At 44.1% G+C, this 55,310-nt stretch overlaps 1 protein-coding gene and 2 non-coding genes across 3 annotated transcripts; all 3 read right to left on the bottom strand.

Annotated features, from left to right (window-relative positions):
* Nucleotides 1–12,684: 12,684 nt before the first annotated feature.
* On the bottom strand, nucleotides 12,685–45,486 carry LOC124017003 (mutS protein homolog 5-like). Its single transcript, XM_046332335.1, has 17 exons — nucleotides 45,388–45,486; nucleotides 32,043–32,086; nucleotides 31,881–31,963; nucleotides 31,700–31,745; nucleotides 31,393–31,531; nucleotides 31,219–31,281; nucleotides 31,000–31,116; nucleotides 30,831–30,903; nucleotides 30,592–30,701; nucleotides 30,152–30,177; nucleotides 22,568–22,622; nucleotides 22,384–22,479; nucleotides 15,629–15,703; nucleotides 15,319–15,465; nucleotides 14,964–15,127; nucleotides 14,434–14,489; nucleotides 12,685–13,230 (listed from the first exon to the last, which is right to left on the bottom strand). The coding sequence occupies exons 1-17, from the start codon at nucleotides 45,484–45,486 to the stop codon at nucleotides 13,133–13,135; spliced, it is 1,491 nt and encodes a 496-aa protein (XP_046188291.1). The 3' UTR covers nucleotides 12,685–13,132.
* trnat-ugu lies at nucleotides 45,204–45,276 on the bottom strand. The gene has a single exon. It is a non-coding gene; the product is annotated as a tRNA-Thr (tRNA).
* Nucleotides 45,487–47,995: 2,509 nt separating the features above from the next.
* trnat-ugu lies at nucleotides 47,996–48,068 on the bottom strand. Its single transcript has one exon. It is a non-coding gene; the product is annotated as a tRNA-Thr (tRNA).
* Nucleotides 48,069–55,310: the final 7,242 nt, after the last annotated feature.

Below are 55,310 nucleotides of genomic sequence, written 5' to 3'. Positions count from 1 at the left end.
AACAACACCTGGCACCCACAGCAACAACACCTGGCACCCACAGCAACAACACCTGGCACCCACAGCAACAACACCTGGCACCCACAGCAACAACACCTGTGACAAAAAGCAACAACACCTGGGACCCACAGCAACAACACCTGGGACCCACAGCAACAACACCTGGGACCCACAGCAACAACACCTGGGACCCACAGCAACAGCACCTGGGACATCTGGGACCCACAGCAACAACACCTTCACATAAAGTAGGATTTTAATAGTGCCCCCTTTCATGTGGTAGACCATTCAGTCAAGTACAGATGTCCATTAGTCATCTAACCCTCATTGTTGATTTAGGACATCTCATTATTCCCTTTGAGGTGTTTAAACATGTTCATGAAATAATGAAGTGTAACAGTCTTTTTCCAGCGGCCCTGTGAGAGAATCTAATCCTCTCCACCTGGTCTTTCCTTTAACTTTAATCTTTTTTTTGCTTTTCACAGTGTCTTTTTGTAATTACATGGCTCATCTGTAAAATAAACCCTGGTCTCAGCATGACTCCCTGTCAAAATAAGGGTTAAATAAAATAAGTATTTCGATCCCACATAAGGAGCATTTCTAAGAATCCAACAGCTCTCTCTCAAAAAACTTTCTCTCTGATGATGCTACGGTGTTAGTTTAATATGGGGGAAGTGCAGATATTTTCATGAGCTAGTGAATAGTAACTAGTCAAAGTAGCCCAGACTAGTTACAGACAGATCTTAGACTGAACCGATTGGTTAACTAAATGTCTTAGCTTTACAATAACACAGTTGTGTAAATTACTTAAGTAAAAAATACTTTAAAGTACTAATGAAGTCGTTTTTGGGGGTATCTGTACTTTACTTTACTATTTAGCAGTGTGACCTGACTATAAAAAACATTTTGCCATCTGGTTTGCTTATTTTAAGGAATATGAAATTATTTATACTTTCACTTTTGATATTTAAGTATATTTGAGCAATTACATTTACTTTTACTCACGTCATTTTGTATTAAGGCATGTTTACTTTTACTCAAGTATGACAATTGGGTACTTTTTCCACTACTGCAATAACATGCTCCGGATCAGAGCCATATATACACTGCTCAAAAAAGGGGACACTTAAACAACACAATGTAACTCCAAGTCAATCACACTTCGGTGAAATCAAACTGTCCACTTAGGAAGCAACACTGATTGACAATACATTTCACATGCGGTTGTGCAAATGGAATAGACAACAGGTGGAAATTACAGGCAATTAGCAAGACATCCCCAATAAAGGAGTGGTTCTACAGGTGGTGACCACAGACCACTTCTCAGTTCCTATGCTTCCTGGCTGATGTTTTTGTCACTTTTGATTGCTGGCAGTGCTTTCACTCTAGTGGTAGCATGAGACGGAGTCTACAACTCACACAAGTGGCTGAGGTAGTGCAGCTCATCCAGGATGGCACATCAATGCGAGCTGTGGCAAGAAGGTTTGCTGTGTCTGTCAGCGTAGTGTCCAGAGCATGGAGGCGCTACCAGGAGACAGGCCAGAACATCAGGAGACGTGGAGGAGGCCGTAGGAGGGCAACAACCCAGCAGCAGGACCGCTACCTCCGCGTTTGTGCAAGGAGGAGCAGGAGGAGCACTGCCAGAGCCCTGCAAAATTACCTCCAGCAGGCCACAAATGTGCATGTGTCTGCTCAAACGGTCAGAAACAGACTCCATGAGGGTAGTATGAGGGCCCGACGTCCACAGGCGGGCGTTGTGCTTACAGCCCAACACCGTGCAGGACGTTTGGCATTTGCCAGAGAACACCAAGATTGGCAAATTCGCCACTGTTGCCCTGTGCTCCTCACAGATGAAAGCAGGTTCACACTGAGCACATGTGACAGACATGACAGTCTGGAGACGCCGTGGAGAACGTTCTGCTGCCTGCAACATCCTCCAGCATGACTGGTTTGGCAGTGGGTCAGTCATGGTGTGGGGTGGCATTTCTTTGGGGAGCCGCACAGCCCTCCATGTGCTTGCCAGAGGTAGCCTGACTGCCATTAGGTACTGAGATGAGATCCTCAGACCCCTTGTGAGACCATATGCTGGTGCGGTTGGCCCTGGGTTCCTCCTAATGCAAGACAATGCTAGACCTCATGTGGCTGGAGTGTGTCAGCAGTTCCTGCAAGAGGAAGGCATTGATGCTATGGACTGGCCCACCCATTCCCCAGACCTGAATCCAATTGAGCACATCTGGGACATCATGTCTCTCTCCATCCACCAACGCCACGTTGCACCACAGACTGTCCAGGAGTTGGCGGATGCTTTAGTCCAGGTCTGGGAGGAGATCCCTCAGGAGACCATCCGCCACCTCATCAGGAGCATGCCCAGGCATTGTAGGGAGGTCATACAGGCACGTGGAGGCCACACGCACTACTGAGCCTCATTTTGACTTGTTTTAATGACATTACATCAAAGTTGGATCAGCCTGTAGTGTGGTTTTCCACTTTCATTTTCAGACCTCCATGGGTTGATAAATTTGATTTCCATTGATAATTTTTGTGTGATTTTGTTGTCAGCACATTCAACTATGTAAAGAAAAAAGTATTTAATAATAATATTTCATTCATTCAGATCTAGGATGTGTTATTTTAGTTTTCCCTTTATTTTTTTGAGCAGTGTATATTTAGACAGCTTATAGAGAGCCTCGGTCTTTACCTCTCTGCTCCGGATGGCTGGCCCACTGCGCAGTGCTGCCTCTGACAACAACAGTGATTGGTCTGTGAGAATAGACAGGTATAATGCGTCTTAATCCAATTCTAGCTACAGGGGTGCCTGCTCCTAATGTCACAATGGAGCTCATTGACTTCCTCAGGGACACTCCTCATTTTGTGGTCTCAACTGGCCCTTCTCTGGATAGTTTGAAGGATTTATTTCTGAAATGAGGGGATTGATGCTCTGTGTTTTTGCCCTGGCGACGTTAACAGCTTCTGCAGGTAAATCGAGATGAATTGGTCTTTCTCTGCTCTGGGTCATAGTATTTAGGTAGGCTATACTTTAGGTATGTAATGTGAAGTTTTTCACACAGAATGTGGGGGACAAAGTTTAAATGTTATAATCATAGAATTATATTATATATCTTTCCTGATGTTGTTTAACACCAACTACAGACCAGGGTCATTGGAAATAAGAATTTGTTCTTAACTGACTTGCCTTGTTAAATACATAAAATTAAAAACTCAACTGCTACAGCACATTTAAGAGTTCATAAAGCATATATATCTCTACCTGTACATGATCATCTGATCATTTATCACTCCAGTGTTAATCTGCAAAATTGTAATTATTCGCCTACCTCCTCATGCCTTTTGCACACATTGTATATATACTCCCCTTTTTTTCTACTGTGTTATTGACTTGTTAATTGTTTACTCCATGTGTAACTCTGTTGTCTGTTCACACTGCTATGCTTTATCTTGGCCAGGTCGCAGTTGCAAATGAGAACTTGTTCTCAACTAGCCTACCTGGTTAAATAAAGGTGAAATAAAATAAAAATAAATAAAACATAACACGTCAATAAGAACATAAACATGACATTGTAGCTACACAGAGCCTCCATGAACATATTCACTATGAAAATAATTATATGATGTCATACAAATGTCAGTATCAGTTTTATACAAATACTGGGATTGTTCTGATTGAAGAGGATGGGCATTTCATGTCTTTAAACACCTCCACCAGTCCTGCAGTCGCTCTCCTGAAGGTAGTTGTGCTTTTTTTACTGAAAAAAGGTTGGGTTGGATGACTCTATGTTTGGGATGATTACTGGAAGAGAGTTAAGTTGAGGTTGAGTTGGGTGACTCTATGTTTGGGCCAGAGGAGGCTGGTGGGATTAGCTATAGGAGGAATGGAATGAATGGAACAGAGTCAAATATGGTTTTCATATGTTTGATACCAATCCATTGATTCCATTCCAGACATCACAATGAGCCCGTCCTCCTATAGCTCCTCCCACCAACCTCCTCTGGTTTGGGATGATTACTGGAATTAGTTTTAGGAAGCTATTGTAATCCATATAGTAAACGTTAGGTCCAGTGTAGTCCTGGTGTGTGCATGCAGGTCTTTGTTCCAACACAGTGATATAGCAAACACTGGATGAAATACTTCCTAGTTCTAGTTGGTGAGTTTGTGCAACCCCAACCCTCTAGCCAATTAGTGTTCACCTGAGCTTGCAGGGGCTAACAAGCTAACGGGATGAGAGGGGCTGATGACCAGAGATTAGGAACATCACTGAAACTCAGGGTTTGGATTAGCACTAGGAGCTGCTCCCACCAGAGGTGGATGGCCATGCCAGGTGGTAATGGAGCAACAGTATAGCTGGACTAGCTATAAGCAGTAAGTCTAACCCTAATTTGTACATAGGGTTAGACTTACCACCTAAACCTAATGTCCACCTACTGTAGGTGCTCAAAGTGCTTTACAAACTTACCTCATCCACCATTAATGCTTTTCAGTAGAGGGATGCATTGTGGTATGCTGCTGGCAGATGAACACAAGACACACAGCTACCTAAGAACGTTACCTGACTAAACTACTTTAGTTTCCCCTCTTACTGTAACATCTTGGTGCTCTATAGACGCAGTCTTCTGTAGTCTACTATAGACGCGGTCTTCTGTAGTCTACTATAGACGCAGTCTTCTGTAGTCTACTATAGACGCGGTCTTCTGTAGTCTACTATAGACGCGGTCTTCTGTAGTCTACTATAGACGCAGTCTTCTGTAGTCTACTATAGACGCAGTCTTCTGTAGTCTACTGTCTTCTGTAGTCTACTATAGACGCAGTTCTGTAGTCTACTATAGACGCAGTCTTCTGTAGTCTACTATAGACGCAGTCTTCTGTAGTCTACTATAGACGCAGTCTTCTGTAGTCTACTATAGACGCAGTCTTCTGTAGTCTACTATAGACGCAGTCTTCTGTAGTCTACTATAGACGCAGTCTTCTGTAGTCTACTATAGACGCAGTCTTCTGTAGTCTACTATAGACGCAGTCTTCTGTAGTCTCTACTATAGACGCAGTCTTCTGTAGTCTACTATAGACGCAGTCTTCTGTAGTCTACTATAGACGCAGTCTTCTGTAGTCTACTATAGACGCAGTCTTCTGTAGTCTTCTGTAGTCTACTATAGACGCAGTCTTCTGTAGTCTACTATAGACGCAGTCTTCTGTAGTCTACTAGACGCAGTCTTCTGTAGTCTACTATAGACGCAGTCTTCTGTAGTCTACTATAGACGCAGTCTTCTGTAGTCTACTATAGACGCAGTCTTCTGTAGTCTACTATAGACGCAGTCTTCTGTAGTCTACTATAGACGCAGTCTTCTGTAGTCTACTATAGACGCAGTCTTCTGTAGTCTACTATAGACGCAGTCTTCTGTAGTCTACTATAGACGCAGTCTTCTGTAGTCTACTATAGACGCAGTCTTCTGTAGTCTACTATAGACGCAGTCTTCTAGTCTACTATAGACGCAGTCTTCTGTAGTCTACTATAGACGCAGTCTTCTGTAGTCTACTATAGACGCAGTCTTCTGTAGTCTACTATAGACGCAGTCTTCTTCTGCAGTCTTCTGTAGTCTAGCAGTCTTCTGTAGTCTACTATAGACGCAGTCTTCTGTAGTCTACTATAGACGCAGTCTTCTGTAGTCTACTATAGACGCAGTCTTCTGTAGTCTACTATAGACGCAGTCTTCTGTAGTCTACTATAGACGCAGTCTTCTGTAGTCTACTATAGTCTACTATAGACGCAGTCTTCTGTAGTCTACTATAGACTGTAGTCTACTATAGTCTTCTGTAGTCTACTATAGACGCAGTCTTCTGTAGTCTACTATAGACGCAGTCTTCTGTAGTCTACTATAGACGCAGTCTTCTGTAGTCTACTATAGACGCAGTCTTCTGTAGTCTACTATAGACGCAGTCTTCTGTAGTCTACTATAGACAGTCTTCTGTAGTAGACGCAGTCTTCTGTAGTCTACTATAGACGCAGTCTTCTGTAGTCTACTATAGACGCAGTCTTCTGTAGTCTACTATAGACGCAGTCTTCTGTAGTCTACTATAGACGCAGTCTTCTGTAGTCTACTATAGACGCAGTCTTCTGTAGTCTACTATAGACGCAGTCTTCTGTAGTCTACTATAGACGCAGTCTTCTGTAGTCTACTATAGACGCAGTCTTCTGTAGTCTACTATAGACGCAGTCTTCTGTAGTCTACTATAGACGCAGTCTTCTGTAGTCTACTATAGACGCAGTCTTCTGTAGTCTACTATAGACGCAGTCTTCTGTAGTCTACTATAGACGCAGTCTTCTGTAGTCTACTATAGACGCAGTCTTCTGTAGTCTACTATAGACGCAGTCTTCTGTAGTCTACTATAGACGCAGTCTTCTGTAGTCTACTAGTCTTCTGTAGACGCAGTCTTCTGTAGTCTACTATAGATAGACGCAGTCTTCTGTAGTCTACTATAGAGCAGTCTTCTGTAGCAGTCTTCTGTAGTCTTCTGTAGTCTACTATAGACGCAGTCTTCTGTAGTCTACTATAGACGCAGTCTTCTGTAGTCTACTATCGCAGTCTTCTGTAGTCTCTATAGACGCAGTCTTCTGTAGTCTACTATAGACGCAGTCTTCTGTAGTCTACTATAGACGCAGTCTTCTGTAGTCTACTATAGACGCAGTCTTCTGTAGTCTACTATAGACGCAGTCTTCTAGTCTACTATAGTCTTCTGTAGTCTACTATAGACGCAGTCTTCTGTAGTCTACTATAGACGCAGTCTTCTGTAGTCTACTATAGACGCAGTCTTCTGTAGTCTACTATAGACGCAGTAGTCTACTATAGACGCAGTCTTCTGTAGTCTACTATAGACGCAGTCTTCTGTAGTCTACTATAGACGCAGTCTTCTGTAGTCTACTATAGACGCAGTCTTCTGTAGTCTACTATAGACGCAGTCTTCTGTAGTCTACTATAGACGCAGTCTTCTGTCTACTATAGTCTAGTCTACTATAGACGCAGTCTTCTGTAGTCTACTATAGACGCAGTCTTCTGTAGTCTACTATAGACGCAGTCTTCTGTAGTCTACTATAGACGCAGTCTTCTGTAGTCTACTATAGACGCAGTCTTCTGTAGTCTACTATAGACGCAGTCTTCTGTAGTCTACTATAGACGCAGTCTTCTGTAGTCTACTATAGACGCAGTCTTCTGTAGTCTACTATAGACGCAGTCTTCTGTAGTCTAAGTCTTCTGTAGTCTACTATAGACGCAGTCTTCTGTAGTCTACTATAGACGCAGTCTTCTGTAGTCTACTATAGACGCAGTCTTCTGTAGTCTACTATAGACGCAGTCTTCTGTAGTCTACTATAGACGCAGTCTTCTGTAGACGCAGTCTTCTGTAGTCTACTATAGACGCAGTCTACTATAGACGCAGTCTTCTGTAGTCTACTATAGACGAGTCTTCTGTAGTCTACTATAGACGCAGAAACGCAGTCTTCTGTAGTCTATAGACGCAGTCTTCTGTAGTCTACTATAGACGCAGTCTTCTGTAGTCTACTATAGACGCAGTCTTCTGTAGTCTACTATAGACGCAGTGGTTACTGCCAAAGATGCAGTGAGCTACCTTGGATGTGAGTAAGATAGTGACCCATCAGGTGAGAGTATGGCCTTAAAATCTCTCAAAGATTAACCAAAAAGTAAAGTTTCTGGCTAGGAAATAATGTTGTCATGATAGGAAAATACTATAGACACTGGCAGGGCCCCTTGTGCAGTGTCATTTTGATTAGATAATTGATTATGTGTGTGCCTCAAGAATAAGCTTCAGAAAACTCAGAATAAGCAGTGGTGGAAAAAGTACCCAATTGTCATACTTGAGTAAAAGTTAAGATACCTTAATATAAAATGACTCAATTAAAAGTGAAAGTCACCCAGTAAAGTACTACTGGAGTAAAAATCTAAAAGTATTTGGTTTTCAATATACTTAAGTATCAAAAGTAAATGTAATTGCTAAAATATACTTAAGTTTCAACAGTAAAAGTATAAATAATTTCAAATTCCTTAAATTAAGCAAACAAGACGGCACCCTTTTCTTATTTTTTAAATTTACGGATAGCCAGGGGCACACTCTTCTCACTTCAGGCAGAAGTTTGCATCCTGTAGCTCCAACTCCAAAAATTTCTGGGACACTGAAGTCCATGGAGAACAAGAGCACCTCCTCCCAGCTGCCCACTGCACTGAGGCTAGGTAACACGGTCACCACCGATAAATCCATGATTATCGAAAACTTCAACAAGCATTTCTCAACGGCTGGCCATGCCTTCCGCCTGGCTACTCCAACCTCGGCCAACAGCTCCCCCCCCGCAGCTACTCGCCCAAGCCTCTCCAGGTTCTCCTTTACCCAAATCCAGATAGCAGATGTTCTGAAAGAGCTGCAAAACCTGGACCCGTACAAATCAGCTGGGCTTGACAATCTGGACCCTCTATTTCTGAAACTATCAGCCGCCATTGTCGCAACCCCTATTACCAGCCTGTTCAAGCTCTCTTTCATATCGTCTGAGATCCCCAAGGATTGGAAAGCTGCCGCAGTCATCCCCCTCTTCAAAGGGGGAGACACTCTGGACCCAAACTGTTACAGACCTATATCCATCCTGCCCTGCCTATCTAAGGTCTTCGAAAGCCAAGTCAACAAACAGGTCACTGACCATCTCAAATCCCACCGCACCTTCTCCGCTGTGCAATCTGGTTTCCGAGCCGGTCACGGGTGCACCTCAGCCACGCTCAAGGTACTAAACCATATCATAACTGTCATCAATAAAATACAGTACTGTGCAGCCGTCTTCATCGACCTTGCCAAGGCTTTCGACCCTGTCAGTCACCATATTCTTATCGGCAGACTCAGTAGCCTCGGTTTTTCTGATGACTGCCTTGCCTGGTTCACCAATTACTTTGCAGACAGAGTTTAGTGTGTCAAATCGGAGGGCATGCTGTCCGGTCCTCTGGCAGTCTCTATGGGGGTGCCACAGGGTTCAATTCTCGGGCCGACTCTTTTCTCTGTATATATCAATGATGTTGTTCTTGCTGCGGGCGATTCCCTGATCCACCTCTACGCAGACGACACCATTCTATATACTTCCGGCCCGTCCTTGGACACTGTGCTATCTAACCTCCAAACAAGCTTCAATGCCATACAACACTCCTTCCGTGGCCTCCAACTGCTCTTAAACGCTAGTTAAACCAAATGCATGCTTTTCAACCGTTCGTTGCCTGCACCCGCACGCCTGACCAGCATCACCACCCTGGATGGTTCCGACCTTGAATATGTGGACATCTATAAGTACCTAGGTGTCTGGCTAGACTGTAAACTCTCCTTCCAGACTCATATCAAACATCTCCAATCGAAAATCAAATCTAGATTCGGCTTTCTATTCCGCAACAAAGCCTCCTTCACTCACGCCGCCAAACTTACCCTAGTAAAACTGACTATCCTACCGATCCTCGACTTCGGCGATGTCATCTACAAAATTGCTTCCAACACTCTACTCAGCAAACTGTATGCAGTTTATCACAGTGCCATCCGTTTTGTCACTAAAGCACCTTATACCACCCACCACTGCGACTTGTATGCTCTAGTCGGCTGGCCCTCGCTACATATTCGTCGCCAGACCCACTGGCTCCAGGTCATCTACAAGTCCATGCTAGGTAAAGCTCCGCCTTATCTCAGTTCACTGGTCACGATGGCAACACCCATCCGTAGCATGCTCTCCAGCAGGTGTATCTCACTGATCATCCCTAAAGCCAACACCTCATTTGGCCGCCTTTCGTTTCAGTTCTCTGCTGCCTGTGACTAGAACGAATTGCAAAAATCGCTGAAGTTGGAGACTTTTATCTCCCTCACCAACTTCAAACATCTGCTATCTGAGCAGCTAACCGATCGCTGCAGCTGTACATAGTCTATTGGTAAATAGCCCACCCATTTTCACCTACCTCATCCCCATACTGTTTTTATTTATTTACTTTTCTGCTCTTTTGCACACCAATATCTTTACCTGTACATGACCATCTGATCATTTATCACTCCAGTGTTAATCTGCAAAATTGTAATTATTCGCCTACCTCATGCCTTTTGCACACAATGTATATAGACTCCCCTTTTTTTCTACTGTGTTATTGACTTGTTAATTGTTTACTCCATGTGTAACTCTGTGTTGTCTGTTCACACTGCTATGCTTTATCTTGGCCAGGTCGCAGTTGCAAATGAGAACTTGTTCTCAACTAGCCTACCTGGTTAAATAAAGGTGAAATAAAAAAATTAAAATACAACTCCAACACTCAGACATAATTTACAAATGAAACATGTGTTTAGTGAGTCTACCAGATCAGAGGCAGTAGGGATGACCAGGGATGTTCTCTTGATAAGTTTGTGAATTAGACCATTAGACCAATTTTCTTTAGGAATGTAGTGAAGTAAAAGTTGTCATAAATAGTAAGGTACAGATACCCGCAAAAACTACTTAAGTAGTACTTTCAAGTATTTTTACTTAATTATGTTACACCACTGAGAATAAGATAGTCAAGATTGTTCTCAAGCTCCCATTCGGTACCCATGTTCAACCCTGTAGATTCAAGAGCTTCACTGGGAATAACGTATACCTCTATTCTACTCTTGCATTACTGTGGAACAAATTACCACTGTAAATTAAATCTTTTGTCATCAGAGCTTTAAAGCATCACACAAAAATAATGGTTGATTGATTAGGGCTATTTTTCTTTTCAAGAAGTGACCTGTGTAAGGGTTTATTTAATTATTTAATTTGGCTAGTCCGTTAAGAACAAATTCTTATTTACAATGACTGCCTATCCTTCAAAAACCATAACCCGGACGACGCTGGGCCAATTGTGCACCACCCTATGGGAATCCCAATCACAGCTGTTTGTGATACAGCCTGGAATCAAACCAGGGTCTGTAGTGACGCCTTGAGCACTGAGATGCAGTACCTTAGACCGCTGTGCCACTCGGGAGCCTTGGGTACCTCTGTACTGTTGATTATGTTGTAAATATTTGTAATTGTTCATGTTTTTAAAACTGCATTGAGTGTAGTGTGTACAATGCGATCTTGCCCACCTTTAATATTATTTGCCAAAGAGGATCACAATAGAAATAAACCTTCAATCTTTTTTTATGAATGTAATGTTGTCTCCGTTAGGAGCAGCCTTCGACGTTAAATGATCAATTCTATCAATAAAACACTCATGACTTGTAGCGATTATGTCCCTGTGTGAGAGTGTACTGTATATGATATTACCCTGTGGTCCCAGATGAGGATGATCAGGAGGAGCAACGGGAGGAGGGGCCTCTGCAGTGTTTCCGCTGTGACCTGGGCTTCTGGGATGCCTGCTACACCACCAAAACCAACTGCAATATCGGGGGAGAAGTGCTACACTGGCCGAGGGAAGGCAGGTGGGTCACATGGATAGACATTGCCGGCGGGTGCTGTGTGTGTTTGTTTTCTGTGTGTGGGACATTACGCTGCTGGGTTTTGTGGATTTTTGGCAGAGAAATGTGAAGCACACACTGTTGACAGTGTGTGTGTGTGTTTCTGTAGGTGATGTGCTGGATGTTAAGTTGCTGGGCTGTGTCAAGGCGAAGGAGTGTGAGCTGGTGACCAATGTGGAGCTCTTCTCCAACACAACCATCTACATGATGACCAGGCACTGCTGCGACACACACTTCTGCAACACCGGACACAAACTACCCCTCAACACACTTTTCTCCCTGTCACTGACTACAATAACCATCATCCACCTCTCCTCTCCCTGACAGTGACTACAATAACCATGATCCTCACCTTCAACAGACTACAATAACCACCATGCATCATAAAGTCCCCAGCAGCACACATTTATTCAATTTCTGTTAATATGTTTATTTGTGAAGGAATATGGACAGTAATTAACATATTTGGATGTGCCAGATTGAGGCGAAAGTCTCATGTTCAACCCTTAGAAGCTGTCTCTGGGCTCAGTCAAAATTGTTTAGATGTATTTATGGAATTCAATTTTTAATAAATGTAATTTTCTCATTCTGTTGTTGGCATAAACTACAAAAGGAGACTGGATTTTATTTTATCATATTTATTGAACATTCTGAATTGTAACTGAATAACGTAATACGAATTTACATTGAGGACAATCTTGGTTGGCATATTTTAAACACGTCAAAATTACTTTTATGTTCTCCTCCAAACCTAAATGTTTCCATAGAGAATGCTACAGTATCTCCCATTGACTTTAGTGTTATTGTAAATCCTAAAGTAGTATGCATCAATCTCTCAGACCCATAGGCATAGATCTAGGATCATCTTAACCTCTCTAAAACCATCAGCATCTTGGGGCAACTTCCTCCTACAGTCAGTGAAGCTGAGGTCATACTGGTATACAGTAGTGTTGCTGTTAGACAGACAACAGTAGCGTTGCTGTTAGACAGACAACAGTAGCGTTGCTGTTAGACAGACAACAGTAGCGTTGCTGTTAGACAGACAACAGTAGCGTTGCTGTTAGACAGACAACAGTAGTGTTGCTGTTAGACAGACAACAGTAGCGTTGCTGTTAGACAGACAACAGTAGCGTTGCTGTTAGACAACAGTAGCGTTGCTGTTAGACAGACAACAGTAGCGATGCTGTTAGACAGACAACAGGAGCGTTGCTGTTAGACAGACAACAGTAGCGTTGCTGTTAGACAGACAACAGGAGCGTTGCTGTTAGACAGACAACAGTAGCGTTCGCTGTTAGACAGACAACAGTAGCGTTGCTGTTAGATAGACAACAGTAGCGTTGCTGTTAGACAGACAACAGTAGCGTTGCTGTTAGACAGACAACAGTAGCGTTGCTGTTAGACAGACAACAGTAGCGTTGCTGTTAGACAGACAACAGTAGCGTTGCTGTTAGACAGACAACAGTAGCGTTGCTGTTAGACAGACAACAGTAGCGTTGCTGTTAGACAGACAACAGTAGCGTTGCTGTTAGACAGACAACAGGAGCGTTGCTGTTAGACAGACAACAGGAGCGTTGCTGTTAGACAGACAACAGTAGCGTTGCTGTTAGACAGACAACAGTAGCGTTGCTGTTAGAGCAGGTCTCCTCCAGAGGGAAGCAGCTCCTCCTTCATGTAGCGCTGCAGATCCACACTCTGGTCCTCAAGGTCCACACACAGAAACTTCTTCACTACACAAACACACCAGGGACACACACACAAAGAAAACACCTGTGTGTGATTGTGCGTATGATAGTATCACTGCTCTTTAATAACTTTACGTATCGACTTCAAGACCTTCCTCAGAGCATTTGTGAGTGTTTATAATTAGCAACCTTATGTAGACATTGATCCACCCACATCCGTTCAATGCATCAAATGGGGTTGTTGTCGAGGGAAAATAAGCAAGTGTTACCAAATATAACAATGTGCATTTATTTCATAACTATTCTAATAACGTGTGTAAAACCACAATGAGGACATCGATTCATAAATCATTGGTTACAGTGCAAGAAAAAACGGTAAGCATAAACTGAAGTGGAGGCATTCATTCATTCATGTTCACATTTACATGCATTCTTTTATCTCAAATTATTTAAATGTAAAATCTGGTGGTCTCACATTGACCCGGTACAGGTACTCCTCGTATTTAGCCTCGTTATTGTTGTTATTGTGTTACTATTTCCTATTTATTGAGGAAATATTTGCTTTATTCTAACTCTGCACTGTTGGGAATGGGCTCGTCAGTAAGCCTTACACTGTCTACACCTGTTGTATTCGGCCAAGAACATTTGATTTGACTTTGTGTGTGTGTTCACTGTGATTGTGTGACTTACTTGTTTGCCCCCTCCTCTGCAGATGGTCGGTCGATGTGTTTAATGGTCTTTCCTGTTCTGTACAGTTCAGATACCTACACAAACACATACATAACTTACACTCTTAGTTTGCATTTCTGTTGAAAAAAATGTGATGCCTTATTGTACTTGTGTGCATAGACACAGGAAGTAGTTTGGGAGTGTTTTATATATACATTTTTGGTAGAGAGAAAAAATAAAATAAAATGTAGGGTTGGTGCTGGAAAAATATTTTTTGGCTGCATTACAGATGCTATATCAGTCCGCTAATACAAAACTATTAAAGATGGAGTGCACTACTTTTGTGGATAAAAAGTAAATAACAAATAAATAGTTTGTAGTTTGTTTGTATCCTGTTTAGTGATTGATTACTGTGAGTATTAATGAAGTTTAGGCCATGAAACTGTGTGGATGCTAATTTAGAAAGGTTGACCTAAATAGATAATAGGAAATTGCCTAGGATCAAATAGCAGGGTCAGGCCCAGGACAATGAAGATGGACGGGGTGTGATTCTGACATCTAGCTAAATAAAGAGAGGACCATGGACATTCCACAGGGGAAAGGAGTGAAACTCATTGGGGTTATAAAATGTATAGCTGGGGAGGTGACACCTACAAGAGGGTGGGGACCAAAAGGAGGGAAGAGTATAAGATGTTTTGTGAACTTTCTAAATGTATGCACTCAGCTGACTGTATCCTTGGTATTAAACACTTAACTTCTCTTGAGCTTTTGGTCTCAATTCCTAATTGCAAATAGGTTGCAATAGCATTTTTCTTTTCAACAAATGGAAACAGGATGTGCCCGAGCTCAATTTCGAATCTCATAGCAAAAGCGTCTGAATACTTATGTAAATAAAGTATGTTTTTTATTTGTAATAAATGTGCAAAAATGGTTTTAAAAAGCTGTTTTCGCTTTGTCATTATGGTGTATTGTATATATTTAAGGCTGTAATGTAACAAAACGTGGAAAAAGTCAAGGTCTGAATACTTTCCGAACACACTCTATATATAAAAGAAAATCTTCAGATTTTTCAGGGAGTGCTGCAGCACCCCTAAATACCACAGCTATGCTAGTCTGTGTGTGTGGTGTAGCTTTCCGCCACTCCTCTCTGTACGAGGCTAGGGGGAAGGTCTGCCAGTGTAGCGAAGTTGGCTGCGTAGCTGAAGCGACAGATCCCCTCCTTCAGCTGGTACAGAAACACTAATTCATCCCCATCCACCGCTGTCTCCAGAGTCTACACACACAAAACACACATTTCAAGGCTGGAATTCAGTCCAGGGCATGCTTAGGGCAGACAATACACCGTTTAAAGGGTTTTTCCCCAACAAATCCCAGCCTTACATACTGAAAGGGACAGATAACACACACAAACACACACACACACACACACACAAACACACACACACACACACACACACACAGTACCAGTAGTGACAGCAGGCCTGAGGAAGGTAGGAGACCCAGCTGTAGCAGACTGTGGAAGTTAGTGGCCAATAGAATGTGAGGAACCTCAGCTGGAACTCTTTTCAGCCAATGAGAGATAGATGCCGCTAGAAGGGAAAGCCCATCCACCTGGTGAGAAACAGTTCAACCGTTTACTTGGACCCACATTGAAACATTGAAACATAGAAAGACCCAAAGAAAGGCAAATAACTGGGCAGTGTAAGAGAGACCTTTCTCATCCATCCCTCCTTTCATGTCTCACGTGTTTCATCCCTCTTTCCCTCTCTCTCACCGTGTTAGTTCCTTTCCCAAACTCATCAATCAGGACCAGTGAGTGACCGCTGCTGTGGTTCAGAGCATGCGACATCTGTAGCACAGACACACACACACATACAGTGCCTTGCGAAAGTATTCAGCCCCCTTGAACTTTGCAACATTTTGCCACATTTCAGGCTTCAAACATAAAGATATAAACTGTATTTTTTTGTGAAGAATCAACAACAAGTGGGACACAATCATGGAGTGGAACGACATTTATTGGATATTTCAAACTTTTTTAACAAATCAAAAACTGAATTGGGCGTGCAAAATTATTCAGCCCCCTTAAGTTAATACTTTGTAGCGCCACTTTTTGCTGCGATTACAGCTGTAAGTCGCTTGGGGTATGTCTCTATCAGTTTTGCACATCGAGAGGCTGACATTTTTTCCCATTCCTCCTAGCAAAACAGCTCGAGCTCAGTGAGGTTGGACGGAGAGCATTTGTGAACAGCAGTTTTCAGTTCTTTCCACAGATTCTCGATTGGATTCAGGTCTGGACTTTGACTTGGCCTTTCTAACACCTGGATATGTTTATTTTTGAACCATTCCATTGTAAATTTTGCTTTATGTTTTGGATCATTGTCTTGTTGGAAGACAAATCTCCGTCCAAGTCTCAGGTCTTTTGCAGACTCCATCAGGTTTTCTTCCAGAATGGTCCTGTATTTGGCTCCATCCATCTTCCCATCAATTTGAACCATCTTCCCTGTCCCTGCTGAAGAAAAGCAGGCCCAAACCATGATGCTGCCACCACCATGTTTGACAGTGGGGATGGTGTGTTCAGGGTGATGAGCTGTGTTGCTTTTACGCCAAACATAACTTTTTGCATTGTTGCCAAAAAGTTCAATTTTGGTTTCATCTGACCAGAGCACCTTCTACCACATGTTTGGTGTGTCACCCAGGTGGCTTGTGGCACTTTTTATGGATATCTTTAAGAAATGGCTTTCTTCTTGCCACTCTTCCATAAAGGCCAGATTTGTGCAATATAAGACTGATTGTTGTCCTATGGACAGAGTCTCCCACCTCAGCTGTAGATCTCTGCAGTTCATCCAGAGTGATCATGGGCCTCTTGGCTGCATCTCTGATCAGTCTTCTCCTTGTATGAGCTGAAAGTTTAGAGGGACGGCCAGGTCTTGGTAGATTTGCAGTGGTCTGATACTCCTTCCATTTCAATATTATCGCTTGCACAGTGCTCCTTGGGATGTTTAAAGGTTGGGAAATCTTTTTGTATCCAAATCCGGCTTTAAACTTCTTCACAACAGTATCTTGGACCTGCCTGGTGTGTTCCTAGTTCTTCATGATGCTCTCTGCGCTTTTAACGGACCTCTGAGACTATCACAGTGCAGGTGCATTTATACGGAGACTTGATTACACACAGGTGGATTGTAGTTATCATCATTAGTCATTTAGGTCAATATTGGATCTTTCAGAGATCCTCACTGAACTTCTGGAGAGAGTTTGCTGCACTGAAAGTAAAGGGGCTGAATAATTTTGCACGCCCAATTTTTCAGTTTTTGATTTGTTAAAAAAGTTTGAAATATCCAATAAATGTCGTTCCACTCCATGATTGTGTCCCACTTGTTGTTGATTCTTCACAAAAAAAATACAGTTTTATATCTTTATGTTTGAAGCCTGAAATGTGGCAAAAGGTCGCAAAGTTCAAGGGGGCCGAATACTTTCGCAAGGCACTGTATGTGTATGACACACTGAGAATAGGTAAATGCATGCGTGTCTGTAGTGCAGTGGTATAAAGTATTTAAGTAAAAATACTTTAAAGTACTACTTAAGTAGTTTTTGGGGGTATCTGTACTTTACTATTTATATGTGTGAAAACTTTTACTTTTACTCCACTACATTCCTAATGAAAATAATGTACGTTTGTACTTTTTACTCCCATACATTTTCCCAGACACCCAAAAGTACTTGCTAAGAATTTAAAATGTAACAAGACAGGAAAATAGTCAAATTCACACACTTATCAAGATAATTTCCCTGCTTACATACTGCCTCTGATCTGGCGGATTCACTAAACACACATGCTTTGTTTGTAAATGATGTCTGAATGTTGGAGTGTGCCTCTGGCTATCAATATTTAAAAAATAATAATAATAATTGTGCCACCTGGTTTGCTTAATATAAGGAATTTGAAATGATTTATACTTAAAAATAAAAAAATAATTATACCCCTTTTTCTCCCCAATTTTGTGGTATCAATTTGTTTAGTAGCTACTATCTTGTCTCATCGCTACAACTCCCGTACGGTCTCGGGAGAGACGAAGGTTGAAAGTCATGCATCCTCCGATACACAACCCAACCAAGCCGCACTGCTTCTTAACACAGTGCGCATCCAACCCGGAAGCCATCTGCACCAATGTGTCAGAGGAAACACCGTGCACCTGGCAACCTTGGTTAGTGCTCGGTCAAATTGTGCATTGCCCCACGGACCCCCCCGGTCGCGGCCGGGTACGACAGAGCCTGGGCGCGAACCCAGAGTCTCTGGTGACACTTAACCACTGCGCCACCCGGGAGGCCCCCATGATTTATACTTTTACTTTTGATACATAATGTAATTTTTTTGGTTGACCTGACCAAATTCACATAGAATTGTGAGATAATAAACAGCGAGTAGCAGCCGTGTAAAACCAAGGGGGGGGGTCAGTGTAAATAGTCCAGGTGGCCATTTGATTAATTGTTAATAATAGCAGTCATATGGCTTGGGGGTAGAAGCTGTTAAGGAGCCTTTTGGTCCTAGACTTGGAATATATGCATAGTATTATTACTGGTGGTTAGAAAACACTCTGAAGTTTCTAAAACTGTTTGAACTATGTCTGTGAGTAAAATAGAACTCATATAGCAGACAAAAACCTGAGAAGAAATCCAAACAGGAAGTGAGAACTCAATTTAGAAAACAGTGCCATTGGATGTCCATGTTATATATGGATGAGCATGCACTTCCTAGGGCTTCCACAAGATGTCACTGTCTTTAGATTCTGGTTGTATGATTCTACTATGAAGAAGGGGCTCATAATAGCTCTTTGTGTGGGTGGTCTGGTAGAAAGCCTCGGTCTCATTACCCGCAGTCACAAGAGAGTGTCCTACCATTCCTATGCGTTTCGTCAGACAATGAAATTCTCCGGTTGGAACCTTATTGCTGATTAATGTTTAAAACATCCTAAATATGGATTGCATACATCATTTGACTTGTTTCTACGACCTGTAACGGAACTTTTAGAGTTTTTGTCTGGAGGAAATGCTCGTGCTTTTTGCTTTTTCTTTGGGTTCTGAGCGCCATTCTCAGATTATTATTTTTCAGTAAAGTTTATTTTACTTTAAATCTGACACAGCGGTTGCATAGAGGATACATTTATCTTTAATTCTGTGAATAACACTTCGAATCAAATTGTATTTGTCACATACACATGGTTAGCAGATGTTAATGCGAGTGTAGCGAAATGCTTGTGTTTCTAGTTCCGACAATGCAGTAATAACCAACAAGTAATCTAACTAACAATTACAAAACTACTGTCTTATACACAGTGTAAGGGGCTAAGGAATATGTACAGAAAGATATATGAATGAGTGATGGTACAGAGCAGCATAGGCAAGATACAGTAGATGGTATCGAGTACAGTATATACATATGAGACGAGTATGTAAACAAAGTGGCATAGTTAAAGTGGCTAGTGATACATGTATTACATAAGGATGCAGTAGATGATATAGAGTACAGTATATACATATACATATGAGATGAATAATGTAGGGTATGTAAACATTATATTAGGTAGCATTGTTTAAAGTGGCTAGTGATATATTTTACATCATTTCCCATCAATTCCCATTATTAAAGTGGCTGGAGTTGAGTCAGTGTGTTGGCAGCAGCCACTCAATGTTCGTGGTGGCTGTTTAACAGTCTGATGGCCTTGAGATAGAAGCTGTTTTTCAGTCTCTCGGTCCCAGCTTTGATGCACCTGTACTGACCTCGCCTTCTGGATGATAGCGGGGTGAACAGGCAGTGGCTCGGGTGGTTGTTGTCCTTGATGATCTTTATGGCCTTCCTGTAACATCGGGTGGTGTAGGTGTCCTGGAGGGCAGGATGTTTGCCCCCGGTGATGCGTTGTGCAGACCTCACTACCCTCTGGAGAGCCTTACGGTTGTGGGCGGAGCAGTTGCCGTACCAGGCGGTGATACAGCCCACCAGGATGCTCTCGATTGTGCATCTGTAGAAGTTTGTGAGTGCTTTTGGTGACAAGCCAAATTTCTTCAGCCTCCTGAGGTTGAAGAGGCACTGCTGCGCCTTCTTCACGATGCTGTCTGTGTGAGTGGACCAATACAGTTTGTCTGTGATGTGTATGCCGAGGAACTTAAAACTTGCTACCCTCTCCACTACTGTTCCATCGATGTGGATAGGGGGGGTGTTCCTTGCATCTTTCATCAATGTTAATTGTGAGTATTTTTGCAAAATCACCAGATGTTTTGGAATCAAAACATTTCTGCACGTAACATGCCAATGTAAACTGAGATTGAAACAAATATATGCACATTATCGAATAAAACACACAAATACATGTATAACATGATGTCCTATGAGTATCATCTGGAATGGGCCAAAATATGTGTGTGAAAACCTTGTGAAGACTTACAGAAAACGTTTGACCTCTGTTATATACCCTTTGTTGGCAATGACAAAATATTGAGATAAACTTTTGTTATTGAACAAATACTTATTTTCCAACATAATTTGCAAATAAATTCATAAAAGATCCTACAATGTGATTTTCTGGATTTTTCTTTCTAATTTTGTCTGTCATAGTTGAAGTGTACCTATGATGAAGATTACAGGGAGAACTTGCACAATTGGTGGCTGAATAAATACTTTTTGCCCCACTGTATATTGACTATGTCCGTCCTAGCTTGCTCATGAATGTCTTAATCAAAATTACAGATTGCCTGTTATTCGCTTGTCATCCCCTTATGCCATAGTTTGTACATCTCAATTGTCCATAGAAACCACATTTGTTTAAAACTTGTTGAGGATAGGGGGCAGTATTTTCACTTTGGATGAATTGCGTGCCCATAGTGAACTGCATCAAACTCTGTCCTAGATTGCTAATATATGCATATTATTATTACTATTGGATATAAAACACTCTGAAGTTTCTAAAACTGTTTGAATTATGTCTGTAAGTATAACACAACTCATAGAGCAGGCAATCTTCCAAACAAGAAGTGAAATTCTGAAAGTTGGGGCAACTTTGACGTCATAGCCCCCTCCATTCCCAACAAGGTATGGATCTGGAAGCACTTCCTACACCCTCCACTAGATGTCCTCATGTCCACTAGATGTCCTCAAAAATCTGACACAGCGGTTGCATTAAGAACCAGTGTATCTTTAATTATATGTAGAACATGTATCTTTAGTCAAAGTTTATGATGAGTATTTCTGTTATCTGGCGTTGCTTTCTATAATTCCTCCGGATACTTTGGAGGAATTTCTGAACATGGCGTCAATGTAAACCGAGATTTGTGGATATAAAAATGCATATTATCGAACAAAACAAATGTACTGTGTAACATGTTATATGACTGTCATCTGATGATGATTTTCAAGTGGTTAGTGATTCATTTTATCTCTAATCCTGCTTTTGTGATTTTATCTTTGGCTGGAAAAAATGGCTGCATTTTTTCATTGGTTTGCTGGTGGTCTAACATAAATATATGTTGTGTTTTCGCTGTAAAACATTTAAAAAATCTGACATGATGGGTAGATGAACAAGATGTGTATCTTTCATTTGAGGTATTGGATTTGTTAATGTGTGAAAGTTACATATTTCTAAAGAATATTTCCCTGAGGGGAACTCCTTGGCCCAAGTCAACCATTTCCAGGCTGTATCCCATCCAGCCGTGATTGGGAGTCGCACAGGGCGGCGCACAATTGGCCCAGCATCGTCCAAGTTTGCCAGGGGTAGGCCTTCATTGTAAATAACAATTTGTTCTTCACTGACTTGCCTAGTTAAATAAAGGTTACATATCAGCTATGTTTTTTAAAGGCAGTAAATGAGACTGAATTAACTGTTTCGCTGACAGACATGTCTCCGCTGACAGCCAGGTGTAGCAGTGGCAAGTTGTTGGGACTGCTGTTGGGACTCTGCTGTTGGGACAGCTTTATGTAGGCCCTAACAGTTATTGGGCACCGTTTGTCACCGTTATAGTGCAATTAATGTATTGTTTAGTGTCATGTTGTGTAGTGGCTTTGCTGGCATGCATTCGACAATATATATTTTTTTCGATCCACCAAGATTTACATGCCAAAATCGCCACTGGTACCAACGCACATTGACTTGGTACCGGTAACCCCTGTATATAGCCTCCTTACTGTTATGTAATTTTATTGTGTTACTTTTTATTAAATTTTTTACTTTAGTTTATTAAGTAAATATTTTAACTAATTTCTTTCACTGTATTGTTGTTTATGGGCTTGTAAGTAAGCACCTGTTGCTTTCGGCGCATGTTTGATTTGTTTGCTGTTTTTGATACCATTCCACTTCATTAACATGAGCCCGTTCTCCCCAATTAAGGTGCCACCAACCCCGTGGTAAATATATTTATATTCCCGGTCTCTGACATTGCTCATTCTGATATTTATTTTTCTGGATTATGTTTGTCCCCATTTTAGAGAGGACAGAGAGAGACGAGAGAAGAGGAGCGAGAGAAAGAGAGGGGAGGGCTGACAGCCTGACCTTTGGTGTCACAGTGTAAGTCTCCCAGCAGGTCATCTAGCTCATTGGTTCTCTGACTGCGGTAGTGCAGACGCTCCTCAGACAGAAACTAAACACACACAGTGAGAACATACACACATCATAAACTCACACTCACAGTGGGAGCAATCATACACATGTATCATACACGCACGCACCATGAAGTCAAGGCCCTCAATCTCAAAGTCCTCTTTCTCCACCATGCTGGGCAACCTGCAACGGTTTTCATGTGGTGAAGGAGAGTCGGACCAAACTGCAGTGTGTAGATTGCGATCCATGTTTAATAAAAACAAAGTAAACACTAATCAATACAAAAAACAATAAACGTAATGAAAACCGAAACAGCCTAAACTGGTGCAAACTAACACTAGACATTTACAAGGACACTAAGGACAATCACCCACAACACAACCAAAGAATATGGCTGCCTAAATATGGTTCCCAATCAGAGACAACGATAAACACCTGACTCTGATTGAGAACCACTCCAGACAGCCATAGACTCTGCTAGATCACCCCACTAGCTACAATCCCACTATATACCAAAACCCCAAGACAAAACACACCACAATACAAAAACCCCATGCCACACCCTGGCCTGACCCAATACATAAAGATAAACACAAAATACTTCAACCAGGGCGTGACAGAACCCCCCCCCCCCTAAGGTGCGGACTCCCGAACACACCTCAAAACTACAGGGAGGGTCCGGGTGGGCGTCTGTCCATGGTGGCGGCTCCGGCGCGGGACGCGGACCCCGCTCAAACACTGTCTTAGTTCCTCCTCGCGTCCCTGGATAGTTCACCCTCGCCGCCGACCATGGCCTAGTAGTCCTCACCCAGAACCCCACTGGACTGAGGAGCAGCTCGGGACTGAGGGGCAGCTCGGGACTGAGGCAGCTCGGGACTGAGGGGAAGCTCAGGAGTGAAAGGAAGCTCAGGAGTGAAAGGAAGCTCAGGAGTGAAAGGAAGCTCAGGAGTGAAAGGAAGCTCAGGAGTGAGAGGAAGCTCAGGAGTGAGAGGAAGCTCAGGAGTGAGAGGAAGCTCAGGAGTGAGAGGAAGCTCAGGCAGGTAGATAGATCTACCAGATCCTGGCTGGCTGGTGGTCTCAGCAGATCCTGGCTGACTGGCAGATCCTGGCTGACTGGCGGATCTGGCGGATTCTGGCTGACTGGCGGATCCTGGCCGACTGGCAGATCCTGGCCGACTGACAGTTCTGGCAGATCTGGAAGAGTCTGGTTGACTGGCAGATCTGGAAGAGTCTGGTTGACTGGCAGATCTGGAAGAGCCTGGTTGACTGGCAGATCTGGAAGAGCCTGGTTGACTGGCAGATCTGGAAGAGCCTGGTTGACTGGCAGATCTGGAAGAGCCTGGTTGACTGGCAGATCTGGAAGAGCCTGGTTGACTGGCAGATCTGGAAGAGCCTGGTTGACTGGCAGATCTGGAAGAGCCTGGTTGACTGGCAGATCTGGAAGAGCCTGGTTGACTGGCAGATCTGGAAGAGCCTGGTTGACTGGCAGATCTGAAAGAGCCTGGTTGACTGGCAGATCTGAAAGAGCCTGGTTGACTGGCGGATCTGGAAGAGCCTGGTTGACTGGCGGATCTGAAAGAGCCTGGTTGACTGGCGGATCTGAAAGAGCCTGGTTGACTGGCGGATCTGAAAGAGCCTGGTTGACTGGCGGATCTGGAAGATTCTGGCTGACTGGCGGATCTGGTAGATCCTGGCTGACTGGCAGATCCTGGCTGACTGGCGGATCCTGGCTGACTGGCGGATCCTGGCTGACTGGCAGTTCTGGCGGATCCTGGCAGACTGGCGGATCCTGGCGGCGCTGGGCAGACTGGCGGCACTGGCGGCGCTGGGCAGACTGGCGGCACTGGCGGCGCTGGCAGAGCGCTGGGCAGACTGGGGGCTCTGCGCTGGGCAGACTGGGGGCTCTGGCGGCGCTGGGCAGACTGGGGGCTCTGGCGGCGCTGGGCAGACTGGGGGCTCTGGCGGCGCTGGGCAGACTGGCGGGGGCTCTGGCGGCGCTGGGCAGACTGGGGGCACTGGCGGCGCTGGGCAGACTGGGGGCTCTGGCGGCGCTGGGCAGACTGGGGGCTCTGGCGGCGCTGGGCAGACTGGGGGCTCTGGCGGCGCTGGGCAGACTGGGGGCTCTGGCGGCGCTGGGCAGACTGGGGGCTCTGGCGGCGCTGGGCAGACTGGGGGCTCTGGAAGCGCTGGGCAGACTGGGGGCTCTGGCGGCGCTGGGCAGACTGGGGGCTCTGGCGGCGCTGGGCAGACTGGGGGCTCTGGCGGCGCTGGGCAGACTGGGGGCTCTGGCTGGGCAGACTGGGGCTCTGGCACGCTGGCAGGCTGGGGCTCTGGCGGCGCTGGGCAGACTGGGGGCTCTGGCTGGGCAGACTGGGGGCTCTGGCGCTGGGCAGACTGGGGGCTCTGGCGGCGCTGGGCAGACTGGGGGCTCTGGCGGCGCTGGGCAGACTGGGGGCTCTGGCGGGCTGGGCAGACTGGGGGCTCTGGCGGGCGCTGGGCAGACTGGGGGCTCTGGCGGCGCTGGGCAGACTGGGGGCTCTGGCGGCGCTGGGCAGACTGGGGGCTCTGGCGCTGGGCAGACTGGGGGCTCTGGCGGCGCTGGGCAGACTGGGGCTCTGGCGGCGCTGGGCAGACTGGGGGCTCTGGCGGCGCTGGGCAGACTGGGGGCTCTGGCGGCGCTGGGCAGACTGGGGGCTCTGGCGGCGCTGGGCAGACTGGGGGCTCTGGCGGCGCTGGGCAGACTGGGGGCTCTGGCGGCGCTGGGCAGACTGGGGGCTCTGGCGGCGCTGGGCAGACTGGGGGCTCTGGCGGCGCTGGGCAGACTGGGGGCTCTGGCGGCGCTGGGCAGACTGGGGGCTCTGGCTGCGCTGGGCAGACTGGGGGCTCTGGCGGCGCTGGGCAGACTGGGGGCTCTGGCGGCGCTGGGCAGACTGGGGGGCGCTGGGCAGACTGGGGGCTCTGGCGGCGCTGGGCAGACTGGGGGCTCTGGCGGCGCTGCAGACTGGGGGCTCTGGCGCGCTGGGCAGACTGGGGGCTCTGGCGGCGCTGGGCAGACTGGGGCTCTGGCGGCGCTGGGCAGACTGGGGGCTCTGGCGGGCGCTGGGCTCTGGCGGCGCTGGGCAGACTGGGGGCTCTGGCGGCGCTGGGCAGACTGGGGGCTCTGGCGGCGCTGGGCAGACTGGGGGCTCTGGCGGCGCTGGGCAGACTGGGGGCTCTGGCGGCGCTGGGCAGACTGGGGGCTCTGGCGGCGCTGGGCAGACTGGGGGCTCTGGCGGCGCTGGGCAGACTGGGGGCTCTGGCGGCGCTGGGCAGACTGGGGGGGGCTCTGGCGGCGCTGGGCAGACTGGCGGCGCTGGGCAGACTGGGGGCTCTGGCGGCGCTGGGCAGACTGGGGCTCTGGCGGCGCTGGGCAGACTGGGGGCTCTGGCGGCGCTGGGCAGACTGGGGGCTCTGGCGGCGCTGGGCAGACTGGGGGCTCTGGCGGCGCTGGGCAGACTGGGGGCTCTGGCGGCGCTGGGCAGACTGGGGGCTCTGGCGGCGCTGGGCAGACTGGGGGCTCTGGCGGCGCTGGGCAGACTGGGGGCTCTGGCGGCGCTGGGCAGACTGGGGGCTCTGGCGGCGCTGGGCAGACTGGGGGCTCTGGCGGCGCTGGGCAGACTGGGGGCTCTGGCGGCGCTGGGCAGACTGGGGGCTCTGGCGGCGCTGGGCAGACTGGGGGCTCTGGCGGCGCTGGGCAGACTGGGGGCTCTGGCGGCGCTCCGGCGCTGGGCAGACTGGGGGCTCTGCTGGGCAGACTGGGGGCTCTGCGCTGGGCAGACTGGGGGCTCTGGCGGCGCTGGGCAGACTGGGGGCTCTGGGGCTGGCTCTGGCGCTGGGCAGACTGGGGGCTCTGGCGGCGCTGGGCAGACTGGGGGCTCTGGCGGCGCTGGGCAGACTGGGGGCTCTGGCGGCGCTGGGCAGACGCTGGGCAGACTGGGGGCTCTGGCGGCGCTGGGCAGACTGGGGGCTCTGGCGGCGCTGGGCAGACTGGGGGCTCTGGCGGCGCTGGGCAGACTGGGGGCTCTGGCGGCGCTGGGCAGACTGGGGGCTCTGCTACAAATCCCACTATATACCGCGCCTGGGCGCTGGGCAGACTGGCGGCGCAGGGCAGACTGACGGCTCTGGCTGCTTCACGCAGACTGACGGCTCTGGCTGCTTCACGCAGACTGACAGCTCTGGCTGCTCCATGCAGACTGACATCTCTGGCTGATCCATGCAGGCTGGCAGCTCTGGCTGCTCCATGCAGGCTGGCAGCTCTGGCTGCTCCATGCAGGCTGGCAGCTCTGGCTGCTCCATGCAGGCTGGCAGCTCTGGCTGCTCCATGCAGGCTGGCAGCTCTGGCTGCTCCATGCAGGCTGGCAGCTCTGGCTGCTCCATGCAGGCTGGCAGCTCTGGCTGCTCCATGCAGGCTGGCAGCTCTGGCTGCTCCATGCAGGCTGGCAGCTCTGGCTGCTCCATGCAGGCTGGCAGCTCTGGCTGCTCCATGCAGGCTGGCAGCTCTGGCTGCTCCATGCAGGCTGGCAGCTCTGGCTGCTCCATGCAGTCTGGCATCTCTGGCTGCTCCATGCAGTCTGGCATCTCTGGCTGCTCCATGCAGTCTGGCATCTCTGGCTGCTTCATGCAGACTGGCAGCTCCTTGCAGACTGGCAGCTCCTTGCAGACTGACAGCTCCTTGCAGACTGACAGCTCCTTGCAGACTGACAGCTCCTTGCAGACTGACAGCTCCTTGCAGACTGACAGCTCTGGCTGCTTCATGCAGACTGACAGCTCTGGCTGCTTCATGCAGACTGACAGCTCTGGCTGCTCCATGCAGACTGACATCTCTGGCTGATCCATGCAGACTGACATCTCTGGCTGCTCAATGTGGACTGACAGTTCTGGCGGCTTCTTACAGACTGGCAGCTCCTTGCAGACCGACAGCTCCTTACAGACTGGCAGCTCCTTGCAGACTGGCAGATCTGGCTGCTTCATGCAGACTGACAGCTCTGGCTGCTTCATGCAGACTGACAGCTCTGACTGCTCCATGCAGACTGACAGCTCTGACTGCTCCATGCAGGCTGGCAGCTCTGGCTGCTCCATGCAGGCTGGCAGCTCTGGCTGCTCCATACAGGCTGACAGCACCTTGCAGACTGGCAGCTCCTTGCAGACTGGCAGCTCCTTGCAGACTGACAGCTCTGGCTGCTCCATGCAGACTGACAGCTCTGGCTGCTCCATGCAGACTGACAGCTCTGGCTGCTCCATGCAGACTGACAGCTCTGGCTGCTCCATGCAGACTGACAGCTCTGGCTGCTCCATGCAGGCTGGCAGCTCTGGCTGCTCCATGCAGGCTGGCAGCTCTGGCTGCTCCATGCAGGCTGGCAGCTCTGGCTGCTCCATGCAGGCTGGCAGCTCTGGCTGCTCCATGCAGGCTGGCAGCTCTGGCTGCTTCATGCAGACTGACAGCTCTGGCTGCTTCATGCAGACTGACATCTCTGGCTGCTCCATGTGGGCTGACAGCTCTGGCAGCTTCTTACAGACTGGCAGCTCCTTGCAGACTGACAGCTCCTTGCAGACTGGCAGCTCCTTGCAGACTGACCGCTCCTTGCAGACTGACAGCTCTAGCTGCTTCATGCAGACTGACAGCTCTGGCTGCTTCATGCAGACTGACAGCTCTGGCTGCTTCATGCAGACTGACAGCTCTGGCTGATCCATGCAGACTGACATCTCTGGCTGATCCATGCAGACTGACAGCTCTGGCGGCTTCTTACAGACTGGCAGCTCCTTGCAGACTGGCAGCTCCTTGCAGACTGGCAGCTCCTTGCAGACTGGCAGCTCCTTGCAGACTGGCAGCTCCTTGCAGACTGGCAGCTCCTTGCAGACTGGCAGCTCCTTGCAGACTGGCAGCTCCTTGCAGACTGGCAGCTCCTTGCAGACTGGCAGCTCCTTGCAGACTGTCAGCTCCTTGCAGACTGTCAGCTCCTTGCAGACTGTCAGCTCCTTGCAGACTGACAGCTCCTTGCAGACTGACAGCTCCTTGCAGACTGACAGCTCCTTGCAGACTGACAGCTCCTTGCAGACTGACAGCTCCTTGCAGACTGACAGCTCTGGCTGTTTCATGCAGACTGACAGCTCTGACTGCTCCATGCAGACTGACAGCTCTGACTGCTCCATGCAGGCTGGCAGCTCTGGCTGCTCCATACAGGCTGGCAGCTCTGACTGCTCCATGCAGGCTGACAGCTCTCTGGCTGCGCTGAACAGACAGGAGACTCCAGCAGCGCTGTAGAGGAAGAAGGCTCTAGCTGCGCTGAACAGGCGGGAGACTCCGGTAGCGCAGGAGAGGAGAAAGGCTCTGGCTGCGCTGAACAGGCGGGAGACTCCGGGCAGAACAGGAGAGGAGAAAGGCTCTGACAGAGCTTGAGAGGCGAGGCGCACTGTAGGCCTGATGTGTGGTGCTGGTACTGGTGGTACTGGACCGAGGACACGCACAGGAAGCCTGGTGCGGGGAGCTGCTACCGGAGGGCTGGTGTGTGGAGGTGGCACAGGATGGGCTAGACCGTGAAGGCGTACTGGAGATCTTGAGAGCAGTGCTGGCACAGGACGTGCAAGGCTAGGGATGTGCACAGGAGGCCTGATGCGTGAGGCTGGCACCAACTTCACCAGCCGACTAACACGCACCGCAGGAAGTATGGAGTTGACCCAGGTGCCATAAAATACGCGTTTTAATTCCAAAAAGCACCAACACAGCAACTCCCTCATTTCTCTGTCCTCCAATTTCCCCATTAACTCCTTCAAAGCTCACCTCCAACACCGGCTCTGGTCTCCTCCTTGGCTCCTCACGATAAACAGGGAGAGTTGGCTCAGGTCTGACTCCTGACTCTGCCACACTCTCCCTGAGCCTCCCCCCAATACATTTTTGGGGCTGACTCTCAGGCTTCCTTCCGAGTCACCGTGCTGCCTCCTCATACCGGCGCCTCTCCGCTCTCTTCGCCTCCAGTTCTTCCTTGGGGCGGCGATATTCTCCAGGCTGAGCCCAGGGTCCTTCTTTATCCCTCCAGGCGCTACACAAAACTCCATGCCTTACCTTGAAGAGCTTCTTCTGTTGACACTCCAATCCCAGGAGAAAACACCGGTTCCAACTCGCGCAACATGTCCAAGTCCAGAAATCCTTATTGTGCCGCTGTTGCTGCCTTTGTTGCTTCTCCTGTGGCTCCTGCCTGTTGACACGCTGCTTGGTCCGTTTGTGGTGGGTGATTCTGTAACGGTTTTCATGTGGTGAAGGAGAGTTGGACTAAACTGCAGCGTGTAGATTGTTTTTATTAAACATGGATTGCAAAGTAAACACGAATCAATACAAAAAAACAATAAACGTAATGAAAACCGAAACAGCCTAAACTGGTGCAAACTAACACTAGACAGTTACAAGGACACTAAGGACAATCACCCACAACACAACCAAAGAATATGGCTGCCTAAATATGGTTCCCAATCAGAGACAACGATAAACACCTGACTCTGATTGAGAACCACTCCAGACAGCCATAGACTCTGCTAGATCACCCCACTAGCTACAATCCCACTATATACCAAAACCCCAAGACAAAACACACCACAATACAAAAACCCCATGCCACACCCTGGCCTGACCCAAGACATAAAGATAAACACAAAATACTTCGACCAGGGCGTGACACAACCGAGGGACTGAGAGTAGGAACCCTATCTGAGAAAGGGATAAATAAATTATGTTGATAGGATAGGACATCCAGATTACAATTTAACCTAATTTTATGGATATTTAGAAAGCATCGGCATCCTGTTGATCCTGACAGTCAGCAAGGTACACTTATTTGATTAGCATTTAGCATCCTTGTTAGCATGTAAACCAGGGATGGGTAACCCCATGATGGATGTCAGATCAGGGGGATGTAGACAGACAGTAATAGTAGATGTCAGACCAGGGGAATGTAGACAGACGGTAGTAGTAGTAGATGTCAGACCAGGGGAATGTAGACAGACAGTAATAGTAGATGTCAGACCAGGGGGATGTAGACAGACAGTAATAGTAGATGTCAGACCAGGGGGATGTAGACAGACAGTAGTAGTAGATGTCAGACAGTAATATTAGATGTCAGACCAGGGGGATGTAGATGACGCAGCAGGAGGGGATGCAGGTGTCCAGGTGCTCCAGCTCTCTGTGAGCCACGTCTGTCAGGAAGTCAGACAGTCCCATCATCCTCCTCTTCTCTGGCAGAGGGAGCAGACGGAGGTGAGTAAGATGACCCTAACCTTCAGCTAACATAACCCTAACCTTCAACTAACATAACCCTAACATAACTCTAACCTTCAGCATTCCCTAATGGTATGAACACTCACTCTCGTCTATAGCAGGGTCCACATTGGGTTTGACAGTGAAACGGTTTTCTGCTAAACTGCCCTCAAAGTCCACCTATACAAGACACAAATCACAGAATAAAATGAGAATGAAACACATTGACATACAGAACATGGGAGCTGCACCTGACGTGTGTACTGTGTGTCCCACCACTCTGCTGATGAGTGAGGCGATGTAGTAAAGGTCATCTGAGAATCCCTCACTGATCTCCTGGAAGAGTTGGATGGACTGAGGCAGGGAGCGCACTGTGTCCCTGATACACACTGTCTACAACACAGACACACACACACTATTCACAATGCACCGTAGCTTGTCTAATACACATACAGACATGCTATTCATATAGATAAATGGCCGTAGAACTCCTACCTTGTAGAGACCCTGCCAGTCAGAGACTTTGGTGTGAGACAGAGACATCGAACGCAGGAGAGTCTACAGCAGGAGAAATAATACTCTTTATTACAGAAAATTCATACTCATCACTGATGTTGCAGACTGAGACCTGCATGGCGCAGAGGAGTAAAGTTCACAGGTCATGGTTACCGGCATGTTCCTGATGTTGCGTAGGGAGGACTGCAAAGTGTTTAGGGAGTCAGAGTTGCGTGGACAGGAGAAGAATCTCACAACTTCCTGTCTCCTGTTTAACACCGCCAGGTCACGAGTAGGCCTCAGAAACCACTGGCTGAGAGAGAGAGAATTTCACAATAACCAACATCTAGCCGAACAAGGAGGGATAGAGATTATGACTACACACAACAAACAGGTACTGAGGTATTGATTATGTTTCTCAGATATAATCTGTGTGTGGTTGGTTTCTGACACTTCAACCATGAGAACAGGTTTTCCTCACCGAAGCAGTTTGGAGCCAAACTTGCACCTGCAGTGATTCAGTATCCCTGAAACAGAGACACCAACACCCATGACATCATCCCTACAGGAAACACGACTGAGAGATCACCGCTTCTCATAATGCGAGTGTGACAATGTACTGACATCACATCAGATCATTAACTTCCCATAATGTGTGTTACCATAGAGACTGAGCCCTTCCTTCTCCCCAGACTGCAGCTTGTACACAGAGGGGTGCAGCTCTGACTTGAAGATCTGCAGCACGCTGGACACGCACACACAACAAACATGGCAGAGAGAGTGTGTGTGTGTGTTTGTTTGTGTTTGTCTCCAGGGGGACTGACCTGTAAGTATCCTGGTCCACGTACACTACATCATATATTTTTCTCTGTATTTTGAATAGTATTTTTAAGTAATCACCGTATGTCTAATAAATCAATGTGTGTGTTTATTTCATGAAAATAATGTCATTATATGTTTAATATCTTATTCCCCGATCCTCCTTTTGCCATTGAAATGCTCAGTCTGGTCTTGTTGGCCCCTGTTGATAAACATGTAAAACATATTTACACACACAGCCCTGATTGGCAGATAGGATATTACAGTACATCTACCCTTACCCCTTCAAAGTAGTAGGATACATACTCATCAGAATAATCAGATCAGATTGTGATGTCCTGATCTGGGACAAAAACATCATCCCACCTGAACATGCTGACACAAAATGACATTATCATAATGTTATTTCGACCTCATAGTGTAAATTACATTTTTGACTGCACTGCCTTTTTAAGGGGTGGTTCTCCCATATACACCAAGGCCAGCAGCTGGGTTTGGTCTACTTATATAGTTCATTGACAGTATATGAACCAGAAAACATTTGCAAGTGGCAGTGGTGTAGTGAATGGCACACACAGGTATAGGCTGTATACTCACTTATTTTTCAGTGGGCATTGCATATACTCACTTCTTAATCCCCACTGATACCTGTCAGAGCAGTGTAGTGGAGGTATCCACCTTATCAATTAATAGGGCTGATGGAACAGATTGGACTGTTTAGCATAAAATATTGATAAAATATTATTTCTTCACATTTTACGCGTAACAATGTACACACGACTGTGTGAATATTACAAAATGCAATTTGGGGCTAACGCCTTTCTAAAATGTGCACCACACGTGAGCTGTTTCATGGAATATCTGTTAGAAAGTGGTGGGATTTAAAGATGCAATACCTGTCATGGGTTGATAATATGATTATGATAATTCCTTTGGCTGCTAGACAATGAAAGTAAGTTGAAAGGAAACCAATAGAACATGAGAAAGCATGCCTACCTGTCAGAATGATATCATGATTATTTGCATCAATCCAGTGGCCATTTATTTTGCAAACGCCATCTCATGTGCTACAGAAACACTGCTAACCAAACAACACTGATAGGTGTCTGCACAGTTGAATTAAACTTCTTAGGGATCAAATCCCATTAACAGGATCGATTTGACAACATGGTGAAATGGCAGAGCCCAAATTCAAATGAAATTAAAAATATTTAACTTTCATACATTCACAAGTGCAATACACCAAATTAAAGCTTTACTTCTTGTTAATCCAGCCACCGTGTCAGATTTCCAAAAATGTTTTACGGTGAACGAAAACCATGCTATTATCTGAGGACAGCACCCCATCAAGCTAACACAGACAATCAAATTTCATCCCTCCAGGCGCTACACAAAACTCAGAAATAATGATATAATTCATGCCTTACCTTTGAAGAGCTTCTTCTGTTGACACTCCAATATGTCCCATAAACATGACAAATGGTCCTTTTGTTGGATTAATTCCGTCATTATATGGAGCGTTTGATCCAGAAAAACACCGGTTCCAACTCGCGCAACATGATTACAAAATATCTAATAAGGTACCTGTAATCTTTGTCCAAACATTTCAAACCAAATATTAATATATATATATATATATATATACACATTTACAAAATAACATGGGTAACTATTTACACACTTTCAATATTTGGAAGACCCTCAGTCCTCTATAAAATCAAATCTATTTATATAGCCCCAGCCTAAAACCCCAAACAGCAAGCAATGCAGGTGTAGAAGCACGGTGGCTAGGAAAAACTCCCTAGAAAGGCAAAAACCTAGGAAGAAACCTAGAGAGGAACCAGGCTATGAGGGGTGGCCAGTCCTCTTCTGGCTGTGCCGGGTGGAGATCACAGTGGTTGTAGAGGGTGCAACAGGACAGCACCTCAAGAGTAAAAATGAACAGTTTAGGGTTCCATAGCCGCAGGCAGAACCGTTGAAACTGGAACAGCAGCAAGGCCAGGTGGACTGGGGACAGCAAGGAGTCATCATGCCAAGTAGTCCTGACGCATGGTCCTTGGGCTCAGGTCCTCCGAGAGAGAGAAAGAGAGAATTAGAGAGAGCATACTTGAATTCACATAAGACTCCCATTCGGAGTCAGTGTCACTGTGAAAGAAAATGTTCAGTTAGAATAGTTTCACATTTGAGCCCTTATTCAACAGGTATAATAAACAGATATACATATATATGGAGTATAGGGAACATAAGGTTGAATATTATATTATGACCTACTAGAACTACTCTCTTTTATACTATGATATTTCAGCTAGATGTCAGGATTTGGCCAGGTTTGTTCCGGTTTTTGGTCACTAGATGCCCCCATTGTGCCTTTTGACCTTTTGTTTTCCCTTGATCCCCATTATTATTTGCACCTGTGCCTCGTTTCCCCTGATTGTATTTAAACCCTTTGTTTTACTCAGTTCTTTGCTCTGTGTTTGTATGTTAGCACCCAGCCCTAGTACTCTGTGAACTCTTGTTGATCCCGGTGGACTCTCTTGTGGAATTCTGTTTTTTGTTCTTGTTTGTTTGTTTTTGAGTATTTTTTTAGGCTTTTTGTGCTTTACCTTCCACCTTGTGGATTTACCTTTTTGTCTTGGAGGATTACCTTTGTTCTTGTGGAATTCCTTTTGAGGTTGTGGAGTTACATGTTTTCCTGAAGAACTTCACTTTTTAATTCATTAAATACACCGTCTCAAGTACTGCTGTGTCTGCCTCATCTTCTGGGTTCTGCTGACTATTCGTGGCTCAGTTGGTTAAGTGACTGTTTCTCACTCCGGAGACCCGGGTTCGTAACCGGGTCCTGACACTAGATATACTGTCTCTATTATATTATGACAGACGAGCTAGATCTACTGTCTCCATTTCACTTTGGCCATTGTTGTGGGCCTGCCCTCCCCTCAACATCCTCAAATAGGCTATTTAAAGCGGGTTGGGGTGGGGGTGGCAGACACACGCATCTCACATTTCATGACATTACATGTTTATATATTGCTTCTAAAATAAAATAAAAATCACAAATAATATTTTCTATTGTTAATTTCAAACAAGGGCATTAGCATGATAAGAATTACCAGTCTATATTCCTCCACAATCGCTAAATGAATCGTCCTACAACAATCTCTGTCTTACTTTCCCAATCAATTTATTCTAAAATTGTGTGTACATCTGTATATCTAGACTAATATTTAGCTTTCCCTGACTTAGTCGCCAAACTGATTGATATATAAACAGCTGAATCAGCGCGTTTACCAAACAATGCAGTGCGTAATATGTGTTTCTCCTTCCGGTATGAAACTTCAATAGCGAATGACTTTACGCTGGAGCTTACTACATGGGTTGGTCTTGCAACACATAAACTTGACCTATTGCCGTTTACCTCAGCTCATTGGCTATCTACCCAGCTAGATTTCAAGACAATCAGGGGTAATTGGGTTTAAAGACAGTCAATCAACGAAACAGCGGGCAAATCATTGGTGCACAATGATGTCATGACTTGTTGTCTTCAAATCGGTTTCTTTCAGTCAATACGTCCCGCGAAATGGCCCATCACGTTTGATTGTGTTACAAACAAACCAGTTGATTGCAGTGAAACCAAACATGACTGGAAAAGTCATGTTCTGTGTGGGTTATTTACCTGGAATGTGTCGTCGAAAATGGAATGAGACGGAATTCACGACACAAGCGGTTCACAAAATGTTTTGTGTTAGGCTATAAAAACGGATTTTATCAAACAAAAGATCATTCATTGTATAACAATGCGCATTGGAATTGCAAACAGACAAAGATCGTCAAAGGTAAACTATTTATTTTAATGCAGTTTGTGATTATGTTACACCTGTGCTGGTTAAAATTGTTGTTTTTTATAGGGCTCTATGCTCAGATAATTGCATCGTATTCTTTCGCAGTAAATACTTTTAAAAATCTGACAACGCAGTTGGATTAGCAAGATTCTAGGCTTTCGATACATGTGAGACACTTGTAGTTTCATTAATGTTTAATTTGACTATTTATGTAGCGATCACCTTATTTTGTGGAATTTCAGCCCGCTAGCGCGTTCCCTGTGCAGAGGGGTTACTATAAGTCCACTTAACATGCTCCAAACACTAAATATGTACATACATAAACAAACATGGGTACGAGGACCCGTCGCGCACCTATACAACATAAAACAACACTTGACAATAAAACAATCTCTGACAAAGACATGAGGGGAAACAGAGGGTTAAATACACAACAGGTAATGAATGGGATTGAAAACAGGTGTGTGAGAAGACAAGACAAAACCAATGGAAAATGAAAAATGGATCAATGATGGCTAGAAGGCCGGAGACGTCGACCGCCGAGCACCGCCCGAACAAGGAGAGGCAACAACTTCGGCAGAAGTCGTGACAGATTTCTGTTCCTGTTGTAATACTAAATCAATAGTAGCCAAATCAAAACCTTCACAGCCAATGTTTAAAACAGAATCTGAACCTCTTCCTCACTAGAGTTTATTCCCCCGCTCCCCATAATTTACCCTGCCTCAATTCCACTTTCTCCTCTGTGGTTCAAACTATAATTATGTCTAAGTGCTATAAACTCCATTACAATTAATTTACCTTTAAAACCAGTATCCCAAATGACCACAAATTCATTATCCAAATGGCTGATTAGACCACAAGAGAAAGCCATGATAGAAGTCAAAGGTTACACCACCCTTTTACAGTCATGTTCCATACTATATTAGACATATTAAAGAACCCTTTATCTAAAGAGTTCACGTGTTTAGTGAAAAACTCAGAAAACAAAACTTCTAATATTCTATATGTGAGTGTATCCCTTTAAGATATCTTGTCGCTGGGCTGAAATCCCCTCAAACCCAAATGTTTACTACAAACAAAACCTAATAATTCTGATAATACCATTGTACCCTCTTAAATTATTTGTTTTAAATTTCCTCAATGTTTCATGTAACTCATTGTCAGGGTTGCGTCAATACAAATCTGGTATCAAGCTAAATATGACAATGAGTCACCGATTGTATATGCATTTTTTATTAGCTAAGCAATAAGTGGTAAATGCAATTTTCGTATATACGGGCTCTCTGTCCCACCTCGCAGGGCAAAACAGAGAACTTACTTGTTCTTGACAAAGATATTATAAATATACTCTGACAGAAATAGTTCCTGCTTCCGAGCCGGCCTGTCAGAGTAGAGACTGGGCGTGGTTTAGACTCACCCAGCCTATCGTTGATTGTTGGCACAGAGCTGGTCCCGGCCCCCCGGGTGCTCCAGTTGATAGATGTAACTGTTGCTGTGAAGAATATCTATGCGCTCATGCTCGATACCGTTATCTCGCACCTGGCTCCTGTTATCTAACAAAAGACCGTTTGTTCTCGGAACACTACGTTCTGAATGTGCCCCCCCCAACTCATTGCACAGTCCCTGTCTTCATGTTATTCTGTATTTTTCCATCATGAGAAAGGCCCATGGCCCTGAAACTGTTAACAATGTTTCAAGTCAGCTATGTTGCATAACACATACTGTACATAGAATCCACACAAGCCAACAGCAGATAATATTCAATCACATATATGGTAACGGGCTATAGTGCATAACACAGAATCCTCATATCATTCAGTATTTCTCCAAATTGTCTCCCCAAAATGCTTTATAGGAAGACCCTGCCATTAGACACACACAACTGCGATAAACGTGCACTGTCCCTTTAACATAAAATAAACTCAACCTGCAATCCACTTTGCGGACCATTCATTGTTCCCCATAATGAAAACAGATTCTAATGTTAGTAAACCTTAACTTCTTGTTCAAATTCACTGGTGTTACCTAAACAATCAAACCAAAAATCAATAACCGGGAACTACCACAACTTTTTACGATTCAACTATTCAGACATCCCTCTCTTATAGCCAAATGTAGCCCAGTGAACACCACCAATCCGTGATGGCCACCTAGCAATTTTGTTGCTAGTTTTAGCATCTTTTCAGACTATCCTGACAATATTCAGCTACTTTTAAAAATGTATTTGGAACTTTTTCTGAAAAGTGACTCAAAGCTATAATGCACGCATTTTCCCTCTAAATGACACAAACAATTTTCTCTGTCACCCTCAGTCACAACATCCTTGCCTGGCTGCAAAAGTGCATTGTGAGTGATCTCAGCAACAGGCGCTCAGCCCAGCCCAGGCCGCAGCAACTTTTAACGAATTGCAAATCATTGTTGGCTAACTGCAGCAGCAGTAGTACGGGTTCAATAAACCAAACCCAATTTATCACAACTGTTGGATCTTGAATAGAACTTACAACATCAATCAACATCTCTCAATCAAAATTGTACTGCCAGAAGTACAGAAAAGAGTGTACCTGAAAACGGTCAAATCAATTTGAGTAATGTTATTGTGTATCCAACGTAATGACGCAGTTTAACTTTCCAACTTTCTCTACCCCAAAATTTTAACGTACCATGTATTTCGATGGGCACAACTCTATCATAATTGTCTCTTCGTTATTATTTAGAATCCAACTGTCTCTTCTGTGATCCAGCATTTTGAATACGACTCCATTCCCAATACGTCATTCCAGCAGACCATTTAGGCAAGACAACGTATTCCATCAACATCGTACCGCTATTATTTAGAATGGATGGGTCTTTCAATTTAACCTAAACAATCTATTAAAAAAGTTCAATATATCCCTTCTATCAATTTGAACCAAACAAGCTATTAAAACTTTCAGTTTATATCTTATACAAACATTAGCGACCGTATATTTCCAGGCAAAAGGGATGGGCGGATTCAACCCGGATTGGGTGGGCTGTCCCTCTTTACACATTTTCTTGAGTTTCTCCAGCATAGCCAAGCCTATGCGCTCCTTTAGTTTAGCCTTCTCCATTTTTTTCCTTGATTTTACCCTTGCTCGGCTCTCCTCCCTGTTTCCACTCGGAACAGGTTTTGTATGTTTTACGCTTCAGCGCCTCCAGCATTATACCAGGCTCCCCATCGACTGGGAGCCCGTTGCCCTCTTCTACCCATCGTCTGTATAATTTTTCTCCTTTCTTCTTTCAATCCTTTCCATCTTTACCTCAATTAATTTCTCGAGTGGACTTCAATATCTTCAACACTTTCTCAATCTCCTGGTTAGTCATCTTAATATCTATTCAAACACTATATCCCTGTCCTATCTAATCTAAAGAAACTCTAGGCGATACAACTAGGTACTATAACCCCCAATAGGATCTATAAATCTTTCATTCAAACTTGATGCAAAATTTTCACGAACTTGACACCCAATGTACTACATACGCTTGGCGACCATCCAATGTAACACAGGTCCCGTATTTATTACAGGCCTGTTAATTTTATCCGTAGGTCATTCAATCGATGCAGCGCGCCCACTTACATCCCAGTGTACTACATTCAATTTTTACATATAGTAAAATGACATTCACTCCGGTAAATTCTCAAAATTACCACATACACACTAGTACACACATACACTGTTACATTGCGATTCCACCCACACTCATACTAGTAAATTCTTAAACCTACCAACATACATGCAACGCAGTATGCGTTATACAAACCGACCCATTTAGTACATTGCATTAACTTGTTCTATCGTAACAGTGATCGATCAGTACAAAATTGCATTCACCACAGCATATATGTCACATTCAATTATTATTGTCAATTGTAACATTCATATAATTTTGGTAACTTACATCAAACAGGTGTCTCACAAAATTAATTTGGATAACGCCAATATGCAGAACTTTAGTTATTACAATAGGTGTCTGCTTACCTTTTTTAGTTGACCGGTCAGGATTTGTCAGGCACACCATCCGATGACAGTACTGGCCAATTGTCTGGACAATCTCCAGCGAAGTCCTTCAACCAGATCACGTAGGGGTCACCAAATTGTTAGGGTTGCGTCAATTCGAATCTGGTATCAGAACAAGTTATGACACTGAGTCACCGATTGTATACTATGTATTTTTATTAGCTAAGCAATAAATGGTAATTGATTTTGAATTTTCGAATATACAGGTTCGCTGTAACACCACGCAGGGTAGAACAGAAAACTGGCCAACACCCTAACGGTATCTTCTTTAATACTCTGACAGAGGTAGTTCCTGCTTCTGAGCTGGCCTGTCAGAGTAGAGACTGGGCGTGGTTTAAACTCACTCAGCCTATTGTTGGCGCACAGACTGGTCCCAGTCCCCGGGCTCTCCAGTTGATAGATGTAACTGTTGCTGTGTAGAATATCTATGCACTCATACCCTAGATACCGTTATCACACATCTGGTACTTGTTATTGCTAAGTTTGAGTTCTAACAAAAGACAGTTTGTTTGCTCCACTACGTTCTGTATTGTCCACCACAACTCATGATAACTGCCTATACCCAAGGTTAGCCATAGCCTTTCCGCTAATGTTACTTCTAACACACACAGACACCCTCATGATAGGCCGTGCATATTTTTAACCCTCACACCTCTGTAACATTAATTTGAAACTTTACACAGTGCTGCACAGGGTGGGAGCTCTATACAGCAGAAAGTTCTAAATGTGACAACAAACTGAGAGTATCACCCTGCAAAAACAGTTCTCTGCTGTACGACTATTGTAAGCGACATTGCCAAACAACCTGAGGATACGATTCCACGTTTGCCGATTCTCTCCTGGGCCGCCCATCATGATTAAAAAAGGGCTGAAACTAGAGACAGGAGTAGCAGAGGTCATGTAAATCAGCGATGTATGTTGAAAGAATAACAACGTTAACTAGACCTTTTCCTTAAGTACACTTAGCATCAAATCAAATGTATTTATATAGCCCTTCGTACATCAGCTGATATCTCAAACTGCTGTACAGAAACCCAGCCTAAAACCCCAAACAGCAAGCAATGCAGGTGTAGAAGCACGGTGGCTAGGAAAAACTCCCTACAAAGGCCAAACCTAGGAAGAAACCTAGAGAGGAACCAGGCTATGTGGGGTGGCCAGTCCTCTTCTAGCTGTGCTGGGTGGAGATTATAACAGAACAGGGCCAAGATGTTCAAATGTTCATAAATGACCAGCATGGTCAGAACAGTTGAAACTGGAATAATCAAGGCAGAACAGTTGAAACTGGAGCAGCAGCACGGTCAGGTGGACTGGGGACAGCAAGGAGTCATCATGTCAGGTAGTCCTGGGGCATGGTCCTAGGGCTCAGGTCCTCCGAGAGAGAAAGAAAGAAAGAGAGAAGGAGAGAATTAGAGAACGCACACTTAGATTCACACAGGACACCGAATAGGACAGGTGAGGTACTCCAGATATAACAAACTGACCCTCGCCCCCCGACACATAAACTACTGCAGCATAAATACTGGCGGCTGAGACAGGAGGTGTCAGGAGACACTGTGGCCCCATCCGAGGACACCCCCGGACAGGACCAAACAGGAAGGATATAACCCCACCCACTTTGCCAAAGCACAGCCCCCACACCACTAGAGGGATATCTTCAACCACCAACTTACCATCCTGAGACAAGGCTGAGTATAGCCCACAAAGATCTCCGCCATGGCACAACCCAAGGGGGGGAACCAACCCAGACAGAATGACCACATCAGTGAATCAACCCACTCAGGTGACGCAACCCTTCCAGGGACGGCATGAGAGAGCCCCAGTAAGCCAGTGACTCAGCCCCTGTAATAGGGTTAGAGGCAGAGAATCCCAGTGGAAAGAGGGGAACCGGCCAGGCAGAGACAGAAAAGGCGGTTCGTTGCTCCAGAGCCTTTCCGTTCACCTTCCCACTCCTGGGCCAGACTACACTCAATCATATGACCCACTGAAGAGATGAGTCTTCAGTAAAGACTTAAAGGTTGAGACCGAGTTTGCGTCTCTGACATGGGTAGGCAGACCGTTCCATAAAAATGGAGCTCTATAGGAGAAAGCCCTGCCTCCAGCTGTTTGCTTAGAAATTCTAGGATCAAGTAGGAGGCCTGCGTCTTTTGACCGTAGCGTACGTGTAGGTATGTACGGCAGGACCAAATCAGAGAGATAGGTAGGACCAAGCCCATGTAATGCTTTGTAGGTTAGCAGTAAAACCTTGAAATCAGCCCTTGCTTTGACAGGAAGCCAGTGTAGGGAGGCTAGCACTGGAGTAATATGATCAAATGTTTTGGTTCTAGTCAGGATTCTAGCAGCCGTATTTAGCACTAACTGAAGTTTATTTAGTGCATCAGGTAGCTCGGTCACGAATATCAGAAAAGCAATCAAATTAATAGTTGACCTTTGATCTTCGGATGTTTTCACTCACGAGACTCCCAGTTACACAACAAATGTTCCGTTTGTTCCATAAAGATTATTTTATATCCAAAATACCTCCGTTTGTTTGTCACGTTATGTTCAGAAATCCACAGGAAAGAGTGTTCACGACAACGCAGACGAAAATTCCAAATAGTTTCCATTATGTCCACAGAAACATGTCAAACATTTTTTATAATCAATCCTCAGGTTGTTTTTAAAATATATAATCAATAATATATCAACCGCAAATGTCTTGAACAGTAGGAGAGGGGAAAACAATGGCTGTCCAAATTCTGTTGCGCAAGCAAAACTCATGTGACCACTTGACACGATGTTATCGTTCTGGCTCATTTTTCAAAGTAAAAGCCTGAAACTATGTCGGAAGACTGTTGACGCCTTGAGGAAGCGATAGGAAAAGGAATCTGGTTCATATCCCTTTAAATGGAGCAAAAGGAGGCTATGGAACATGTAGTTTTCAAAATAGAAGCCACTTCCTGCTTTGATTTTCCTCAGGATTTCACCTGCAATATCAGTTCTGTTATACTCAGACAATATTTGACAGTTTTGGAAACTTTAGAGTGTTTTCTATCAAATACTAATAATACTATGCATATATTAGCAACTGAGACCGAGGAGCTGGCCGTTTACAATGGGCACCTTTTCATCCAAGCTACTCAATACTGCTCCTGCAGCAATATGAAGTTAATGCAACCGTTGTGTCAGATTTTTTAAAAACTTTACGGAAAAAGCATACCATGCAATAGTCTGAGATGGCGCTCAGAGGTACACAATATTTCTCCCCCATTTTGGGGTCAAAAAAAATAAGAGAATATACATGATAAATATTCTCTTATCTTTGATGATCTTTCATCAGAATGCAGTGCCAGGAATCCTAGTTCCGCAATAAATCGTTGTTTTGTTCGATAATGTCCACTACTAGTGTCCAAATAGCTACTTTTGCTAGCACGTTTAGTTCACATCTCCAAACACTGGCACCAGTCCATGCGAACTTGGACGAAAAATTCTAAAAGTTATATTCCAGGTCGAATAAGCTGGTCAAACTAAGTAGAGAATCAATCTTCAGGATGTTATTATCATTAATATCCAATAACGTTCCAACCGGAGCATTCGTTTTTGTCTAGAGAGTAATGGAACGCATGACGATATCATGAGAAATGCGCCTGACCAGGAACTGGCATTCTGCCAGACCACTGACTCAAATGGCTGTCATCCGGTCCCACATCACACTAGAGGCTTCATTCCACATTCTACTGACTGTTGACATCTAGTGGAAGGCGTAGGAAGTGTGAACGGATCCATATCTTACTGGGATGTGAATAGGCAATGAGTTGAAAATCAACCAGCCCCAGAATTTCCACTTCCTGTTTGGACGTTTGCCTGCCATATGAGTTCTGTAATACTCACAGACATAATTCAAACAAATAGTAATAATAATATGCATATATTAAAATCTGAGACAGAGTAGGAGGCAGTTCACTATGGGCACGCAATTCATCCAAAGTGAAAATGCTGCCCCCTATCCCTAAAAAGTTAACTTCTTGTTAATCCAAATGCGTTGCCAGATTTCAAAAAGGTTTTACGGCAAAAGCATACCATGTGATTATCTGAGGACAGGACAATATTTTTTCAACCAGCACAGGCTTCACAAAATCGCAAATAGCGATGAAATAAATCACTTACCTTTGAAGATCTTCCTCTGTTTGCCATCCCAAGGGTCCCAGCTATACAATGAATGTTTGTTTTGTTCGATAAAGTTCTTCTTTATCTCCAAAAAAGTTGGCACCATTTATTTCAGTGATCCATTCCTCCAACATGCATACAAAGGAATCCAAAAGCTACCTGTAAACGTTGTTCATACAAGTCAAACAATGTTCTATTCAATCCCCAGGTACCCTAATATGTAAATTAAGGATCATATTTCAGACGGAAAGAACTGTGTTCAATAGGAAAGGAAAATAACGAAGAGCGTGCTGTCATTCACGAGCGCCAAAAACCTACTTTTCCAGTTGAGCTCCCTTGGGAAAAACTACTATTGCTTGTTCGTTTTTAAACAAACAAGCCTGAACCCTTGTTTAAAGACTGTTGACATCTAGTGGAATCCATAGGTACTTCAATCTGGGGGGAATTTGTATATACAGACCCATAGACTTGCATTGGAAAGGCCTGTTACCTAAACAAAATATATCTGGATGGATTATCCTTGGGTTTTCGCCTGCCATGTCAATTCTCTTATACTCCCAGACATTTTTTGTAACAGTTTAGAAACATCAAAATGTTTTCAATCACATTCTACCAATTATTTGAATTTCCTAGCTTCTGGACCTGAGTAACAGGCAGTATACTTTGGGCACGTCATTCAGGCAGAAATTCAGAATACTGCCCCCTAGGCTTAAGAAGTTTTAATACTTTCTCAGAAGTAGCCATTATTTACTATACTGAACAAAAAATATATATATGCAACATGCAACAATTGAAACGTTTTTACTGAGTTACAGTTAATATAAGGAAAAGGTCTAGTTAACGTTGTTATTCTTTCAACATGCATCGCTGGTTTACATGACCTCTGCTGCTCCTGTCTCTAGTTTCAGCCCTTTTTTAATCATGATGCGCGGCCCAGGACAAAATCGGCAATCGGCAAACGTGGAATCGTATCCTCAGGTTGTTTGGCAATGTCGCTTACAGTAGTAGTACAGCAGAGAACTGTTTTTGCAGGGTGATACTCTCAGTTTGATGTCACATTTAGAACATTCTGCTGTATAGAGCTCCCACCCTGTGCAGCACTGTGTAAAATTTCAAATTAATGTCACAGAGGGTAGAGTCAAAATCAAGGCCCCAGTGAGAATTGAACTCACGACCCCTGGTTTACAAGACCAGTGCTCTAACCACTGAGCTATGGAGCCATACAATGGTATGTGAAGAATAGGAACGCTATAAAGAACACACCCGTCAGAGAGTAAAAAAGAGACACACCTCAGTAACCAAACATGCAGGTTTCCCAGTCTGGCTCCTACAGTAAAAGCAGAATCCTTGTCATCCTTTGTTATACATTTAATGACAAACTCTCCCAGGTCAATGTGACCCTTAGGCAGGTCTGGTCTGGTGGTCCACATTCTTCGGAATTCTCCTTTAATAGTCTCCTCTCCTCATTTCCATGTCTCCTCTCCTTCATGACCATTTATTTGTTATTTTTAGGGGTAGATCAGCTTTAATATTGCAGATAGAGTGTGGGTTTTCAATGTAATTGTCTGCATCATTTCCAATCCCCCATACTTTTTTTTACAAACATTCTATTGTATTATTTTCCCTTAAAACTTGTTAGGGAGTTATATTCCTCTGCTGGTAGCGTGACTACAGCTCAAGCTTATACATACCATAAACGCACAATATATTTGACAAAAATATTTTTAAAAATATTTAACCTCCACACATTAACAAGTAAAATCAACCCCTCAAATGAAAGATAAACAAGTTGTTTATCTAGCCAGCAAGTCAGATTTCTAAAATGTTCCGAAAACATAGCACATATTTATGTGATACCATTCAGACAAGCTCATTAGCATAATTTGTAGGAAAAAATATGCAATCAACAAACGCAGGATTAAAAGAAAAATAATTTCACTAACCTTTTGAAATCTTCATCAGATGACAGTAATATAACATGTTACACAGTACATTCATTTTTTTCAATAATATGCTATATATATCCATAAATCTCTGTTTACAATGATGCATCGTTCAAAAAATGCTACTAAAATGTCCGGAGAAATTAAATTTTCAATAACGTCAGCTAACAAGGAATACACATCATAAACTTTGACTAAATATGCATGTTTTACATATGTATAGGAAGATACACTTCTTCTAAATGCAAACGCTGTGTTACTTTTATTTATAACATTACATTTTGAATTCACTAGGCAAAAATAGGGAGTCTAGCGCTCCCACATTAGCATAATGACTCCATCTTGGAGTCGACATGACCCAAAATTAATACATAAATATTCCCTTACCTTTGCTGTTCTTCCATCAGAAGACCTGGCAAAGGGATTATACTCACCAAATTAGTGTTCAGTTTTCAAGTCCGCGTCTTTCAGTAGTAGTTCTCAAAATAGCCTGATTTTGGTAAAAATTTAGTTTGAAGTGTTCACCAAAACTTTCGAAAGTATATATAATATGTCGAGTAAACTTGTCAAACTATGTTCATAATTAAGCTTTAACATGTTATAAAGGTCTACAGCAATTGTGAGGACGAACGAAACACACACGTCTTTTAATCGATCCTGAGGGAAAGAGAGCCATAAATGTACAGAGCGCGCATTAAAGGCACTGTTTTTTGGCGTGACCGAGACCTTTCGGCACGCTCAACGTCTCGTGAGCGCGCGATTCACACACTGACAAGCCCCAGTAGAAGGAAGCCTTCATCGCTGAACATTTAATGAAACTGTTCCCAGAGCGGTAGCCTTTTGGGAAGTGGTTAAAGATGACGTCAAAGCAGGCAACTTTTTCCATTTAAGAGATTTTGGGAGAATGCATGCCCTGACACTTCTCTTTTACATGACAAAATTTATTTGTTATTTAGAATTGTTAGAGTGTTTTCTATTCAGATAATGTGGGTTTTTATATGCAAATATTAGCAACTTTTCCAATTTTTTTATCCTGTTTTTTTACAAATCCTCCAGAATTGTAAACCGTTTTCCTGAACAGGTTAACCCTACCATCCCTCCCCTAATTGGAGTAAATTAATGGACAACAATACTTAGTCTTCTACTTCTATCTTATATATACTATAAACATATTACGGACACAGTATATTTGACATTAGTCATATATTTTTTACATTTTGAGTCCCACCCTTCAGCTACCCTCAAACCCTCCCACCAATCTCTGAAAACCATCCTGTTTACTTTTTGTTAGCTGCACATGAGACAATAACTCCACAAGTGGTCTTTGTGATATCATTCAACAATTGTTACACAATTTGTAAAAAAAAAATAAAAATCCCTAATAACGTTTACCAATTAGTATATTTGACTTTAGGCATAATATTTGTTGAAATAGGTTGATTTCTTTATTCTTTTCTGGTAGATTAAACTGAAATTGCAACCAGTGTTCTATGGCTTGTTTAGAAACAGTGATATTCTGGAGATGATTACATTTTCAAATATCCGAAAGTGAGAGGTTGCAATATCAATAAAGGGGAAAAGTATATTCTTGTTCATGGGGTGAGTCATTGTAACTAATCTGCTGGAAAACCCGTTTGGATTTAAATACAGCTTTTATCTTACAGTTAATATAAGGAAAAGGTCTAGTTAACGTTGTTATTCTTTCAACATGCATCGCTGGTTTACATGACCTCTGCTACTCCTGTCTCTAGTTTCAGCCCTTTTTTAATCATGATGTGTGGCCCAGGACAAAATCGGCAATCGGCAAACGTGGAATCGTATCCTCAGGTTGTTTGGCAATGTTGCTTACAGTAGTAGTACAGAAGATAATTGTTTTTGCAGGGTGATACTCTCAGTTTGATGTCACATTTAGAATGTTCTGCTGTATTGAGCTCCCACCCTGTGCAGCACTGTGTAATGTTTCAAATTAATGTCACAGAGGGTAGAGTCAAAATCAAGGCCCCAGTGAGAATTGAACTCACGACCCCTGGTTTACAAGACCAGTGCTCTAACCACTGAGCTATGGAGCCATACAATGTTATGGGAAGAATAGGAACGCTATAAAGAACACACCCGTCAGAGAGTAAAAAAGGAGACACACCTAAGTAACCAAACATGCAGGTTAGCCAGTCTGGCTCCTACAGTAAAAGCAGAATCCTTGTCATCCTTTGTTATACATTTAATGACAAACTCTCCCAGGTCAATGTGACCCTTAGGCAGGAATGGTCTGGTGGTCCACATTCTTCGGAATTCTCCTTTAATAGTCTCCTCTCCTCATTTCCATGTCTCCTCTCCTTCATGACCATTTATTTGTTATTTTTAGGGGCAGATCAGCTTTAATATTGCAGATAGAGTGTGGGTTTTCAATGTAATTGTCTGCATCATTTCCAATCCCCCATACCTTTTTTTTTACAAACATTCTATTGTAATATTTTCCCTTAACCCTACCACCCCTCCCCTAATTGGAGTAAATTAATGGACAACAATACTTAGTCTTCTACTTCTATCTTATACATACTATAAACATATTACGGACACAGTATATTTGACATTAGTCATTGTTAGAGGAAATTATAGTTGAAATGATTAATTATGTATACATTATTGATTAGAACCATTTATTCTAATACTATTATGTTATGATATGAAAAGTATGAGTTTTTGGTTAAGCTGTTACTGAAAATGTAAGCAGAAACAAATTAATTGTCTGTGCCTCTTGCAGAGTTTAAGGGGGAGAGATGAGATAGCTTTTCAGACAGATAAGAATGTTTTGGTTGGATTCCATTAGTGGAGAGAAGTATATCTTTTAGACAGGTTGGAATGTAGTTTTATGAGTGGAGTAAAAGATCTCCAGAACTGAATACTATGGGAGAGGGTGTGAAACTGATGACGTCATTTTATGTTCTCTTTCTTTAAAATGTAATGTTCTTTGTATTTTGGGTCAGTACTCATCAAGAATAAATGCTGAACTTGTTTTTAAGACTGGTCTCTTGCTAATTCATGCAAATTATAAACTTACAACTTATCATGAATTAGAAATGAGTGCGAATTGAATTGGTTTTGGCAATAAAACATAAAGGAATTTAGAATTCCTCTATCAATTTGGTCCTTCGAAGTGCCGGATCTAAATACCTCTCCCTGTGCCTGGAGGTAGTACGCTGGAAAATAGTGCACGGACGAGATTTTGACTCGTTTTACTAAAGACCTGACCTCTGAATTGAGGTTAAAATTGAAACAGGCCTGTGTATTATCACAGAGGACAGAGAGAGTGACTAGATACAACGAACATTGCTTTCCCAGTCGGCGATAAGGTCAGTAATTTTTTTCTTGATTAAGGGGGAATGATTTAAATTATCATAGAGTGGATATATAGATTGTTCTCAGTTTGAAAGTCAACTCTACAAATAGGCTATGCTTGGAGCGACATTGTAGTTCAAAGTCCTATAGGGAACAGGGATTACTGTATAGTCCTACATTGATCACTGTTGTAGAGGACTGCTAATTCTTATGTAGGTGACATTACACTACTATAGCTGGGACAACGTATTTTCATAGTAAAACAGGTTGGGCCCCATACAGGATATTTCTCACACACACACTCACTTAGATCATCCAGAACACTGTCACAACAGGATACTCCTAGCCACAGGTGCTAGCCGGCAGTTCGGCCACAACTCCCCTGAAGATAGGGACGCACACACATTACACACAGACTCTTGAGGACAGGACAGGGACGCATACGCTCTTACACACTGACCCCAGAAGACAGGGACGACGCACATACAGTACACACATAGCTGCCGAGGACACCCAGATAAGACACCCACAGATTGGCAGAAAGCCTAGACTTAGAGACAAACTAGCACACACACATAATCTCCCTCCCAGCCGAACATTGTGTGACTGAAGATAGCGCACACACCAGATCTCCTTTTCAGCTGAACATGGTGTGACGACCAAGAACAGGCATGGCAGGATTCTACGATGACGGACAGACAACAGAGCCAATGCCGGACGACTACACCCCAGCCTGATCCAATCCGAAGATCCGATCTCCTAGAAATCAACCTACTTTCTGTTGTGTATATGAAGCTTGTACTCACTGTTAGCAAGGTTCCTTTTTGCTAGTCTCTGATGAGCTAACAGAGGGGCCCGTATATACGCTGTACCAGATATCTTTACTCTGAATAAACCTGTTGCTTGTCGTACAATCTACCACCTTGTCTGAATCGATCCTTAACCGGCTCACCCTTCTACATATCCTTTTATCAACAGAACTTGGTAGCCAGAGGATGGTTAAATAACGATCCATCAAAGTGAGTTGATTTGGGTGTGAGAGGGAGAGAGGGTGAAAGGACGATTCACGGAGGACAGAGGTGAAGGAATTCGGGGGAGGACAACAATTCTGCTCAACTCGGTAAACTGATCACAAGGCGCACCACAAACAAGGTAAGCAAAACCTGTTAAATCAAACTTTGCATATTGTCGTATAGTCTGTCTAAATTTTGATCAGTATTACCGAGTGAGTATGAATTCTTGTGTAAATTTATAATTTGCTGACAAGTTGAAAGTACAGTGAAGTGAATATATGTGGTGACAAACCGGTGACGACCGGGTGATTTAAATCATTGATGAGATATCAGTAGGGGGTCAGCGCAGTCTGATAGCTTTCAATGATGAGGGATCACTTTTGAGGCCTGGAATGTTCCGATAGGGGTCAGGAATAGAGATCAGTAGGGGATAGTTAACTACTATTCATTAAACCTGGCGCCGAGGGGGACAAATTGTAATTTTGTCCCGTGGCCCGTTCTAGGCCAGTCTGATAAGAGATTCACTGATAGGGGTCGGACATCTGTAACAGTTCCGATAGGGGTCAGGAATAGAGATCAGTAGGGGATAGTTAACTACTATTCATTAAACCTGGCGCCGAGGGGGACAAATTGTAATTTTGTCCCGTGGCCCGGTCAAGGCCAGACTGATAAGAGATTCACTGATAGGGGTCGGACATGTGTAACAAACTCTGATAGGGGTCAGCTCGATATGGATCAGGAATAGAGATCAGTAGGGGATAGCTAACTACTATTCATTAAACCTGGCGCCGAGGGGGACAAATTGTAATTTTGTCCTGTGGCCCGGTCTAGACCAGTCTGATGAGAGATTCTCTGATAAGGATCGGCTTTCAGGGGTCAGAGATATAACGTGTTGTTTTGTCTTGTTTTGTCTATTTGTAACTGTTTATATTAAAATGCAATGTGCTTGTAATTGTTTCCATTAAGATTGTTGGTGGTTAGATAGAGACGGAGAGAGAGAGAACTCAAGAAGGGTTATTTGATAAATCTGTGTTAAATGTATAATCAGGAACAAAATGACTGATTTATAATTGAAATAAGATCTGAGTATAATATTTAATATTGCGACTATATAGTCGAATAGATCCCTTGGTTGCGCGCTCCACGAAAGCTATACCAACCCAATCGTTTTTCTCGAACTGAATATACAAGGAAAAGCTCTGAGATAAGGCAGAGTGTGAGCAATAGTGTCTCCTCGAATACATCGTTGTTATAAACTAACGACGGGCTAAGTATATTCTAATTATATTCGAGTAGTCTGGTAAAATTCCGATTAAGTTACGATTAATTTCCGATTGAATTAAATTGAATTACGATTAAAAATTCACAATGGTGACCCCCAATACTCCAAAGCTGAAGTTTAATGAGTTCCTAGACAAAAAAAAATGGAATATAGATCAGGGGGAAAGGGACAGTGGAAGGATATAAAGAAAGTCTGGGAGGGAGTAAAGTTAAGATGGACGCAAGCAGGTTACCTAGGAGGGGGACTGCCAACCGGGGTCCAGTTGAAAACAATGGAATGTGGGTTAAGGGAGACGTTGCAGGAAGCTAGAGACAAGGAAATAGGAAGAAACAAGGCCCATGTATTCAGGAACCAAGGGACCAAACAGAGAGAGAGAGCAGAAGAGTGAAGTTAAAAATGGACACTTGGGCTATCGAAGAGACACGCAGGGTACAACTGAATATATATTTCAATTGGTCAAAATATACATATATATTTACTAAAACATACAATACATGACAAATGGTGACCCCGACGTGGTCTGGTAAAAAGACATCGCTGGACATTGGTGTGCCAGCCGATTGGCCAGTACTGTCGTCGGACGGTGTGTCTCACAAATCCTGACCGGTCAACTAAAAAGGGTAAGCAGACACCTGTTGTGAAAAACTAAAGTTCTGCACATTGGAGTTATACAAATTTAGTTTTGTGAGACACCTGTTTGATGTAAGTTACTACATTTAAACTATTATGCTGTGTGAGATTGGAAAATAGTTGAGAAAGTAATATCTCCATTGGCAACTGCAATTTTATTATTGATCAACCATACTTAATGATGCATTGTGTATGGGATGTACTAGTATGCCTGGTTGGTAGGTGGTAACAGAGATCACTTACCACGTGTATGAATGATGGGTAACGGGTGGCCACCAAAGCTTGAATGGATAGTCTGGGACTACATGTATGAGTGGTGAGTAACGAGTGATCGCCAAAGTGCGAATAGAAAGTCATATGATGCGAACGTGATGTATTAGGCAGGGCCAAGTGTGAATGACGGATATTTAAATTGATTACTCGGACTTGAGACCGATTTAGCCTTCGGGAAAGGGTCTCTCTAAGGTCCTAACAAAGCATAAGTGTGTGTGAAGTACATTGGGTAGTGAAGTAAAGGTGATAATCCGGGGGACACTAGACTTCTTAATACCCTAGGGGGGGCCGATTTAGCCGTAGGGAAAGGGTATCACTTGGGTTTCAGTAAAGGCATGGGTTGTTGGCAGTATTGTAGTGTACATGGAATATCGTTGGAAATGGAAAAGGTGTTGAGAACGCTGAAGTCCACTCTAGATTTAAATAAAGGCAGAGAGGGCAAGGAGTGGAGGAGAATGGGTGAGAAGCTGTACAGAGTATGGACAGAAGGTGGGGCTATTGCATCTCCTACTGGTCTGCTTGCTGGGGAGAATGAGGATTTGTGTGTGTATGGTGTAAATTGAAGTTTACTGGCGTAAATGAAGATTTGTGAGACTCAAATTGTGTGCATGAAATACGTTTGATATTCAGTCGGGGACTAATATCGGTATGAATGAGGTCGGGGACCAAGCGAGTGTGGTACATTAGGTATTTCATTTGGAGCTGGTACCGGTGAGAATGTTGAAAAAGTCGCAGGCCTGCTGACGAGAGTTATATCATAGAATATTGGGGGGTGTGCATGACTGTTGGAAAAGGTGTTAAACTCTATTAACGTAAAATTCTGTGTGTAGAGTTATATTATGAGGTTTGGACTATACTAATATTGTAGAATTACATAATCAACATCTGAACATACTTACGATAAACATTAATTGAGCCACTGAGTAATAGATAAGATATACACTAGGTACGGGGCGACGGGTGTGGTCGATGTAAGACGGGAGTGGTGTTCTAACCAAGTGCTGAGAAATAAGGTAGATTTATTTTGTTTTTTAATTAGTTTACACAAGTTCTTCCCAGTTATTGATTTTGGTTTGATTGTTCAGATAAAACCACTGAAATTAAACAGGAGGTTAAGGTAGACTAACATTAGAATCTGTATTCATTATGGGGAACAATGAAAGGCCCGCAGAGGGGATTGCAGACTGAGGTTTTTATGTTAAAGGGACAGTGCACATTTAACACAGTTGTGTGTGTGTCTAATGGCTGGGGATTTAAGAAGTATTTTTGGGGAGACAATTTGGAGAAACACGAATAAAACATGAAACACAGAGACAAATTATTTGAGTTTGAGGGGATTATCATAATTATTAGGTTTTGTTTTTGTAGTAAACGTTTGGGTTAAGGGGATTTTCACGTTCCCAGAGACATGGTATTTTACAGCTGGGGGAAAAGGCAGACGGAGGGGCCCTCCCCCGCACTGCAGAGACCTTGAAAGTTGGAGAGAAGAGAGGAGAGGTTTTTTGGAAAAGGGGGGGCCAGGACAGGCAAAGATAGCAGTTGCTGAGTGGAGACAGGGGGGAGAGTTGGACATGTAGAAAATGTAGGGGGGCGCTCCTTCATGATGATGTCAGAACATAAGGATACTATACTAATCTTACCTAAGTCATTATTTAGAGTAGGTAAGGTTGATACCTGGGCAAAGCCAGGTATCAAAAGGGGGATGGGTAAATTGTGGTCTAGGATAGGATGGGGACTATTGGATAAGAAACTAATAATTTAAAAAATGTAAGCTAACAATTGGGCATAGAAGTTAAAGATATAATCAGATAAAACATATGAGAAATTGTTTGTTAACCAAGCCTGTATGTCCAGGATTTTATGCATTACAGGTGAACTACAGGTGAAGTCACTCAATCCAGTCCCAGAGGCTTGGGGACCATAGAAGACCCCTGGTGACAGCTAGCTGAAAGAGCTACCCAGATTCATATCGCACGGCGGCAGGGTAAGACACTTTTTCACTGTCGGACAATAAACAGAGTTCGGGAGAAGAACTGGAATTAACAGAATTCCGGGGGCCAACTCTCGAATGAAGTAAACCCTACCTGTCCTATCACCCCTGTTTTTGTTCATAGAAGTGAGGATGTGTCTGGCTCTGGCTAAGTGATGTGTATTTTATTCCAAAATAAGCATAAGAGATCCCTAGATATGGGTATTTGTAAGTCGCTCTGGATAAGAGCGTCTGCTAAATGACTTAAATGTAAATGTAAATGTAGACAAGAAGTTAGAGTAGAGATTACATGATAACCGACTTCGGGGGGGATCCCACAAGGGTGGATAGGTTTTCCATGATATGGGGGAAACCTGGGAGCAATGTTGAACTTTGTAAAGGTGATGAAATCCTACTAACCATCAAAACTATTAAAGCTCTCTGATGCAGGCACTCACACCCTCGGACTACAAAGGACGAGGACAGACATGATGGGTGTGTTTTCTATTAAGGTACTGCCAAGACCAGAGGTAACCGGACACACTCCTCTACCACCACTGTGTTAAAAATACCATTCAGGTAATTAATGTTAGAGACTATTCGGCTATTGATCAATTAGGAACTGAGACTGGTTTTGATAGTAGGGACAATTTGTGGCTGTCTCATATGAGGTACACAGCTAAAACCCTGAGAGGAAAGGACTGCATTATTTGTAGTCATGCTAGACCTGTTCTGGCTACACACCCATTTGCTGTAGGAGAAGGAGAGGGGTGGTTGTGTATTCGGAGAAGTTTTTACCAGGTTAAGC

This window comes from Oncorhynchus gorbuscha, unplaced genomic scaffold, assembly GCF_021184085.1.
Source record: "Oncorhynchus gorbuscha isolate QuinsamMale2020 ecotype Even-year unplaced genomic scaffold, OgorEven_v1.0 Un_scaffold_141:::fragment_3, whole genome shotgun sequence".
NCBI classification, from domain to species: domain Eukaryota; kingdom Metazoa; phylum Chordata; class Actinopteri; order Salmoniformes; family Salmonidae; genus Oncorhynchus; species Oncorhynchus gorbuscha.
This window is presented reverse-complemented; position numbering and strand designations above follow the sequence as displayed.

Bases quoted from the DNA above. Each gene is read 5' to 3' on its own strand.
- LOC124017003 (XM_046332335.1), bottom strand. From the start codon at position 45,486: ATGTGGACCACCAGACCAGACCTGCCTAAGGGTCACATTGACCTGGGA. The intron at 31,282-31,392 runs GTAACCATGACC...CTCCTGCTGTAG, and splicing joins GCAACATCAGGAACATGCCG to ACTCTCCTGCGTTCGATGTC. The intron at 14,490-14,963 runs GCATAGCTGTGG...TCACCTCCCCAG, and splicing joins TACACCACACACACAGACTA to CTATACATTTTATAACCCCA.